Source organism: Crinia signifera, chromosome 4, assembly GCF_055691185.1.
Source record: "Crinia signifera chromosome 4, ASM5569118v1, whole genome shotgun sequence".
NCBI lineage: Eukaryota > Metazoa > Chordata > Amphibia > Anura > Myobatrachidae > Crinia > Crinia signifera.
In genome coordinates this window covers 279,085,805-279,157,893 of record NC_139220.1, presented here as the reverse complement: position 1 = coordinate 279,157,893, position 72,089 = coordinate 279,085,805, and the positions used below count along the sequence as shown (strand labels likewise).

Here is a 72,089-nt window from a genome sequence, read left to right as displayed (position 1 = left end):
CATCTTGCAACCTTGGCAGGGCTGTTTGGCTGACCCTGTGCTTTGCCTCTCAGGGAATGGTAGATAAATGTGACCTCTCCTCAGTCATCATCTATAGCAGGCAAGCCTATCATATTTAAGTACCACACACATAACCCTCTGAGGCACTTATGTATTATATAGCTTTTCTTCTGGACTTTTAACTTGGTGGGACTGCTATGCTATTACTGGTGCCTGTCCTTGTGTTTCCCTCCTATGTCCCTATAGATTGTAAGCTTGCAGCAGGGCCCTCCTACCTCCATGTCTGTCTGTCGTTACCCAGTTTGTTTTATCACTGTCTACAATTGTGAAGCGCAACGGAATCTGCTGTGCTATATAAGACACTGTAAATAAATAAATATAGCTTAGCTATGTACCGAATGATGAAGGTGCAGATCTTGAACGCGCTGGTTTAACTGCAGAAACTTGACCTTTTGTACAGCGACTGAAAAATCTGTACACATAGCCATTTACTAATTGCACTAAGGGTATCCCCACAGCCTACCAAGGGTGAGGGGTACATCTCCTTCTTTATCATTTATAATGGTATCTTTAAATGTAGCATGAGTTCTGATGAGAACTCTGTGATGAGGATTGATATGCTCTCCAACATCTCATGGACTTCCCTCTTTCAAACACCTGGACACAACAGTTCTCCAGCAAATCCTCCAGATCATTTATCACTGATTTTTTGGCAGGGCCGTAATTCTAGCTTTATGATACCTTCGCTTTCTTTCATATCTATCCGTTTATGTCTTCACAACATAATTTAGGACAGCGAGCAGTATCATCTTTTTTTAAGCTTTCTCTACTAGTTTCTGAAGGTTGAAATGCATTAAAGATAGATAGATCTGATTGCACCTTGCCTATTTTAGCGTGTTGGTCCATCCACGATTCGTTAAATGAAACCAACTGATGCACTTGAGCATGGAGAATCTCACACTCCTTTCTCCAGTTAGTACTTATGCCTACTAACCAATTCAGGATGATCATTTGGTTTCTCACTTTGGTACTAACCTGATTTGCTAATAATCACCTTGGAGAAGACTTTGGAGTAGGATATCTCAGAAACCACCGAGATACCTTTAAAAGCTGCTGGTCACCATTGATGGGGAGAAGCTAAGATCCTTTAGAAATGAATATTGGAGCTTGCTGGGAGCACTCAGTTGGGTAGTACCGTTGTGTATTGAACAAAGCATAGTATAGACGCCATTTAACCAGCTCCCTTGACAAATACTCATTGACCACATTCTTCTTACAGTATCTGGCTGCTGGACAAGGAGCAGTTACTGATACAGGTGCTGGCAGAAGAGAGCAACGTATGAATGGAATGGGTTCTGGGCTTGTGACCATATGGTTCTACTAGTGAGGTGGGTGCAGGGACGTGTGGAGGAAATGTTACATTTAGTTTGGGCAGTGCACAATATGATACCACCCGTTAGGTGACCTTGGTTTCTCATTTATGCCGCCTAATTTAGTAAATGTTTATGATTGCTTGGCCTATCATTATGGTGCCTACTGACCTTAGGCCAAGGTAACCAATCAATTTGATTTTTCTGGCACATCTGATTGGCCGTTTAGCATGTGGTTCAAATGATCTGGACACTGTGGTTATAGACGACTGGAAATGTACAATGTACAATTTGGCTTACCATAGGTGTGGCTAATCACTAATGAGGAAAATGTGCTGATGGGATTTCTGTTGAAGAAGGGATGTTGCCCATAACAACCAATCAGATTATATATATTATCTTCTAGAAGGTGCTAAATAAATAAGAACTAGAATCTGATTGGTTGCTATGGGCAACATCTTATCTTCAATAGAACTTGCATCTTAGTAAATGTCCCTCTATGTATCCAAACCTTTAAAGAAAATTTGTCACAGACTGACAATATTTTATCGTGAAGCCAACAATGGGTAATTCATTATCAATATTTTCGAGAACTGATTTGATTACCATGAGGGGTATTCAATGATGTCCGTATTTTTTGGCTAGCCAAAAAATCCGCATCCGCATTCATGGAGTTAAAAATTTGAATCTGCATCGGTGGAAAATAGTTGAAAACCGACACATTTTCGACTAAAACACATGGATCGGCGAGTAATTTGCCAATTCATGTGTTTTCCAACTGTGACAATTTTACTACAATCAAAAATGTGGCATTTGGATTGAATAGGTCGAATGTAAATTAACCCCTTCACGACATTTGACGTATATATACGTCATGGTCGGGAAGTACTTCCCGACACATGACGTATATATACGTCATGACTTCTAACTGTCACTGCGTCTAGAGACGCAGTGACAGTTAGGTGATGTCTGCTGTCCCTGACAGCAGACATCCCCCCTCGCCGCCCAGGGGGGGCAGGGGTGCCCCCCCCGGTCGGCGATCGCTGTGATTGGCTGTTCAAATCTGAACAGCCATTCACAGCGTTTCCTGTGTTACCGGCGGCTAAGCCGCTCGGTAACACAGGGATCGGTGGTGATCGGTGCTGTCAAGTACAGCACCGATCACCACCGATGTGCAGCCCCCCCCTCGCACCCGCCGGGCACTCACCCGGCAGCAGCAGCAGCTCCCCCGGCTCCCCCGGAGCGTCTGGAGCGCACGCAGCGCTGCCCTCCTCCCCCCTCCCCCCCGCAGCAGCAGCAGCATCAAGCTGCAGAAAAAGTTAAAAAATATATGCACTGAAAATATATATATATATATATATATATATATATATATATACACACACACATATATATATATATATATATGTGTGTGTATATATATGTATATATATATATATATATATATACACACATATATATATATATATGTGTGTGTGTGTGTATATACCGCACCGATTAGCACCGATCGCCAGCCCCCCCCTCCCACCCGGCAGCCCCCCTCCCTCCCACCCACCCGGCTGCCGCAGCGCCAGCGCCCCTCCCACCCCCCCCGCCAGCCGCAGCGCCAGCCCCCCTCCCAAAGCTGGTGACTAAAATGGGGTCACTTGTGGGGGGGTTCCACTGTATTGGTGCTTCGGGGGTCTTGCTAATGCGACATAGCACCCACCATTCATTCCACCACCAAAAATCACTCCTTCCCTTCTGAGTCCTGCCATGCACCCAACTGGTATTTTTTGGTCACACGTGAGGCATTGCCGTACTCGGGAGAAATTTACACAAAAATGCAGATCTGGCTCAAAATTTTTCATTTTCACAAGGAATGAAGGAGACAAAGCACCCCAAAATCTGTGCCCCAATTTCTCCCGAGTACGGCAATGCCTCATGTGTGACCAAAAATACCAGTTGGGTGCATGGCAGGACTCAGAAGGGAAGGAGTGATTTTTGGATTTTGCAGCACAGATTCTGGTTGAATGACCCCCGAAACACCCATACAGTGGAACCCCCCCACAATTGACCCCATTTTGCAAACTACACCCTTCAGGGAATTCATCAAGGGGTATAGTGTACATTTCAAACCCCCCGGGGTTTCACCAATTTTGATACAACTGAGCTGTGAAAATGAAAAATTTTTTTTTTTTCATTTTCACTGCCCAGTTGTACCACAATTGGTGAAACCCCTGGGGGTTTGAAATGTACACTATACCCCTAGATCAGTGATTTTCAACCTTTTTCAGGTCGCGGCACACCTGACAAGACTTTAAAATTGCCAAGGCACACCAACAGTTTTTAATCAAATATAAGACAAGTAATAACAAATATTGACATATATTTAATATATGTTGAGATCTGTTATTATTGCCTTTAAAATTAGTAGAAACAAATAGGTTTTACTTACATAAAATATCAGTGGGAAACATATGCCCCCACTATGCCAGATAACACATATGCCCCCACTATGCCAGATAACACATATGTCCCCAATATGCCAGATATCACATATGCCCCCAATATGCCAGATAACACATATGCCCCACTATGCCAGATAACACATATGCCCCCAATATGCCAGATATCACATATGCCCCCAATATGCCAGATATCACATATGCCCCCAATATGCCAGATAACACATATGCCCCCAATATGCCAGATAACACATATGCCCCCAATATGCCAGATAACACATATGCCCCCAATATGCCAGATATCACATATGCCCCCAATATGCCAGATATCACATATGCCCCCAATATGCCAGATATCACATATGCCCCCACTATGCCGGATAACATATATGCCCCCAATATGCCAGATAACACATATGCCCCCACTATGCCAGATATCACATATGCCCCCAATATGCCAGATAACACATATGCCCCCAATATGCCAGATATCACATATGCCCCCACTATGCCGGATAACATATATGCCCCCAATATGCCAGATAACACATATGCCCCCACTATGCCAGATAACACATATGCCCCCACTATGCCAGATAACACATATGCCCCCAATATGCCGGATAACATATATGCCCCCACTATGCCAGATAACACATATGCCCCCAATATGCCAGATATCACATATGCCCCCACTATGCCGGATAACATATATGCCCCCAATATGCCAGATAACACATATGCCCCCACTATGCCAGATATCACATATGCCCCCAATATGCCAGATAACACATATGCCCCCAATATGCCAGATATCACATATGCCCCCACTATGCCGGATAACATATATGCCCCCAATATGCCAGATAACACATATGACCCCACTATGCCAGATAACACATATGCCCCCACTATGCCAGATAACACATATGCCCCCTCTCAGTACAGCTGAGACCCTCAGCCCTGCACTGTCAATCATATCAATTGGTTACATTGCCAAGCCCCTCAGCCCTGCACTGTCAATCATATTAATTGGTTAAATTGCCCCTATGCCCAGCCAGCTGGCACATGCCATTCGCCCAGTGTTGCCTCCAGCTCCATCATATCATATGATGGAGCTGGAGGCAACACTGGGCAAATGGCATGTGCCAGCTGGCTGGCTGGGCATAGGGGCAGTGGTTACCTGGCTGATGATGGTGGTTGCTGTTGAGGCTCCGCTCCGGCCTGTGCAGGGCGTTGAGGTGGTTGTGGCAGGCAGGGAGGGTGGGCCGCGGCCGGCCGCTGCTGGGGGTAAGGCGGCAGCAGAGGGGATGAGTGCCCGTATCGGACCACCAGCCAGGTGATGCCAAAGCCTGGCTGGCAGCAAAGGAGAGGAGCGGGACGCCTGGGCTCTGGCTGCTGCTATTAAGCTCCGGGGATGCCGCAGGCCTGACAGGCGCGGCCCGCAGCTCTGACAGGCGCTGTCTCAGGCTGCCTGGCTGAAATGGCGCCGAGGAGAAAGGACCCTGGTGAGTCGCCGTGACACGCTGTCACGCGGCACACCTGAGGACTGGCCGCGGCACACTAGTGTGCCGCGGCACACTGGTTGAAAAACTCTGCCCTAGATGAATTCCCTGAAGGGTGTAGTTTGCAAAATGGGGTCACTTGTGGGGGGGTACCTAACTTTTAGCATCTTATGGTGCCTAGAAACCTACATTGTGCCTAAAAAATAATCTCATAAAAAGGAGGCTCCAAAATCAAGTAGGTGCTCCTTCTATTATGAAGCCTGTGGTTTGGTCACCGTGCACACTAGGGCCACATATAGGATATTTATGAAAACCAAAGAATTGGGGGAATCAATTTTTAGTCACATTTCTCTAGTAAAATCTACTGTGTTCCTTAGAAAAATGTATTAAAATTGCAAATCTGCAAAAAAAATGAAATTTTGAAATTTCACCTACACTTTGTTTTAATTCCTGTGAAACACCTAAAGGGTTAACAAACTTCCAAAATGCTGTTTTGAATACTGTGAGGGGTGCAGTTTTTGAAATGGCATCATTTATGGGGGTGTCTCACATACAAGTCACTCAAAGTCACATCATAACTGACCTGGTCCCTAAAAAAATCAGAGTTTGAAATTTTCTTGAAAATTTGAGAATTTGCTATTCATATTTGAAGCCTCCTAGTGTCCAAAAAAATGAAAAGGAGGTTGAAATAATGATGGCAACATAAAGTAGACATATGGTCTTTGTTAGTTATTAACTATTTTGAGTGGTATGTTTATTTGTCTCACAAGCAGAAAATGTGACATTTTGCAAATCGCAAAATTTTCCATTTTTTCACGACATTTTGGTATTTTTCACAAAAAAACACAGACTGTATCGACGAAAATTTACCACTAACTTGAAGTACAATGTGTCACGAGAAAACAATCTCAAAATCACTGGGATAAGTAAAAGCAAAAAAAAGTTATCCCCACTTAAGTGATACATGCCAGATTTGAAAAAAAGGGCTCTGTCAGGAAGGCAAAAACTGGCTCTGTCATGAAGGGGTTAAAGCAAAAATCATCAAAAAGTGACCATTTACCAACTGTCAGGAAAATTGTCACGGATTGAATACCCTCCGAAGCATTTAGGCATGTATTTTCTTACTCTTAATTTCTATAACTGACACTGATCAAGGGATGACATAGGATAAAGTGGTGGAGGTTGTGGTAGATGAAGGTTGGTAATATGGGATACAGATTTGGTATAGCACAGTGGTTGACAAGGTTGGCTACAGAGAAGAGGTGCAATGCAGCAGCTTGTTTGGGGGGGGGGGGGGGGAATTTGGCTCCCGAAAATCACAGCATTATGCAGTAACAGATGAGGCTCTTATTGGGATGAGAGTTATGGGGTTCTAGGTATGCAGAAACCTCCTATGTGCACTACTGCTCAAAAGCACCATTGATGGCTAAATGTTTAGAATCCTGATACCTGGTAGGTATGTATATTAACCCTCCGAACCAGGACATTCCCTACCTGCAGCCTAACCCTAACCCCTCCCTCCACAGCCTAACCCCTCCCTCCACAGTCTAACTCTAATACTCCCTCTTGGTGCCTAACCCTAACTCCCCACAGCCTAACTCTAACTGTACCCCCTTAGTACATAAACTTCCCTTATTGCCCCACCCACAGCCTAACCCTAAACTGCCCACCCCGCAGGCTAACCCTAATTCTCCTTATAATGCCTAAACTTAATTCTCCCGGCCTAACCCTACTGATGTACTTAGTATCAGAATGCCGACATGGCATAATGACTGATCTCGGTCTTCTGACCAGTGTTGGGGATCTGGTGCTGGAATTCCGACTACTGGCATCCCGACCACCGGCATGCTAACAGGATCCTGCACTCAGTACTGGAGACTAAATATACACTTGTTACATATTTATAATGTAGAAAACGTTTAGCACTCTTTAAAGTTTATATTCAGCCTGGTCTTATAAATAAGAGTACTTGCTCACCACACACACCAGCCAATATTTCATTGAATGCAGTCTATAAATGAACCAGTGTAGTTGACAGATTCACAATGTTACCTTACCTATAGTGGTCATTGTTAATATGGGAAAGGAATTTTTCTTTCATGCTTTATAAACTATCATCATTGTATATGGTGATGGAAAATGGGCGCATGTGGTCCGCCATTGCTTGCATGGAAGGGTTTCGGGTTGATAGATCTACTACAGTGTCTAGATAGACAGTCAATAGGTCTACCCCAACACATTCAATTGGTAGACAGGGTCAAATGTTAGACATAAAAAAAAATCCACATTGCAATAGGACAACAGGGTCAAAAAGGTCTACATGACAAGATCGACATAAGTTCTTCATGATTTTTTTTTTTTAAACCAGCTTGTTCTTACTTCACCATCCATGTTGGCATAGATGGGGGTATAATAGTGTGCTGAGCGCATCGAGGCACCGAGCCCGAAGCATGGCGAGTGCAACCTTTCACATTTTGACTTTTTGACCCTGACCTACTGCGTGTTGACCTTTTGCGGTCTACCTGTTGACACTGTCTATCGAATAATACACACCCGCATGGTGGAGTGATATGGATATTGCAGGCAACTGGCCCCAATCACTTGGTTTTCTTTTCATCATCATTATTAGGGCACACTTTCTCCTACCTACTCTTGGGTATGAGTCATTGGGCCAACCAATATTATTTGTTCGACCACTGAAGGTCGACATGGCTTAAGTCAACATGTGAAATATGTCTACATGCCTAAGTTCGACATGGTTGGAAGATCGACACAAGCATTAGTTTGGCAATGGCTAGTTCGAAAGTCAAAAGGTTGACGTGGGTTTTTAATTTTTTCGTCCCAATTGTTGACATGGAAACCATCAAAGCGTACCGCGTCCGCTCGCATGGCTTGCTGCGCGCGGCACACTATTCCGTTTTACCTCCACGCCCTTTTCTCTAACTAGCGATCCATGCTGAATTAGGCTCAATGGGGTTTATTTCCTACGGTGAGAGTTCTATTGAAGATGGTATGTTGCTACGGGCAACCAATCAGATTCTACTTTTTATGTATTTAGCGCCTTCTAAAAGATAATAGAATCTGATTGGTTGCCCATAGCACCATACCATCTTAAACAGAAATCCTATCTTAGTAAATAAACCCCTCTGTCCGTTAATACTACACAGGTTACCTGGGCAGGGAAACCGTGCTGTCCCGGGGGGTGAACGCATAAGGTTTTCCTGCCGTAGTAGGTAGCAACGCTCACATCAGAACCTCGCACTTCATTGGATCTGCCCGTTGGTGTTTCTGTGGATTCTCTATAAATATACGGAACAACTGCTTTGTATATAAACTTTGGCAGGGACGCAGCGTATGCGCGAATAACAAACTCAAGGGGTCCTGCACATTCTCTCAATTATGTTAACCCATAAAAGAGTTGCACAGATGTGTGCCCCATCGCAATTCTCCAAGAGTGGACTGATTGGGGGGAGGGGGGCTCCTAAACCAATGATTAATTGTCTGCACTCAGAGGTCTCCTGTTTTTGTTTTTTTTTCTCTTTTCCCTTCCAGGGATTTTTTAAGAAAGAAACATTGTTTTCTGTCACTTTCCTTCCAGCCTTGGATAAGACACTGACAGATTCTGGAGGCCCCTCCCATGCAGCTTGGCTGCAAGCAGCCCAGAGTAAGGGGTGAGAATGGGAGGAGGTGATAGAAAGTGGGGTAAAGGAGAGAGAGAAAAGACGAAGGAGAATAGGGGCTACAGGGTAAATTGAGACCCCCTCCCAAGTTCTTAGTGTGGAAATCATGTGGCAGACTACTGTAGCAGATTGGAAGCAGTGTTCCTTATTCCAGGTGCTGCTCTCATGTAAGACAGGTCCGTAGAGATTTTGGAGAACATTTAATAGTTTTAGACTTTTAGACCATAACTATAATTTCATAATGCGTCAATCTATGGGGGTTGGCTTTACGATCATACATACATTTTTTGGTGATCCTTAATATTTACGGCTACCCCATAAATATTCTTTGATAAATAGGCCCCTTTACACGGTCCTCTTGACATTATAACACTATGGGCCTGATTCATAGCTGTTGTATTCGCAGCTGCGATTGCACTCATGCATGATCTGCAAATATATGCCAACACATGCTGCTGCTACACCACTTTCCTTATCTGCATTGTGTGCAGATCTGCCATCAACTGAGAAAACCTCTCCATCGACACAACATCGGACGCAAACCGATTGCTAGAGTAAGTCCTGGTTTGCGCAGATTCTGGGGGAACATTCTCATGAGAATGTGGTGCTGTGATCGTGATACACAGCACGGTCACAAATACACCCCTGTGGTTACCATAATGGTCCCACAGACTGGCCTCTTTTTGCAAACACTTTTGGCCACCTTCCTGTTTTCACCCAGAAATAATCAGGGATCGCAGAACTCCTTGTAATACGAACAGGTTTTTATGGGTTAGAAAAAACTTTTAGCGCTACTATGGTTGAAGTTCGCCTATCCCGGGTAATGGGATATATTTCCCTTATCCCTGATCAGCAAATATGGTTACCTCCTTGTAATATGGTTTGCCATCAGTGGGTTATTCATCAATAATCAACATCAGTGGTATCCTTGATGTTAAATTCAATGGCATAAAACCATCTGCGAGGGAACCATCGATGCTATCATTACTTTACCAATGGCTCAGGCCAATCAGTGCCAGGGGTCAGTGTTACACAGATGTCAGGGGTGTGTAGCTAAGTTCCTTGTCCCAGCATCTTGTAGAAAAAAACAAAACAGAACCATTGGGTGGTTCTGTACCATCGATGTCAGGAAGCCGTCTCTTTCTCCGCATTGAAGATAACAGTTGTGGACATATAATACCTATAATTTTGAAACATGGATGGTTGATGTCCATCCAATCATGGACACATTGTGAACGCCATCGCAAACTACAGCTCACGCCTGCGCTGAGATACATTCCTCTGTGTTTCACGTACAGTATGTGCAGGAGTAAAATAAAATTGCTCAAAATATTGGCATAGTGTACAACACTGAAATGAAGCCTCATATACAGGAGAACAAACTTCACACGAGCAGGCTTATATCCAATCGCCAAACTGATATCTCAAGCCACTATTATGGTATGATTTAGGATAAATGTCCTGCAGATTGTAAGCAGGCAAAGCATTATCTCTTATCTCTTTGTCTGTTTGTCAATAACCAGCCTTGTTACGGTACTGTGTTTGTTCCCAGTTGTTAAGTGCTGTAGAAAATGCTAGCACTATATAAATGAATGACAATTATCATAATAATACATTGATTGCATCATTTGTTGCTGGATCTTTAGAACATTTTCTGCTGAAAACAATATTTTAAAGAAGACACGATTGGTTCATTTTATTTTATAAGCCCACCAATGAGATGTGATAAAGAGAAAGACCAGATATTATGACAGGCCTGTTGACTGCACCTCTCTTCTCCGACATCTATGGAGTAACAAACACCTTTTGCACAGGCAGGGTCAGGGCCACCGACAGGGGGGTGCTGTGGATACAGCTGTCCTGGGCCCCGGCCTCTGGAAAGGCCCTGGCAGCTCAGTTTGCCCACAGCAACCCTCTGCTGTTTGCTGCCTGCGCTGCACTTGGCCCTCAGCAGGACCACGGCGGCCAATTAAAATGCTGCACCGGCTTTTGAGCCAATCAGAGCTTGTGTATTGTTAGTCAGAGCGGCTGCCAGTACACAACCTCTGATTAGCTCACCAGCCAGTGCTGCCTTTTAATTGGCTGCCGGCATGTGCTTCGGGACCTGCTGAGTCGGGTGGTAATTGAAGGAGGAGGGGAGATGAGGGGGGTGATGGGGGAAGATGTCAGTACCGGGCCCTAAAATTCCTAGTGGCAGCCCTGGGCAGGTTTGCCATCAGAAATTGTGGGGCCCGGGACTGACAAAATAGACAGTCCCCCCTATTGTAGCACATATTATTAATATTAGACACAACCTGGTTAGAATGTCAGCCCTGGGCCCCTTTCACTGCTGAGCTGCTAATTTATAAAATTTAGAGATGTGCGGCGGCCACTTTTTCGGGTTTTGGTTTTGGATCTGGATCTCCCTTCATGTTTTGGATCTGGATTGGTTTTGGCAAAACCACCCTTGTTAGTTTTGGTTTTGGATCTGGATTTTTATGAAAAAATGCTAAAAGTGGCTAAAATAACAGAATTTGGGCCTATTTTTGCCCCTAAAGTATTATTAACCTCAATAACATTAGTTTCCACTCATTTCTAGTCAATTTTGATCACTTCACAGCTTACAAAATTGTTTTCATTTACTGTAGTTGGGCCAAAAGGGTATACCGAGGTAGCTGGATGACTAAGCGACAGCAGTGGGCATCACATACATGTGGACCTTACACTTCCAACCTGGCACATCTTGGAAGCAGAGCGGCACTGCAGGGGCAGACAGGGTGGCAGTTTAATAAATGATCCCAAAAAAAGAGAAATGCTCCCAAGAGCAAAAAATACAAAGAGGTATCGGCCTTGTCATGACTGGTGGTAGCAGCTTCAGCACTTCTATCAGGTTGCTGATCTCCCACTATTTCCTCCTCCATCATCCTCCAAAAATGTGTTTTTATTTTATTTATTACTTTTATTTATTTTTCTTACTTTACACTGGACACAGCCTGTCACACTGGACACAGCCCCTTGGACACTGGACACTGCCCGTCACCCTGGACACAGCCCGTCACCCTGGACACAGCCCCTGGACAATGGACACAGCCTCTGGACACAGCTCCTGTACACTGGACACAGCCGTCACACTGGACACAGCCCCTGGACAATGGACACAGCCTCTGGACACAGCTCCTGTACACTGGACACAACCCCTGTACACTGGACTCAACCCCTGTACACAGCCCCTGTACACTGGACTCAACCCCTGTACACAGCCCCTGTACACTGGACACAGCCCCTGTCACACTGGACATAGCCCCTGTCACACTGGACACAGGCCCTGTCACACTGGACACAACCCCTGTACACAGCCCCTGTACACTGGACACTGCCCTTGGACACAGCCCCTGGACACTGGACACAGCTCCTGTACACTGGACACAGCCCCTGTACACAGCCCCTGTACACTGGACACAGCCCCTGTACACTGGACACAACCCCTGTACACTGGACACAAACCCTGTACACTGGACACAGACCCTGTCACACTGTACGCAGGCCCTGTCACACTGGACACAAGCCCTGTCACACTGAACACAGCCCCTGTACAGCCGCTTGTACACTGGCCACTGCAGCCCCTGTACACTGGACTTGTGTACAGCAGCCCCTGCAGACCCTAATCGAGTGAGCAGCAGCAAAATAATATATTATTATTATAGCACAGCACAGAGCACAACCACCCTCTTCCCTCTCCTATGCTGGAGTAAAGATGGCGGGGCGCGCGTGCGTCTTATATAGAATCCAGATCCCGCGAGAATCCGACAGCGCGATGATGACGTTTTGCCTCGTTTTTGGTCCGGAATTTAGGCGGGAACTCCCGAGCCAGCTCGGATCCAGACTCGGATCGCGATATTCGGATCTGTCGGATCCCGGAGATCCGGGCCCGCTCATCTCTAATAAAATTACCTTCCAAGCTTGCAGTCTCCTCTCCTCACGCTGCACACCTAAGGCTGGCGGCTCCTCTGCTGGGCTCATTGGCATGATCATGCTGTACACGGGGGCTTTTTGCTCCCTAGCTCCACTGGCTGCTTGAGCACAAGGTGGCAGGCAGGAGGAGACCCACGTCACATCCTGGTGCGGTAAAGCAGTCTCTAGGGCTGGTGGGCACGGCAGTGTATATTACCATTGAATGAGCTGTCTCCTCGGCTAGCTGGTTGGCGGACATTATGTGCAGCTGGCTGCGAGTGACCAATGACTGGCTAGCTGGTGGCAGTTTGAGATAGACCTGGGCCCTCCCCTCTCTTCAGAGTGGCAGGGCCCGGGACAACTGTACCCCTAGCACCCCCCTCATGGCGGCCCTGTGCACAGGGCACTATCAGCTGCCATGCCCCTAGATGTGCGCCCCAGTTCATACATTTATGGAGCAAGATCGGAGAGGTGGAGTTGGGAGCAGTGAGGATGCTTTTTGCACAGTAAGGAGCAGGTGCGCAGCTGAGCTTGGTTTTGCGGAGCATACGGAAGAGCGATGGACTTTTGTACAGCAATATTATTGAAATTAAATAAAGGGGTGGAGGTGATGCAAAGTAGGGGTACTGCAAAGTACTGTTATGTACATAAGCTGCAATGTGCGGTGCAGCATTGGTCTCCCGACAGCAGTCACAGGACATAATTCAGACCTGAGTGCAGTGCACATTTTGGGGGTAATTCATTACCGCTCGCTAAGCATTGGTCCTTCGCTGCTTAGCAAGTGGTTTAACACCGCCCATCCGAACAGCCGCCCGTGCATGCGAGAACACATACCCTCACATGCAACCGCCAGCAGGAGAAATGATTTGTTGGTCACTGAAAACACTGGGGGGGGGGGGGGGGGAATTTACTAAGATGTGTATTTTACTTCACATGTGATGTTGCTATGGGCAACCAATCAGATCCTGTCTACTATATTCTTATTTATATTATAAAAATAAGAAGTAGTTTCTGATTGGTTGCCCATAGGAACATCACATGTGAAGTATAATACACATCTTAGTAAATTTCCCCCTGAGCGTTCATCTGGGAACGCAGGCAGGCCAATACCTTCTCAGGGCAGGCAGCTGATGTCACATGACCACCCACCCCATTTGCGGCCATCTCTGTTGGAAATAAAAGTCAGTCCAGACTGACTTTTATTTGCGAACGGGAAAAAAATCATTCGATGGTCGGCGTTCACCGAATGATTTTTCAATTGTGTGGCCAATTTCGAAGGGATGTGTAAGCGTACAATGTGGGGATTTGTGTGGCGGGTGAGGGGTGAGGTGGTGTTTACCTGTTCACTAGGCAGCAAACAACGCAGCTCTGAATCAGGCCCAAAATGGGCTGTGCATTCAGGTATGAATCAGGCCCATGGTGTGGTTTTATTTGCAAAGTGATTGACAGTAAGGGAGCATATGCGTGAGATAGCAGGTTGTGCGGTACTTGTTTCCTAGCACGGCGCCCATCGCATCGTATACCATATACCGATGCAACGCGATGGCACCCGATGTTATGCAATTTAAAATTGTATACCATTGTATATGGCATACAATGCGATGGTATACAATTTTAAATTGTATAAGCACCCTAATGGGTGCTTTCAATGTTAAATGGCCCCCCTATAAGATTATTAATTGTACAAGCATCGTAATGGGTGCTTACAATGTTAAAAGCACCACCACGATACCCCCACTATCAACGCCAACCCGAAGCGTGGCGAGCGCAGCGGTAAGCGTCCTCCGACCCTTTCATACCCCCACCATCCACGTCGGCGTGCAGTTGATTTTAGATAGTGTGGCGAGCGCAGCGAGCCACAGAGCCCGAAGCGTGGCGAGCAGACTCGGAATACATGTAAAGTAATTTGCGTCCCCTCGCGGGGCTCACTGTGCTCGCCACGCTTCGGGCTCGGTGGCTCGCTGCGCTCGCCACACTATGGGCCTTATTCTGGTCGGTGCGGACGGAGCCGAATATGCGGGCAGGACCGTGCGTCCTAAACCCTGCCTTTCGTACGGATCGCTCACTCTGTCCGAATGCGGTAAGCCGCTGACCGCACGGAGCACGAGTGGATTTCTCACGGATACACCTCCTCCATCTCTTGGAACCTCCCCCATCATTCGATGGTCACAGACCATCGAATGCAGGACCGAGTGGTCCGCCAGCTCCCGCAACCTCAGACCACACGGGCATTTCTCTGTGCGAAAGCAGGGATCTGGGCGGGCAGCTAACATCCGGCAATGTCATATGTCCGCCCCCTACACGTGCGTCACGGCCGCATTACCATACGTACGCCCAGCGTTTTCATGGGAACGCCCATGAAACGCGGGGTGTAAACATATGGTAATGAGCCCAAACAGCCCTTCACTCCCCTCTCCACCCCCTGTTCGTAGTGTGCACATTTCATGCGGAATTTGGATGTGCGTTCCATTCGCACATGCGCAGAGACGCCTCTGCACATGCGCAGACACAAAACATCGGCGGCACGAACGCACGCGGACATTACCGCACCAACCAGAATAAGGGCCTATATGAGATCAACTCCACACCGACGTGGATAATGGGGGTATGAAAAGGTCGGAGGACGCGTACTGCCGCCCCTCGCGGGCTCGCTGTGCTCACCATGCTTCGGGTTGGCGTTGATAGTGGTGGGGGTGCATTTAACATTGTAAGCACCTGTTAAGGTGCTTATACAATTAAAAATCGTATAGGGGACCATTTAACATTGAAAAAAACCATTAGGGTGCTTATACAATTTAAAATCGCATCGCACTGTATGCCATTGTATGCCATATACAATGGTATACAATTTTAAATTGAATACGATGCCATACGACTGAATATCGTGGGCGCCGTGCTAGGAAACAAGTACCGGTTGTGGAGTATCAAATGCTGGAGAGTTGCAACCACATCAGTGCTATTCGATGCACATCTACAATGGCTTTGGTGTACCACTGCTAGACCATAGGGTTACTCAGAAGGTTGATGTTTGTCCGATGGTTGTATCTTTGTATGTCTCCAGTGGGCATCTCAATACAAATCCTGGTGGCTGTGACTGTTGCATAGGTATTTATTTGCAGCTAGGGCGGCATTAGATCACATCTCTGAATCAGGCCCAGTGTTGCATACACACTTTCACATGGAAACAAAATGAGATAGTAATCTATATACAAGGTACCACATTGCTGTTTTAGAACTCATGATATATATGTAGAGGAGTACATCTAGTATATATCTGTATGTGTCCTATATCTGTACTGTCTTACCTGTCTACCCTTCTGGCTGGTGCAATCACCATGTGGCGCCGATGAATGGCTGCCTGGGTGCTGTACAGCTCAGTAAATATGTTGTCCATGTCCCTCATTAGAATGCATCTAGTGCATATCTGTATGTGTGATGTATATCTGTACTGCCATTGTTGCCCGTTTTGACAACCCTTTGTATTACAGTATGTGCATTATTTTTTATTTTTATTATTATTTTTAATGTCTGTAAAGCGCCTTGAGTCCTGTTGGAGAAAGTGCGCTATATAAATAAAACTTACTTACTAGGAGTTATTCTGGTTTAATCGGTCCCCTGCGCGTTCGAACGGGTGACCGATTTTTAGCGGAAAAGGAATCGCACCGTGTCCACACTCCTTAAGACTGATATGAGGCGCAGTCTAATTTCTGTGAGTGGAAACAGTGGTCTACATGCTTTGGCCTGGTGGGAAATTAGAATGGAATAGGGAACATTGTACATGTGAGAGGTCTTGTTACCTCATTCACCCTCAGATTTTTTTTATTGGCGGTGACATGGAAAAAGAGAGTGACTTGCCCAACACTGGGAATGGAATTGGTGTCTCCATAAATTCATTGCAATTCCCAGATCTTCAAGTCAGGAATCATGGGAGCTATGATGTCACTGTTCTCCAGTTTAGTCAACAGTTGAGCAATACCTTCACACATAACCTAGATAATCAAATCAATGTGGCAAAGAGCACTACCAATACAAAGCAAATGTTTCCACAAAAAAAAAAAAAAAATGTTTTTCATGGGAAGTTTATGTCTCTGAACATATTAGACGCTGGACAATGGTGACTATGGACTCAGAACTTTTGCAAACCACAATGGACCAGATGCACCAAACTAGCCATCGTAAACACTATGGATATAAGGATTTGCGGTACTTATGTATTATCTGGGCTCCCATGTTAAATGCACCCCATTTTTTCATACCCCTACTATCCAACTACGCATGGAGTTGATTTTATATAGTGTGGCGAGCGCAGCGAGCCACCGTGCCCGAAGCGGTCTCATAAGAAAAACGGGAGCCCAGATATTACATAAGTACCGGATTTGCAATATAAGTAGTGTAACTAGTAATAAGCTTCACAGTTTTGCAGATGATGTCACAGTTTGAAGATGTATTACGTGTTACACATTTCCTTGAGACTTCCAGGAATAATGAAGAAATTAACAGTCTAAAATTATTTAAGGTTAGAAAGTAAAATAGGTTTTTGTAATACAGTACGTGTTAAAAATAAAACACAAATGCAGATTCAGGTCATGTTTCTGTGCTGTGTAGACAGATTGTACAATGGTAGAAGTTTACTTAAATCGGCTATGATGCTTGTAAAGGGTATGCAGTGGCAACAAGAGAGTTAAATGGTGCATCCCACCCCCTACCCTCCCACTCAAGAAGCAGAAGAGTTAATCTTGGCCCCATTCCCTCAATTGTCCATTGAGCAGTTCTTTTTTAAATAAGTGTCAGTTTGCATGCGGAGACTCCTCCCATGTATTCTGGCTGGGGATCCTGCTCTTGCAAGTCCGCATTATAGTTTACCCAGGGAAAGGAGCAGGATCTCGAACAGATCCTACAGGCGGGGGGTATGTACTCCCCCTCCCCTCTCTAAAAGAAAAAAAAAAAAGACAAGACCCTGATAAGAAGATTGGAGCTGGCTGGGGAAAGCTGTCTCTCTTCCATATTGGACATCCCTCACTTCTGGAGCTGAGATTTCGTTTTTTTTTTTGTTATTGCAACTTTCAAGGAACTTCGCAGTCCCCCTGGATTGTAAAGGGAGGTGGCAGAGAACAGGGGGAGGGGGGTTATTTGCGTTTTTTTAGGGTCTACTTGTTGCATTGGCTGAGTAGGGGGGTACGGGGTACTTTCTTATTTGTCTGGACTTATTGCACCAGTTGGATTTTAGGACCCCTCTGAGCTGCCTGCACAGGGCAGCAATGCTGAGCAGATTGTAGCATACAAAGAGACATTCTGTTACTGAGTGAAACCCTCTCATTCCTTAGGAGGCTGCAGGAAGTTTGCTCTGAGAAGGAGGTGGTAGGGGGGAGGCTGGCTGTGCATTGTAGTGGGGAGGAGGCAGGCTGTGCAGTGTAATGGGGGGAGACCCAGCTTGTGCTGCGGGGTGGGGGGGCTGAGACCCTGCTATGCGGTGTACTTAGGGGGTGCATAGAAGGGGGGTGCTAGTGATTTGCTATTTACACGCTGCATAGTGAATAAGTTGTTTAGCTGAAAGTTGGGAACATTCCTTTGGGTTTAGGAAGTTTCTCCTCTCTGGCCTCTCCTCACTATGCCGCACAGGGCTGCTCTGTTTTAGAACCCAGGACTGCTCGGATTTCTCTTTTTATCCAAAGAATTTTTGTTATTTTTGAGGTTTTTTTTATATATATATATTTTTGTCCTCCTGGTGGTCTGGTCTGTCAGCGGCGGGGGGTGGGGGTCACCATGCCTCAGTTAAACAGCGGCGGGGGGGATGAGCTGGGGGCGAACGATGAGCTGATCCGGTTTAAGGATGAAGGAGAGCAAGAGGACAAGAGCCCCGGAGAAGGCTCCGCAGAAGGGGATCTGGCAGACGTCAAATCCTCGCTGGTCAACGAGTCGGAGAATCACAGCAGCGATTCGGACTCCGAGGTATGGCCTGCACCCCAATTATACCCCTTACCATTCCCCTAGTGGTGAGACTGCCAGTTCTTCTCCCCAATCCCCCCCCCTAACTCCCTTCCACATAGGCCCATGTCCCGGACCCCGTGCTCTATTATAACACCGTCCTGATTTTTCTCTGTTAAACTTCGTCCTCCACTTGTATGTGACCCAGCTATCCCTTCCCCCTCCTATCCAGGTGGAGAGGCGCCCCCCTCCAAGAGAGAGCTTTGAGAAACACCGGGATTACCTGTCTGAAGGTGAGTCACCCCCCAAATCTCAGGTTTGGGGTTTGTTGCATTTGTAAATGCTCATGACATAAAATGTTGGTGCTTATAATATTATGTGGTAATAATTAGAGGCATTATATCTTTAAAAAATAAATTTAAGTTTTAAATGATCCGATAAAGTAACTATTCTTCGATTTTTATGTAGGAGTCACTGTTATTGTCAGATTGAGCTGTTGAGAGAACTCTATATACAATGTTATACAATGCTGACATCCTTGTCCCTCGCTCACTGATTGCAATTTCTTTACATGAACAACTTAACTGTCAAGTGTGTGTGTGTGTGTGTGTGTGTGTGTGTGTGTGTGTGTTTTTTATATGGATGTAATTTATATATTCTAAAAATCTTGGATTGCCCAGCCTACACTTTAGTTTTACTTTTAAATTTAAATATCAGCAATATTTTCAAAATAAGTATTTTTGAAGAAAACCGATTCTGCGGTTGTACAGCAAAGATGTGTAACTTTGTGATAGACTACTAGTGATTTAGAGAGAAACCCCCCCCCCCCCCCCCCTAATTAACACTGCGTGCAATATTACAACATTTGCTTTTCAATATCCTCTCAAATTTTCCCCATATCTGCAATTCTGCCATGCATAGTTTTGTGTATCTAGCTCGTGTTGACTTCAGTCATGTGGTAGCCATTACATGCGATTAACAAATATTGTGCATTGGAAATAATAATAAAGTTTTTTTTTTTTTTTTTTAATATAATATGCTGGAGCATCCACAACACAAAAGGCCAACATTCCCTGATGGTCTCGCTGCACTTTTTATATGTGAAATCCACTGATTTATGCATTACTAGATCTTTCACTAACATCTCAGAATATGTTTTCAGCTGGCAAAAATTGGTGTGGGATTACTTTGTCAAATCTGCATTTCTCTTGTCCCACATAACTTGTACATGATATCATCTTTTTCTTTTTGTGAGGCTCGTGTTCTTGCTTTGTGGGAGCCATGTTGCTAATCCTGAAGTTTATATGGGGCATGCGCTCTGCTGAGCCAAAAGCCGAAGTATGAGCATAGACAAAACTCTGCTAGAGAAAAGCAGGGGGGGGGGGTAAAATGTCATGTTTAATATCTTTTACATTTTTTTTTATTTAATTATTGGACTTTACAGTTTATAAACCTGTGGGAAGTCGACATTGTCCATTTAGTGTGCTTTTTAGAATTTTTATAATTATTATTTTTTTTTCAATTTAAGAACTTCAGCGTTCTGTTACTTGTGCAAATGTATTATGAGGAGTCTAGTGTATATGGAGGGGTTGCTATGCATCATAGTGAACGGGTAAAGATATGCTAAAATCTCTGTCTGCAGAACTGTAAAAATATATATCTCTATCTCGCCGTATGTGATTACGAGGTAGAGGAGCTTGTAATCGAGATATGTCCGGCAGTGAAACAGTTACTGTAATAAGGCTGCATATGTTTAATACCAGACTTCCATTGATTGGCTTTATCAGGCTATTTACTTATATTGTTCCTCTTCCCAACAGCATTTAGGAGGCAGCACCAAGATGCAGCTTTCTTCAAAGGACCTGCCTATGCAGGATATCCATTCCTGATGATTCCGGACCTTGGAGGCCATTACTTGCCCAATGGTGCCCTTTCGCCCAGCGCTCGCACAGTAAGAGCTATATACAAACATGTCACATTGGCAATTTCATCTGCTTTATTATTATATTTGTAGATAGACAGGATATTGTACAGGATTTGCCGCAGGATTGAATTGTGGGGCCTGTGTCTTTCGCTTTGGGTGAAGCTGTAGGTGTAGCCCACGAATAACAAGCCAGCCCTTCATGCACCGGTGTCGTGTACGGTGTATCAGCTAGGGCAGCTTTGGGGTTTGTTCTGATGACTGAAATGATAGTACCCCCAGAATGTTTTATTTTTAATTCACGGCACTAAAACTGGTGTACACAATTAATGAATGTCTAAATTTAGACAATGGTCATCCGCGTTATCAGATGCTCACAATATAGATACAACTTTATCTCTCTGCTACCGTTATCGCACAAGGTAAATGGTGTTATAGGTGTGTTGGTGCAGTTTGGGGGAAGACATGCTTATCTGCCAGTACAGTACTTCAGCTCATTCACTAAACCTGCATTAAAGCTGGGTACACACCATGTGATCAATGCAAACTTTATGCACGATAAAGATATCGTTAAACATTTATCATCGTGCAGATCATTCAGAGTGTACCCACTATGGGGGGGAGGCGTATTCAATCCCTGCCGCTATTTCTAACTGGAGAAATAGCGGCAGGAGCCTTTTCAATGCTGTCTTGCTCGACAGAATTGAAGAGGCAGGTCAACAGAACGACTTTAAAAGCGGTCAGGCCCGTTTTGCCAATAACAGCTGTGAATGGTCACGTTCACGCTCGAATCTCGACAATCCACGGCCGTTTGTGCGGACACGCCCCCCTTTTCGCCAATCGCCAAGTGGGATATTGAATCCCGCCTGGCGATGCTTTCAAGCAAAACTAAAACGGGCCAAGTTCACGGCTGTCAGGACCGACCGACAGTCATGACCCTGGATTGAATACTCCCCTATATCATTAATGACCTTCCCATCATCTGAAAATGCCGTTAAATCTAACGCTATCGTTGGCAACTGCATGTGCAGTGCGGGTCCTGGTGACCTCACTGAACGATATTGTTTGCTCTGTGGCCCCCGATATTGTTATCTATATCGGCGGTGTCACCTATCGTGTAGTGTGTATGCACCTATAGGTACACAATTGGCACTGCGCCACAAAAAACAATCTTTTTAGACTATTTAATGAAAGTAAGGGTGGGTTCACACTATACCGTACATCATGCAATCCTCCACCACACGCCATCGACTGTATCGTCGCCTATGATGTGCTGCACACCGGATACAATATTTTACACCATTTATTGTGTGCACATAGTCTCCAGCAGCTATTTGAGTACAATCGTCTGACACAATATTTTGTGCCATCGTTCTGCAGATTGTGTAGTGTGTATGATTGGAAATGTGTGATTGCAAGTGAAGCTCTATCGTCTGTCGCATCTCTTGTTCCATTGTTGAGGTGTGTAACTGGCTGTGAGGACATGCCTGGCCTTGTGCTTTTCTGACAATCTTGCACCTGAATGGTAATTTAGCAGTGTCGTTGTGTTTTTATCAGGGCCTTGGGAAAGGTTACGTTTGTGGTGATTATTTTGGATAATTGATTTGAATCTGCTGGTACTTCTGTATGAGAGATATTGTAAAAAAAAAAAACCTTCTGACTAGGTCTTCTGTTAAATACTTTTGAATACTTTGTGCGTTTTTGTTGTTCTTATGCTGTATATGGTGCTACAAGGGGTTGACCGCACCAAAATAAATACAGAAAAGTGGCTAAAGCTGGATTCATGCTTAATGTCATCAATGATTTCCCTTGAACGCCTGGACAATTATATTTTTTGTGTAATAGCCATGTGCACTGCAGGTGGGGCAAATGGAACATGCAGAGAGATTTAGGAGTGTATTCAATGTGACCGTCAGAAATATTTGTCACTTTTTTTGACGAGGGTGTCGAATTTACATTCAACCTATTCATACTTTCAGACTGTCCGAAATGGGCAGTAAACCCATAGGACGGCCGCAGGTTGATAAATGGCCTCAGATTAGACCATTTAGTGGTACGTGCCGATATTTCTAAAGGATGGAAATATCGACACACACATTGAATAACCCCATTAGATTTGGGTGTTATGTGTTATAGTTTAAATTGCAGTGTAAAAATAAAGAAGCCAGTATTTACCCTGCACATGAACAAAATAAATCACCCAACATCTCTGCACCTGTTATTTATCCCACCTGCAGTCCAACATGGTTTTTTTGCCCATTTAAGAGCCATTTTGAGATAATTCTGAATTAGGCCCACAGCGCATACACATTGCAAAAGATCTCGTCAGTTGTCACAGCCAAGTATGCTGTCGTTGATGATCTCCTCAGATTGAGCTGCATGTACAGATGAGCCGCCTGATTGTACTGATTATAGTATTTACACACTGAACAATTTGAAGAATTTGTAGTAAGGATAGGTGATCGGCTAATTTGTTAAAAATATTTAGTATGTACCCAGTTTTGGAATACAGAACATTGTAGGACGTGCTGTGTAAACATGGCTGCAGCAGCATTCCCAGTACCTACATAATTTTCAGGGGGCAGAACCCAGGGGTTAGGTGCTGTTTTAGGCAGGGCAGAGTAGGTGATGGTGTAAGTGAGGGAAGATGGCCCTGTTCGCGAAAGCTTATGAAATAAAGGGGAGGAGCAGACAGATGGGAGAGACAGTGAGCAAGAAGCATGGGTCAAAGGGTATTTGTGACCTCTTTGTATTTTTTCAAGTAACCCCAACCACACTTGCTGGAATGGAACACTTTTATCCTTGTTTTGAGAGCTAAAGTATTCTATTTCCTTATGACCTAATGTATCTCTATATTTTTAAACTGAAAGGGCGTATAAGGCCTTGACTATGTTCACAATTGAGTATTTGCTATTTACCTCCTGAGTTGATCGCTGAGTGGATATTTGTTTTGTCAAACCTTATGTGACCGGTTTGCAATTCCATACAATTGGCACCTATGACGCTGTGGAACAAATAAGGCTGGTAGTTATGTAGCTTGGAATTTTGTTTTAAATTTGGGCATCCTGGTTGCACTCTATGGAAGTTGTTCGCTTTATGACCGACCTTCCCCACCTACCCCCCTTCTCTCGCTCCTACTCTTCACCACATATACTTGTGCACTCTAATTATCCTAGTTTATTTGTTTTAATTATATTGCTTATTGTGCTCTCTAGAACTGCACAGTAACTGTGGTGCAGGTAAACAAATGTTAATGACCATCTCTCCTTTTGTTTCATTTTGAAGACCGGGTTACAATTTAAATATGGTGGTGGCAGCAGCCATTTTGTGAGCTGAAGCCATATTTAGTCTATAAATGCAGTCCTAACGAAAGATCATTCTACCACAGTTTATGAAAAGGATTGCTGACAAAAGAAAGGAGTCCTCTGCTGTGTAGGTGATGATTCACATTTAAGTATTTCAAAATGAAATACAATTGTGTTTTTTTTTTTTGCCCAAATTCAGGTAGACTGAGTCTCTGAATAAGGGTATTTTGCTTGGAGGCTGACTGAGTTCTGTGTGTCCCTCTATAAGCCGTGCAGGAGACGGTGTTCCTCAGTGCACAGACTCTGCTTTGTTACTTTTTACTCTCGCATTTATCTTAGTTTTTTTTTTTTTTCTTACCCTGAATAGTGAGTTATAACTGCTGAAATTCTAGTACACTCAGAGGTTTGGGGGAAAATATGGTTTTGGGGTAAAATATGGCTTTGTCCTACAATCTGTGCACTTTTCTATAACCTAAAGTGGTGAGCATGTAAATGGCTATGTATTGCATTCAACGGGACACGTGCTATATTAATATTTTGAAGTTGTGTTAGAATTTCTTAATTTCTAACTGTCTTAAATGTGTTTTTCTTGACCAGATACAATGTGTGTTTGGAAGGCGGGAGGCTGTTGAGAGAGTTGCTTCATGGCGTTTGCAAAAGGGGATAATCTGCAGCATGGTGGGGTCTGGGAACTATATTTTCAGTCTGTCATCACAGATTAAGGGGCCTGTTTGTGACTGTATGTTCACTTGACTGAAACCAGCCTGTGAGCAAGATGGTTAAATAATGGCCACCAGTGCTCGGAGATATAATCACTATTCATTTTCTGATTGGTGTGGAATGACCATTACTGGACTTGCCAGGTAGGTAATATCCAGATTTGTGTGTTTCTCTGGATGTAAGTGTTTAGACGCTGGCACATTTATGTATGTTTTTCCATATGAAATGTGAATGATTTACAAGGGGTTAAGGAACAATGGAGCTGTTGGTGGGATTATCAATCCCCTCTGCTTTTGTCTGTCCCTTTCTTTATTATTTAAATGACCCCCTCAGCTACTCCTGAGTGCTGTTAATGAGGCCGCATAGTGTGCTCTGTTTTGGGAGGTGATCAGGGTGAATTGTCTGGTTGCAAATTAAATTCCTCTACAGGACAGGAATGATGCGCCCTCCTCCCAACGTGCATTGTAAATTGCCTCACCCTGAGGGACAGGAGGAGGGTTATAAGCCATCTAAATTTACCCCAAACAAGACTACAACACTTGGCTGCTGGCTAATTAAAATCCCATACCTGTCTCAATTAACTAAAAGGTCTCAGTCCCACCTCAGTGGGTGGCTCAGAAGGCAGCCATCTTGCAGCCTGTAAAGAACTTGACCATGCAGCAAGTTTCTGCCACATTAGCTGATGCAGTGGTTGGTTTGTTAGAGATGTACAGACCTTTTATTATTATTTATTTATTAACAGTTTTATATAGCGCACACATATTCCGCAGCGCTTTACAGAGAATAGTTAAACATTCACATCAGTCCCTGCCCCAGTGGAGTTTACATGATATATATATTCCCTACCACATGAACACGCACACAGACATTTTAGGGTTAATTTTGTTGGAAGCCAATTAACGTACCTGTATATTTTTTAATTGTGGGAGGAAACCTGAGTACCCGAAGTAAACCAACGCAAGCACGGGGAGAATATACAAACTCCGCAAAGTTAGGGCCATGGTGGGGATCGAACCCATGACCTCAGTGCTGTGAGGAAGACCTTTAGAAAATACCTTCATTATATACAGCTATACTGTGAGGAGACTGGCCCACAGTTGCTTGGCATGTTTGACTTTGGTTAGAGTTTGCGGATTACTCCAAACTGCTTCTATGTCCTGTTGTGTAGTGCATAGCATACTGTTTTACCATGGAAGAAGTACAATATACTGATCAACGTTGTATTTCTACGTCTTGTTACCAATTGGTTGGGAATTTTTTTTTTTAGGTGGGGGAAGGGTAGGAAGAGTATTGAATGAAAAATAGAATTTAATGTTATATTTTTCTCTCCAAATAGGCATTTGTTCTTCTGTTCAGCAGATTGGGTGTAACTGTTTTTATGTCTAGAATGTTACTTGCTGACTTTCAGGTATATGGCTACTATTGTAAAAATATTAGGTTGTTTTTGGTGCAAACTCCAATGCAATATGTGTAGCATACAGAATTTTGTGTATGAGTTGGGCCATACCACCTGGACACCAGCTGGGCCCCTTACCTGAATAATGTTCCCTTTAGGTATGCTCACTCCTCATGAGCTGTGTTTTTGTTGTATAATCTCCTACACAACTCTGTCAAATATGTTGCGAGTGTATAAATGATACATATATTTACCACTCTGCTGCAGAATAGGTCATTCTTCCCAAAGTGTGAAAGCTTTGGAACAACTGTGTAATATGTAACTAAAGAAAAGGTCCTGTAACCAATAGCAACTTACATTTTCTAAAGTGTGCAATAGGAACCTCAGTCTGGTTGCTGTGGGCAACACTGATTTTTCTGCATTTACCTGTGAAACCGTTCTCATTCTGCAGAGATGATAAAGGAAATGTAACTCTGAGCCTAGGTCTGTGGCTATATGCCTACCACCTCTGCTGGAAGTCTGATCCATGTCTAAAACACCTTAGTGTGAGGGCATTGCTGTATCCTGTCCTCTGTCTGTAGATCCACATTATGCTGCATGTGTGTTCTGGGTCAACCTGCGTGTTTATCTGGCTTTTCCTTCCCTGAAACCAGTTTCCTTCCTGCTTTCCTTCCTACAACTCATTTTTCTGTGGGTCTGTATGACACCCCACGTATACACAAAATATACATTTTGTGTGCCTGTAATAATCTACATTGTCTTATGGTACATTTCTCTGTATGTGTGTGTTGTTTTTTTTTTTTTTTTTTTCCTTCATTACTGTTCTGGTTAGGAGACTTTTCTGTACAAATAATGTTTTTTGTTATGGGACCCGCATATATAGTGTTTGCTCTTGAGGACCACCCCATTTTCATAAAGCCTGTATGTGGCGTCTCTTATCTGTGTTCCCTTCCTGCGTGCGTGTCCTGGGCACAGGTTTCCGTGTTGTTGCCGGTGCTGCCTTACAGAAATAACATCTACTAATTGGGAGATGGGGGCGGGGTGAACAGAGACCTCCTGTTCTGAAATTAACAATAGGTGTTAAGTGAATGAAAGCAGGGGGGGTGCCTGGGTATACAGGGTCTACTCTTAAACAAACAGGACCCTATTGTTACCTACAAATCTGAGCTGGGGCAGCGAGATGTTGCACCTGTTTTCTTTGTCACAACTATGAATTTGAATATTTACTGTTGCAGTTCTAGTGATTACCAAATAGTTTTCAGTTAGAATCTTAAAGCACTTATACAAGCAACCTTGACTGCAAGGAGGTGTGTGTGTGTGTGTGTGTGTGTGTGTGTGTGTGTGTGTGTGTGTGGTGATAAGGGCTCAGCTTGGTAAAACCTGGTCTTAAAATATTTACATTAGAACAATTTTGACCAATTCCGATGTTTCGGGCCTATATATTGCCTGAAAAGTGTGACATTGTTTGTGTTTTCCATCCGATCCGATGCGCGGTCCCGTGAGAGTCTGTTGGGAGCCTCTAGGTTGGCCGGACCACACCCGTGATTTGTCAGAATTGGATGGAAAATGGAGTGCTTTTGGCGTATGCGATATATTGCAGAAAGTATAGTACGCATGCAATTTGGCCAGATAAATCTCATACGATTTATTGGACCAAATTGCATGCACAAAATGACACCAAAGTATCAAATTGGATGCAATCACTACCGGGAAGGTCCAGGGGGAGTTCAAGGGAAATTGCATCAAATTTCAGCATTAGATATATCGTTCTAATGTAAGGGGGGCCTTTAGTGTGTGTTTGTGTATGTATATCTAGGAATCTTATTTCTTGGTCTCTTGTGAGCGTTTGTGGGGGCTGCTGTGTGTTGTAAATGATGTATCGATCACACTATAGAGAGATCGCAGCCAGTCCGCAATGATCTCCAGTGTGCAAGTCGTGGCAGCGGCCGCGCTTTCCGTATCTTCCGGAATCCTCTTTTTCTAATGTGGCTTAGTGGTACATTAATTGAAGCATGGCTTGATGCTTCTCTAAGTGTGGTCAGGTTCAGGGCAATAAGACTTGGGGTAGTCAGTGTATGGTCTGAAGCTAGTCGCAAACTCCAACTAGGCGATCCCCTTAAGCAAGCAAAAATAAAGTACCTTTTTATGTATACCAGGTGTAGGAAATGCTTGCAGAGTAACTTTAGCCAACACAGAATGCATCACTGGCCTCTCTTGTGTAATCTCATAAATCTGACCATATACACAATCCCGTGAGTGAGTATCTGTGCACATTATGGCCAAACACTACTAATATGGTGGGGGCGAGGGGCTGATCATTGGATAGAACTAAATAAATGAATAAAATAAATAACTATCCCATGGGTGTACAAAACTACACTGGTCTGGGGTGTTCAAAACTATTAGTGTTGGAACAATAACCTTAAAATTGGTGGGTTCAGCAAATCTTGGATAGAAAGTGAAAAGTTGTCCATAGCAGCCGTCCATAGCAGCCAATCAGCTTCAGTTATTTTCTGTTCTAAAAATGACAGCTGGTTGGTTGCTATTTGCAACTAATTACTTTTACCTCTCTCCCCAACCTTTGATAACTCCCCCTAATACTTCAATTCAAATACAGTTTATTAGTTCTGTTGCAGGAATCCTGTTCCTGTGATGTGCCGTTCTAGTGTCCAGCACAGCACAGGTGACAGTACCCTGCTGTGATTTCGGTACTCTTTACCTAGAAGGGCGCCGATCGCGGGCATCGCATGCACTAAAAAATCGCATGCGATGCGACCGACGCGATGGCCGCGATTTCCCATAGGGAACAATGTTAAATGTCTCAATTGACCCGATTTTCCATAGGAAACAATGTTAAATGGGCCACAGAGGCCAAATAGGCACCCTGAAGTGTGAAATGGCCCCCACAATTGTTAACGCCACCCCACGATCAACGTCAACCCGAAGCGTGGCGAGCGCAGCGGTACGCGTCCTACGACCTTTTCATACCCCCACTATCCACGTCGGCGTGGAGTTGAGAATAGAAAGTGTGGCGAGCGCAGCGAGGGGACGCGGACACCTTCACAGGTATACGCATCCCCTCGCGGGCTTCACAGATGTCCGTGTCCCCTCGCGTGGCGAGCGGACACGGACAGCTGTGAAGCCCGCGAGGGGGACCGGTATACCTGTGAAGGTGTCCACGTCCCCTCGCGGGGCTCGGTGGCTCGCTGCGCTCGCCACACTTTCTATTCTCAACTCCACGCCGACGTGGATAGTGGGGGTATGAAAAGGTCGTAGGAAGTGTACCGCCGCCCCTCGCGGGCTCGCCACGCTTTGGGTTGACGTTGATCGTGGGGTGGCGTTAACAATTGTGGGGGTCATTTCACACTTCAGGGTGCCTATTTGGCCTCTGTGGCCCATTTAACATTGTTTCCTATGGAAAATCGGGTCAATTGAGACATTGAACAGGTAAATCAGGTCAATTGGGACATTTAACATTGTTCCCTATGGGAAATCGCGGGCATCGCGGCGGTCGCATCGCATGCGTTTTTTTGGTCGCATGCGATGCGACCGACACAATTTTTTTTTTTACTAACGATGCCCACGATCAAAATCGTGGGCGCCCTTCTAGGTAAAGAGTACCGTGATTTCTAATAATAATTGGGAATCAGTCACTAGGTCGACCACTGCAGGTCAACAGGGCTTAGGTCGACAGGGTCGGAATGTTGACACAAGTCAAAAGGTCTACATGGGTTTTTAAAAACTGTTTTTTTTCGCCAACTTGTGCCGACACGCGATATTTCATACCCTACCATCCACTATGGCATGATGGAAGCATATAATAGTGTCTGAAGCATGGCGAGCGCAGCCATGTAGACTGTATCCATGTTGACATCAGGGACAAAAAAAGTGATAAAACTCATGTCAACCTTTTTACTGTGAACCTTCAAATTGTCGACCAAATGCTTGTGTTGACCTTCCGACCCTGTCTATCTTAGCCATGTACACAAATTTCCGATGTCGACATAAGCGCTTCTGTGGTTGACCTTCAGTGGTCGACCCATTGTATGTCACCCTTCATTGAGTTGACCCTATGATCCATTCCCTAATCTTTTGTTTTATGCCTCACGTTTCCCTCCTTTTTGTGAGTGTTTTTTTTTTTTTTTTTTTTTTTTTTTTGTGTGTAGTTCATTTCTATCATGTATGTGTAGTAAAAAGGATTTTATTTGTTTATTTGAAACACAAATTTTCACTTTACGCTTAAGTAATGAGCACCGGTGCGGCTAGCTGTACCTGATATACTCCATCTGTTGGGAATGGGAACACCCATTGCATTCTGGGACTTTTAGTTTCACAACAACTTGAGATACGCAGGCTGCCTGCTCCTGAGGTGCCTTTTTTTATACTGCGTGTCGTATGTTATACACATGACTTAAACTGATTAAGATGACTTTAGTACAGTCCAGAAAGGCTTGCCAAATAACTTCTTCCATTGATTGCATCTGATATAGCACTTAAGTCAGCCCCAGAGACTTGTTGACTGACTGTAATTTGGACGATTGACAAAATCGCAGCTCTAAATAATTTTTTTTTTGTTTTTCGTAATCGTGTAACACTTGTATCAAATGTGACTTTGAAATTGGTGGCCACAGTTTTATTATTACAATCTAGAGCTTAATATATCGCTCTTCCCTCTGTGCCAGGCATTGCCTATTGGGGGGAGGGAAAATTCCATGATTTGTATTTTGGAATCCGAAATGTTCTCTGCCAAGTAAGTTGAGATGTTCAGTTTGAGTCCTGATGTAACACCAGGTCGACAGCGCAACGCCCATCCACTACTATTGGAGCTGTTTTCCGGACGAATGGTGGGGACAAGTCTCAACTGGAGTGGGGCCCTCAGGCTGTGTACAGAAAAAAAACATCCTAATCCGTTCCCAGAAGCACCTAGCGTTACCACCGCAGACATGCCTGTACTACAGGAATAGGACGTAGTACTGACTAGTGAATCCATTCTTCAACACTCTTATCAAGTGCCTCCTCCAGGAATTTTTTTTTTTTTTTTTTTTTTTTTTTATAGTGATCTACCAAAATAAATTACTTAATTTGACTAAAGACCATATCTTGATTGGCCGGGAAACCATTCTGTATTGTCATTGCAATATCGCCCTCTTTCTGAGATACGTTTCATTTCTGCACCTTTACAGTGAGGCTGGAAAAGGCCTAGTATTAAGCTAAATCAATACATTTAAAGGTTAGGATTTAAGTATCCAAACCTATGAGGCCGACACCATATTGAGGCACCACAGTTATGCAGTGGTTAGCTTGGAGGTTCTTCATGTGCTTGTGTGGGTTTTCTCTAGAGGCTGTATCCAAAAATATATTACATATTCATGTGGGTTTTAACAAAAACAAGTCCTAGTGTGTGCATGTGGTGGGGAATAGATTGTAAGCTTCACTGGAGCAGGGGCTGGCATGAAGGTTTACTCAGCACTGTGCAGAGAATGTGTGCACTGTATACACGCAGATGTCCCAAGCGAACGATAAACTTTTGCAAGAGTATCTTCCTACATTACTAAGATGAGAATTCTATTGAAGATGGGATGTTATCCATAACCACCATTAATATTCTATCTACTCTATATGTATACTAAATAAGGCGTAGAATCTGATTGGCTGCTGTGGGCAACATCCATCTTCAGTAGAACTCCCATCTTAGTAAATTTACCCATTAATCTTGCCACAAATCTAAATGTTACTGTGAGAATGGATAATGAATTGAGGATTGTATGTATCTAACCAGGGCTTGAAGTGGTCATGGAGAGGTGGTGGAACTCATATTCCCTTCCATCCCCCCCCCCCCCAATTAGATGAACTTGGGCCAGTGCCAGGGTTTTTGGCACCCCCTGCAAACTAAAAGTTTATTTATGCCCTACCTCCCATTATTTATAAAGGGACAGTGGTCATACAATTGTACCCCCAATTTCAATTATTTTAGTAGCACAATCTCATTCACATTATACCACATGTAGTGCCCCTTACTCACTTTTTCATATTGTGCTGCACCGTACTCTGTATACATGTATGCAGCACAGTAGCGTTGCTTATACACAATGCTCATAGTAGTACAGCCCCTACACATAATGCCGACACCAATAGTACCTTGTGACAGCTTGAAATCACATACGCTGTGCCAGAGAAGAAAGCTGCTGGGACAGGCTTTTCTGTTGGAATTACTGTGTAGTGCAGGAGGTGGAACTAGTTCCCCCTACCATTAGAGGTGATGGAACTCAGTTCCCCCCAGTTCCCCCTCACTTTAACCCCTTTATCTAACCATATATAATCATTTTATCTGATCAGTTGAGTTTTACCACATTCTTATTTGTTATTTAAATTTTTTGTTAGAGGAGGTTATATAAGGAGGACCATGCAGATCCCATTGCATGTTGATGTGACAAGCTTTATATTGATTACTACTTAAAACTACAAGTTAACAGAAAAGTTTGTAATAAATTGACTTGTTGTTTATGTAGTCTGTGAAGGTGCGTTAATTGAAGATCATAAAAGGAAATTTAACTCGCATTACTGTAGAAAATGATTGTGTAACGTATGGGCAGTACGGACGGTGTAATGGTTAGCATTACTGCCTCACAGCGCTGAGGTCATGGGTTCAGTTCCCATCATGGCTCTAACTGTGCCCGTGTGGGGTTTTCTCTTACACACCAAAAACATATTGGTGGGTTATTTGGCTCCGAACAAAAATTAACCATAGCAAGTCTGTGCGCGTGTACATGTGGTAGGGAATATAGATTGTAAGGTCCACTGGGGCAAGGACTGATGTGAATGTCCAACTGCGCAGTATGTGTGCGCTATATAAATAAATGGTAAATAAACTTATTCTTGTCCTGTTTCACACCTAAGCCATTTTTTTTCACTTGTAATTTGGGTTTTCCTGTTTACATGAATAGATGCTTTTATGGAGGGTTTACCTTAACTGTTAATGTTTATGTTTTACTTTTTAAGTAAAATGTTGCGCTATTGGTAATGAACCATGGTAATTCACAATAGTTTTCACTGAAAGCCTACTCCTGATTGTAGGGCACAGAAAGATGATGCTTGGTGTACAGTCCCATTGTGAATCTTTACCATTTTAGTAAAGATGTAATATTCGTCCATGAATTTTTTTTTATTTTTTTTAATTGAACTGCCATTAATGCATAGTGTGTGTGTGTGTGTGTGTGTGTGTGTGTGTGTGTGTTTTTTGTCTTGTACACATTCACTAGAAATAAGCCCTCTCAATGTCACTAGTCTCTAGTTAAGAGGTTCCCAAATGAGGTCCTGAAGGTACCTAATAAGCCCCATAACACAAAGCGATTTTCTGCTAGCCTGAGTGATGCAGGCTAAAGTCCCTTGTGCTTCCTGGCTGCTAGATTGCCCGTACACTGGTAGCGATGTGTGTCTGGGTGATTTGTGCTGACCAGGGTTCTCTGGTGAGAACACTGGCGATTTCACAATCTTGATTACACGTAGTCAGGTGATGAGAGCGTGCATTGCCATCACTCGGGGACATACACACTGAGCTATCTGTTCTTGATTTCTACTCTAATCTAGATAGACCGCTTAGCAAATGGGCTAAAATCGCCCCATGTGTAAGCCCCTTTATGTTCCACGTTTTAAGTAAATCAATGCTTGGCCAAAAGCGACTTCGTACCTTTAGTCAGTCTTTTTCATATGGGCAAGAAATATCTGCTTGTCCTGTGTAAAGATGGCAGACTACTAATATATGTACACAGAGTACCATCCACATTAGTCATTAGCTTGACTCAGTGGGTTCTATTTTCTAAACCTAACTGCCATTTTACAGGCTATGTTTTAAAAAAATGGCACACAGGAGCTGATTGGCTGGTACTTGATCTCCATCCAAGGTTTAGTAAATAGACCCCAGTTTTACTATTAAATACGTTTCTATAATAACTCTCTGTAACGTTCAGCATCCCGTTAGACAGCAGAAATCCAATTAATGTGCGTGATGGAAACGTGCCATCGGAGGGCTGTGAGGACATATTTTTCAGCTAGCACCTACTTGTGCGGCCACAGCTCAACACTGGTTCTGGTCCTCAGGTGAACTAAAGACTTTGTATAAATCTTATTGCTTTGTGTGTCTATTGGATATTTGTGGTGCCTTGCCTAAGAAGCTTGCAATCAGTGTGGCTTTGTGTCTGACGTGGCTAGTTATTGAGTGCAGATGGAGTGGGTTTTGTCCCCAGCCCCCATGCCTCCCCTTCTTTGCTCTATCTCTGCTGTGCTCCTGGTTTGTGTTTTTAACTGACTGAAAGGGGTCTGTGTTCTTGCACCCTCCGCCCTCTCCCTCCCTGACATGTGGAATTTCACAGCGCTGCACAGCCTAAAGTGAGTGTGTCACTTCTGCATCCTGTGCATGGCTGCCCAAAGTTCTGTTAGGCAACCATCTTTATTTAATAATGGCTGCTGAATGCTCCTAGCTTAATTTTGCATGTCACCTGTATATTTGTTATGGTATTTAAGAAAGGGGTATAAAGACTATTTATTTCGGCATATGTATGTTCTCCTTTTTTTTTATTTACAATTTTTATTTTTGTAAGTTAGTCTTTTTTTTTTTTTTTTTTTAGTCCTGCTTTGCCATCGATCGGTGTGCCTCAATACCTACAGTACAAGAATTCAGCCAGCGACAGGTTAATGGGGCAATGGTCTGCAACGTAACCCCCTCTCTCCCTCCCCAGGCTGTGCACACAGCTTCTTGTCTCACAGGCTGAAAGGAGCTATTCATTCTCACAATGCACAGCGCAGACCATGAAACCAGCTGAGCAGGATTCAGAATCTGCGGGAGAACTTTCTCTCTCCCCCCCACCCCCCCCAACTCCTTCTACAAGGACCCCTCCCTGACAGCCCCTCAAAATTCAGGCATTGAGCCTTAAGAGCATTTACAGCTAGACTCCTGCCATGTGCCCTGTTGCATAGTTGGTTTTGTATCTAAAGTTCTGCCCCAGAAAATGCACTTACACCCCCCCCCCCCCCCCCTATATCTGCTAATTGCTATTTTCTGCCTTGCTCCCTCTGTGCAGTCCTTTAGATTTGAACAGTCCATTTAATTATCTTTAAAAACACATCCCTATCCCTGCCCTTACAGCAATCTCTGTGCTCAGGTCATTACCGATATTTTATATGTGCAAGGGGCCTAATCTGCATTAACCCCAATTTAAAACTGATTGTTCACTGAATTAGACCTGCTTTCTAGCAGAGATGGGAAAACAATGGCCTGCTTTATGTTGATGACCTCAAATCTGTGAGTGTATCTTGTAATGTTTATTTGCAGTTGTGGTATGTTTAGATTTTATACTTTTTTGTTTTATAGATGCTTGTGTATGTTTTTTCTTTCTTTGTTTTTTATACTTTGAGCCCCCAGTCTATCCCCCTCTTGCTTAAATGAAGTCCTAATCTCCAGAGGCTGAAGCGCAGGGGGTTAATCTCCCCCTATATTGGTCACCACTACACGCTCAGACAGCTGCAAGGGCACATCTGGCTCATATTATTTTGGGGAATGAGCGTCTTGGAGGGGGGCTGTGAGTGTATGCGTGAGGTGGGGGCTTGTACGTGTTTGTGTGTGTGTGTGTTTGAGGGGGGGTGGGGGGGGGCTTTAATTATGATTCCCATGCAGTAAAATCCAGCTGTGCTCATAACTTTCTCTGCTTTCATTAACCCTTTTTCAGTTTAAAAGAATAGCTTCTGTCAAAATGTTAACATTTAGTATCAATATGTAATATGTTCACAGAATATTGCTATGGTCTTAACCCTCTGTAGGGTGGGAGTGGTTCCTTTTTTTTTTTTGTATAGCCTGTGTGCTTTACTGATTGTAAATTCTTGTGTGGTGTAATCACTGTACCCCTCATTTATCCTGTGGGTTATTCATTTTAATCTAGTTGGAGTTAAAAATGGTGGTTTTTTTGGTTTGGTTCCCCCTTTAAAACTTTTTTTTTTTTTTGTTAAGCAAAGAACGTAAATGGGAAGAAACTAATTGGACTCATGGTGTTTTTTATCTTTATCATTTATTTATTTTTTTCCAACAAATATGTGGAACTCCTCCTCATACTAGCAGTTTGCAATGCCATAATCCTATTAACTTACAATTTTTTTTTATTTTTTTTACATTTATTCTTGAGGATATTTGGTGAAATGCATAGTTTCCTCTAAACTAAGTTCTTCAGCACAGCTGTATAATCCACATGCCCGATTGGTACATGCCTCCATATGGCATCCAGTTGGGCCAGGAAGTATGCCTGTGAGCCCTGTGTAATTTCACACCAGTCAGGGGTGGGAGGTGGTGTAGAGGTTTCTGGGATAATTGACACCTCAGGGGCAGCTGTTAAACTGCTCTCCCTTTTTTTACACTCCTTATGTTTCTGCCCCACTCTGAACCCCATCACCGAATGTCCACAGTTGTATCAAGTCCTACTATTATAAAGTTATAACACTTTTTTTTTTTTTTTGTTCTCTCCCCCCCCCCCCCCCCCCCCAATCTGAGCCCTTACACCAGCTGTACTTGCTGTAGGGGTGACTAGGACAAAGATCATGCTCCTGAAGAAGGGATTCTTACTCTGATTTATTGAGTGACAAGAGGATGTGGTGCACATTTCCTAAGGCAGACTTAGGTGCCAAGTGACCAGAATCGCTCCTCCGTGTTTTTTTAGTCTTTGTGGGTCTATTTTTGGAAGGTTTTTCTCCAAGAACAGGATGGAGTCTCTGCTGGGGGTGATGCGTGGAGGGTATTAGTGGGTAAATGGAATGGACTTCTATTTTCCTAATTATTTGGTCTGTAGATAGCTAAAAAATGCATCGTTCTTTGTGGCGTTGAAATAGATGTGGGCACTCGATTAGCATCGTTGTCATCAGTAGATAAACGGATTGGCTTGTCAGAAGAGGGGATTACAGTATATGCATGATTTAGAGCAGACCGCTGGGTGTGTCCATAATTCATTTGCATGGAGAAGGCAAGAAGAACATTGTGACTGATCGATAAAGCTTTGGGATGGATTTTGCCATAACTCCATTGAACCGGCAAAACCGTGGGATTATGGTAGACGGAGATAAAAATTGGACTGGTTTTGATGAGGGGAATTATAGGAACTTGGGGGTATTTAGAGGGAAGCATTAAGTGGCATGAATGGTTACGGTGCATTTTTTTTGTATGAAGGGGGGTTCAGATTTCAGCATTGAGAGAACACAGAGCGGATGTGCCCCCTACCCCTCCTTCTCAATAGAACCTACTAATAACTTCTAGTCGAAGTTGCCTGCAATGCTTTGTGGAGGCCATTAACCCCTGCCGTGCCAGGGTTAAAGGCTAATATTCCTTAGCGGGGATGTTGAACATGCCATGGGTGAAATCACTATGGTAAAAAGGTCATGGAATATAAATTATCAAATCTGTCTCTATAAATACTATTGCGAGATGTGAAGTATAATGTTAGTGTGTGTGTGTGTGTGTGTGTGTGTGTAAAATATATATAAAATATAATTTCCAATTCTTAAAATATATATAATCTACTATGAAATCCGGTGGTTTTATCACTCCCCATTTACTAATATTAATTCACTCTACGGTGTGCGTGATACGTCCCCTCCAGAGATTTCTGCCTCTCACCTAGACCTCTTTATTGCTCTATCCTTGTTGTGGTCTGTTATCCACAGCAGGATGTTAACATGTAAAGTGTTGTGTGATTTTTGTATTTATTTATTTATTTTTTTTATTCACTCTTTTGGTGATGTACATAGGGTAGAACATTAAAACAACTTGCTAGTGTGATTTTTGTTTTTTTGTGTGGGTTGTGGTTTTTTAATGGTTTGAAAAACTTTTGTTCTCCATAAAATAAATGTAGGTACCTATCAAAGTGCATTTTAAAAGGCAAAATAGAATGGCTCTTGAGGCAGAGCATTCCTCACCCTCCCTTGTATGCACTCTCCATCTCTTCTTTTTACTAATGGCTCCCATTGTGTCTCACTGAAGAAGGGTCTGCTTCTCTTATGAATAGGCCTTGTTTCCATGGGAACCCAAGCCAAAGACCTGGCTGACCTCTAACCTCTTGATTGCAATAAACCCCCCTTGTTTGATTGGGCTGGGAGTATCATTTAACATTGAGTGCATCAAAATGCTAGGCCTCTTTGCTTCCCTGTACATGAACATTTCTACATGGCGCCTGCATTCTGCTGGACCCACAAGTACAGTGATTGGAAAGTTCATTTCAGTAATGCGTAATATCACAACATACATATCCTGTATCCGTAATCTAAAGTTGTGCTTTACATTATTTCCTAGCAGATAGTTTGATGTATGCAATTTTTGACCATTTTATTTTTGCTTTCCTTCTCCCTAACCATGTTGCCCTTTGTTGCCCCCTCCCCACGTCAGGGCCCCCATGAGCTCAGCCTGTTGTACATTCCAACTTGTAACTGGATTTGCAGCTGTTTTAGGAAGAGAGAAAAAAAAATTGGTCTGGAAAAAGAACTTGCATGAAAAATCCTAAACAGCTTGTCCTGCTGTCAGGAGAGGGGAGGGGGGCAACATGGGGAGGGAGGGGGTACATATTGTAGCAGGGAGGGAGTTGTGAACTGACTGGGGACTAGTGTAACGGTGCAGGGGACCGGGAAGACCAGATTGCCTGTCAGAACCATTGACAACTATTGAGCCTGCTACTAAATGCCCAGTGTATTTACATTGATACTAGGATGGTTACTGTAGGACTATAGATTGCAGTCTTGCTTTGGGCTTATTGTCTCTTTGCTTCTCATTTTCTAGTTTTGTTTTCCTTAATTCTGTTTCCTTTCTGCTACTTTCCTCTCCCTCCCCTGATCTGTGCAGCTGTGTTCTGTCCTCTTCCAAGCAGGAATGCTGCTGCTGCTGCGGAGATTTCATCTCTCAGGCATGTTTTATTTCCAGCACAGAAAGGAGGATCCCAATGAAACCTAAATTGGACCAAGATAGTATATAGACATAATTCACATGTAAAGACATCTGTTTGTGGAGGGTTTTCTTCACACAGCTGAACATATACCTGGCCGCTGTCTCCATAGCAATGTATTGTAGTCCAGTCCTTTTGTGGTCCGTTGTGTATTAACCAGTGCATGTTGTAATTGGGGTGTCTGCGTAGTATGTGTCTTATTGTACTTTGTGGTGATTCATTTGTCTCTGTCTCTGTTTTGGGAACAATAACCCTGGTGTATGAATTCATTCAAATGATAGATATTTATTTTTAGCTATTTTAGTTAGAATGTCAGCGACTGGGAAAACTCGCTAAAATTATGAACAATAACCTACATGGTGATCTCTAGTTAACAAGAAGACAGATCTATCCGTGTATCGCAGTGATTCTTTACCACTGTAACTTACCATTACTTTGGACCCTAGCATAAACCGCCACTTCTCTGCAAGGGTCCCCTCATGTTCTCTGGCAGCGCAATGCTGCTTGCAAAGGGCAGAAGGCGAATGCTCCGGGCACAAAGTTGTGTAAGGCTCGTACATTGCAAAGCATCTACGCAAGGCCGTTGTGAGAGGATTCTTCGCTTGTAAAATTATACTAACATCAGAATAAAGTTTAGCTTCTATGTAATGACTTGGCTGGCTGGCCTGGTAAAGAACAGTCTCAGTATTTATTATATAGCGCATGAGCGTATTGCTTTGCCTTTTTTTTTTTTTTTTTCAGCTGTAGTAAAATCAGACTGAGCTAAAGGGGTTATGAACTCTGTTCTGTATTTAGCATACAGTGGTAAGGTTAGCATGCCGCTGTTTGTGTGTGCTCCGCATACCTCGGCTATAGATGACATTGGCTTTACAGTCCCTATTGCCGGCAGTGGGAGCCACATCGATGTCTGTCTTCCGAGCTTTATTTATTTATTAGCAGTTTCTTATATAGCGCACACAGATTCCGCAGCGCTTTACAGAGAGAATATTTGACCATTCACATCAGTCCCTGCCCCAGTGGAGCTTACAATCTATATTCCCTACCACATGTACAGACAGACACAGACATTCTAGGGTTAATTTTTGGGAGCCAATTAACCTACCAGTATATTTTTAGATTGTGGGAGGAAACCAGAGTACCCGGAGGAAACCCACGCAAGTACGGGGAGAATATACAAACTCCGCACAGATAGGGCCATGGTGGGTAATGAACCCATGACCTCAGTGCTGTGAGGCAGTAATGCTAACCATTACACCATCCGTACTGCTTTGTAGAATAACGTGTGTGTGTGTGTGTGTGTGCGCGCGCGCGCGTGCGCACATAAGGTCATTTCACTTTGCTCCGCAGCCCACCATGGAATAGCTATAAACCTCTATTTAAGAATAATGCTTCCCAGCAGCAGCATATGTTGGTTAGTATCACAGTGGTACTCGTGTATATGACGACGCTGTTTACCATTACTCCTGTGTCGCTGACAGCATACCAGTGACTGCAGGTTATTGTGCTTTAATCTGATGGTGACTGTTCTGTTACCGCCTTCTATAGAGGACATAAGCGGAACAGTCACAGATGTTGATAAGCGTAGCATAAATACAGAACACGTCCCATAACCCCTATTGCAGTGCTTCTCAAACTCGGTCCTCAGTACCCCACACAGTTCACGTTTTCCAGGTCGCCCGGCAGGTGCACAGGTGACCTCATTACTGACCGACACCTTTTAAGATTCACAGTTGGAGCTTATGGCAGCCTTCACTATACAGGTTATGTGTAATGGTGAATTACAATCTGGACTGCCTATATGGAAAAGTAGCCCCCTCCTTAGTAACATTAATTGCAGCTTGAGAGTGATGTAACTCTTGCGTATGATAAATGTGACTCCAGCCAATAGGCTCCCACCGGTCATGTTCGAAGCCGATTGGCTGAAACACCACTTATCAAGCGTAACAAGTTTTATCCGCTTCCCACACATCAGACCACCTTTCCTCCAACCATACAACTAGTTGGTTAGATGGCCTTAAAATCTTTTACTGGATGGGAGCAAATGTAATTTGCTTCCAAAAGCTGGAAACCTAGTCATTTGCTGCCAGATTTTCAGTCCAACCAAGTAGTATGTTGAAAGTTAAGGAATACATACGTCATAAATATTGCTGTGATCGTCACCACTGAGTAATCCCTGTGAGTCTGGGTTACCGACCCAGTGATTACCTGTCTGGAGCCCACTCCTTCCACTCTTGCCCAGGTCACTGCTGTGAATGCAGGAGGACTGGTTAGTTGGGTGTTTTCTTAATGTATAGCTTCCCCTTGACTGGAAATACTGTACACCGCCGCTCTTGCTCCAAAACTGCAGTTTTTTTTTTGTTTGGGGGATATTTTTGTGTTTAATCGCTTAACCAAAACAAATTCTCAGTGATCGATCTGGGGGCCTTTTAAGTGAATATTATTTGTTTCTTCTCAATATAATGCAAGCTAATAACCAGCTTCCACAGTCACAACTTTTTTAAATAAATCTTGATCACAAGATGATTGCAGAAGCTCCAATGACCCTTTGCACCAAAGCCTGGATGCATGATGCATCAGTAGTCCTTACACAAACTCTGCCATAGTGACCGCCTTACATAACTGCTAATGGCAAATGTATGACATTAATCGAGCTAAATTGTAGAAAACCGTTCAGATTTGTTGAACTGATTGTGCGCTGTAAGTTCAACCATTTTTTCAGACTTCGACATCACATGCATGAATCTGTGACCATTCCACCTGATCCCGTATACTTGCCAAATGGGATAAGGCGTGGTGACAGCCATGGCAGCTTAGGGAATGCTGACGGCTTCCTTCTCTCTACGTCTTATGGACCTTTTTTAACATGTTCTGCAGAAAAGCATTAACCAATTATCTGAAGATTATGTTCTACATTTGAACATCCATCCATCCATTTTTGTTTTTTGCAGGTTGGAAAATGAGTTGATAGTAAATGCTTTAAGAAGAGTAATCTGTCCACACTAGCTTTAGTAAAGAATTGGTAAATGCTTTACTAATGCCTATCTGTAAACTTCCTCCCGGAGAGGCTCTCCAGTTACTGGGCTGTACCCGCAGCCGTCTGGAGACTCTGTCCTGTCACCACATTACTTATCTTGCATTTATATTTTAGTGAAAGGGAATTTGATTTTTGTATTTTTGAAAGGTCGTTTTTTTTTTTTTTTTATAAATGAATGCAGTATACTGGGTGAAGGCAATAATAGCACTTATTTCTGACTATGTATGTATGTAGCCATATTGATGTTTCCTGTCTAATTGTAGTGACAAACAGTCTGCAAACTCAGAACTGCTGGTATAGGGTTTTTTTTATCTGACTGCACTCTTTTATACTATTAGATATTGGTTTGTAAAATTTGGGATGGAGTCTGTGAAATGGGCACACCATTTTAATTCAAAATGATGGTCAGATGCCCCAAGTTTACATGTAGCCTGCTTATTGGATTTTTCTTTAGTGACCGTAAAATGTTTTTTTTTTTTTTTTGTGTGTGTGTGTGTTCAACTTTCTACCCACTGTGCAGTTTATGCTTCCAGTTGCCACTACAACAGACAACCCCTTTTCCCTTTAGCCTAAAGCAGAGATGGGGAACCTTCGGCCCTCCAGCTATCGTCGAACTACACATCCCAGCATGCACTGCTACAGATTTGCTTTTTGGTTATGCTAAAACTGTTGCCGGGTATGCTGGGATGTGTAGTTCAACAACAGCTGGAGGGCCGAAAATTCCCCATCCTTGGCCTAAAGTATTACCTTCTATTTCCAGTTAGTTATTTATATAGCGCACACATATTCTGCAGCGCTTTACAGAGAATATTTCAACATTCACATCAGTCCCTGCCCCAGTGGAGTTTACAATCTATATTCCCAACCACATGTGCACGCACACACATATCCACCAGTATATTTTTGATTGTGGGATGAAACTGCAGTACCCGGAGGAAACCCACGCAAGCACAGGGAGAATATACAAACTCTGCAGTTAGCGACATGGTGCATTAAATTTGTCTTGTCCTTTTACACTAATCATCCATTGGTTGGGGGGGGGGGGGTAGGTGTATGCACTAATCTTTGTGCAAGGTGTAATCCCTCCGGAATGAGGTTGTTTGCTCACCTTGTGTTCTCAGGAGCTGAAAGAGGGGTGTGAGGATACTGAGATGGGGGGGGGGGGGGGGGGGGCACAGCTAGATCTTTACACTTAAGTCTCTGTGTCACTATTCTACCCCTCGCCTTTCCTGGTCCTGGGAATGTAGGGTTGAGGTACTATGAGCAGTGACCCTTGAAGTTTGGGATCATGTGACCTCATAAGCGTTGCTCTCACAATTGAGACATGTTGATTCAGATACCAAACCCATCCAGCTCTGCAGCTAAGCCATAGCCCAGACTTGTGCATGTGTTACTAATGAAGACTGGCAAAAGTCGGCAGCTGTGGTGTGTTATGTGTAGTACTGAGGCAATTCAGTCAGCACAGCATTACCTAGTGTGCAGGAAGTGAGTGAGCAGTGATATTGCCAGACATGCCGGAGACCCTGTACAAGTATTCGCTGTTTGTGACCATGGACTTTTTCCCAAGTTCCGCAAAAGTGTTAACTTGCCTGGATGAATAATAAAACAATAGTCTAGTTCCACCAGTTTAGCTTTGTGCTATTGCACCAGTAATAGTGCAGCCTGCACACTTCCTACAAGGCCTGTGGGCAGTAATGGTTAACTCTGCCCTCCCCTACTTGAGCTGTGAGGAAGGCTCTAGGGTTCCCTGTCTGTAATTTTTATTTCTTTGCTAGATTTGGGGACTCCCACTCTCTACCCGGTTCTCTTTCATCCAGCACACTCTAAGCCGCATCAAAGGCTGTGCTGGAGGAAACATCGCCCTGCGCGGGGTCAGAGGGAGGCTGTCTGCAATCCCAAATACAGCTCCGCCACCTTGCATTTGGCTTCATCCCGAAACACACTGCTTTTTATAGCTCTGGGGGAAGAAATAGATGGGAACTCGCCTTCGAGCTGTGTCAGGCCCCAAGTGAAAGTTCAGCTGTACGTTCTAGGTATTGGGTTCCAATGCTGTTAGGTTTTGCAGACTGAATCGGGATTGCTGCTCAACCCCAAGCCATCCTCTGTATTGCCATATGCATGTGGCTGCGCAATAGATTTAGTATACACATTCGCTGAGATTAGTTCTTGTAAACCCGCTCTACACAGCAGCATCAAGTAATTGCTGGACATTATTATTATTATTATTATTATTATTATTTTATATAGCGCCACAAGGGATCCTCAGCGCCCAGATACAGAGCTTCTAAACTTAAAGAATAAAACGGTTCAACAGAGTATGACAAGCGCAGGGTACACAAACATCTATGCATTAGCAGACAATACTAATCTAAGTAATAGGATGGCATAAAACCGAGGGATTAGATGCCATCAAGGGCAGTATGGAGATGGTTTAGGGCAAATGAGGGAAGAGGGCCCTGCATGTCAGAGCTTACAGTCTAAGGGGAGGAGCAGACAGACAGGGGTGACACAAGTGGCAGGAGACATTACATTTTAATGGTGGTTACCTAAGGCTGAACATCTCCTTTAACCGTTCAGTGTATATATGGACCCTTCACGTCACTTTCCTCCGGCCAATACTTTGCCCACTTTGGGGAGTCTCACTGGTGAATGTTATTAGGTTTGGTGTGCTGACCATGATGGGAGTACTTTCCTTTTACAGTCTTTCCAAAATTGTCCCTCCAGAGACTACACCCATTGCAAGGTTTACAAAGTTTTTTTTTTTTTTTACTTTTATAGCATATAGCTGCTTTGTTTAACTGCACCCCCTCCCTGAGTCCCGTTCACCATCTCCTTTTTCCAGAGCTATAGGTCTAGGCCCAGCCAAAGTAAACATCCCCAGGGCAGGAGTGACTGGGAGACTGTGCCACTGATTGTAGGGGGGGTGGGGGTGAGGAGGCGGGGGAGTGCAGAGGGAGCAAAGGAGAGAGGGGGGAGGGTGGGAGGGGAAGCATTCCTGCAGGCTATAGCAAAGAAAACAATTCCGCATTAAGAAATCTGTCTGTGTATAGCTGTCTGTTTTATGCAGGGGGCATTGTTCGCATGGGTGTGTGTGAATACCCACTGGGGTACAGCGACGAGCTGCATGTAAAAAACTTTTGGGAGAAGTTTTTTTTTCTTGCACAATGTGTGCAGTTATATATATATTTTTGTTTTCAGTTTCTGATTTAGTTTTGCCTCAGGAATCTAAGCTTTCTGTACACTTTTGGGTAGAGTCTCGTGTCCCCTGAACAAATCACCCACATTTGCTGGGATAAGTGGGCTCTTCATGTACAGTTTATTTTGATGAGACCGCAAGCTCTTGTGGCTCCTTCCTGTTATTGCTTGCAATTGCTGACAGTGTTTGGTGCTTTTAACTGTGGATATAAAGGTTCTTGACATGGGCTATGTATCTGCTAGCTGTAAATACAGTATATGCCAGATTGACGTATGGGAGGGGACAGGACACCCATGTGACCAGGCCATTCACCTCCGTTTCCTTTTAGGCCTGGCCAAAGATGAGGCACAGCCATTCTAGGAGCCTATTCCCACTTGTCCTGTTAACTTCAGTTCAAGAGAAGTTTAAAAACAAAACGCAATGTATATGGATTTAAAGACTTTGGTTAAAGGAATGGGCTGGGGAATCCCAGGGTACATAGAAGATGGGCTGCAGGAAGGGGGGCCCTCTATGGTCGAGTTGTCTTGTTAGATGCTCTTTAGTCAGGTGTTTCCTTGTCTTACAATTTCCCCATGATCACTCCACCACGCTCTCCTCTTATCACAGGAACTGTCCCATTCAGCCGGTAACCTCTTCCCCCTCCTGCAGATATCAGCTGCTTATCTATCAAGTGGAAGAGGGTTTAAAATTGGAAAGCGCCTCTGAGTGGCCGGGGAGGGGGTTGGTCTGGACGACAATGCCATTTGTCTGCTGGAGTTCTGGAAATTGTCATCGGGAACAATAAGGACATTTCCTGCTGGATTCCAGTCACTCTACAGACTGCCCCCCTCTCTCTCCTAAACTCAAGTCTCTGCGGGACAGGCCTGGCACTAGGCACCTCTCCTTTGTGCCCAGTCTGCACTCTGGCCAACAGACAGCATGAACAGGTTAATGGTTTTGCAGGGCTCTTGCTGCTTGTGCTGGAAGGAGCCTATTGTGTAGCAGCTGATGTATGGAAGAGAAGGCCTCCAGTTTCTGGACTGCCAACTCACAGCTGGACCTTGTCTTACTCTGTGTTGGTTTTACTGCCCTAGTTTTCCTTCTCCCATGTAAACATTCCCGGGATCCTCCAGGATTTATATCTGCCCATGTAGGCAGTTTCCTGCTAGGACCCCCCCCCCCCCCCTCACCCTGCACAAATCCCTAAATCCTCCCCAGCACTGGAGTGTCTGGGGGAGAGAACGGGTCAGATTTCTCCATATACTGAGTTTTACAGGCCGCTAATGTGACATGTACTGCAGCTGGGACGCTCACTTACACACATGTAGTATTGTTTGATTGCCCCCAATGCGATTTTGATAAAGCTCAAATCGATTGATGGCTTTCAGGACAGGTGTAGAGTTAAAGTGGCCATACATCTACAGATCGATTGTCAGATTGGGCTGGTTCAAACAAAATCCTGGTAATGGATGAGAGCAAATGACAGTTGACAATTTGCTTTGAATTGCTGGAAAACTGCCAAAAACTGTCCATTCAGATATTACCAGGTTTTAGTTCCAACCAGCCCAATCTGACAATCTATCTATAGATGTGTGGCCAGCTTTATACTTTATTTATTAGCAGTTTTTTATATAGCGCACACAGATTCTGCAGCGCTTTACAGAGAATATTGGAACATTCACTGCCCCAGTGAAGCTTACAATCTATATTCCCTACCACATGTACACGCACACAGACATTCTAGGGTTAATTTTTTGGGAGCCAATTAACCTACCAGTATATTTTTTGATTGTGGGAGGAAACCGGAGTACCTGGAGGAAACCGGAATACCCGGAGGAAACCCACGCAAGTACAGGGAGAACATACAAGCTCCGCACAGTTAGGGCCATGGTGGGATTTGAACCCATGACCTCAGCGCTGTGAGGCAGTAATGCTAACCATTACACCATCCGTACTTTATACAGAGAATATGGTGATGCCAGCTCACTATTGGGCTGATCCTGTTGCATGCTGCTGCCACGGTTTAATGTCGTAGTCCCGCTTGCAAATAGATTCCAATGCTAGTATATGCCCTACTCCTGGTATACAGGCCCTGGTCTGAATTCATGATCGCATCTGCACTGTAAACCTGTTGTACTGGACATTTACTGTGGGAAGTGGTTGATGCTTTAACAGCATGTGTATTACTGGGGTCTTGCGGTCACGCTACTCTGTGCGCCTGATTCAGTCCTGATCACTCATCTGTTGATTTGCATGTGACTGCATGTAGTAAGCCCCCGCTCAGACAGACAGAAAACCTGCACTGTGTGAATTGCGACAATATCGCTATCTGCTATTCTGTCGCACCTCCATATGCAATTCACTCCCCATTGACTGATTCTACTGTGCAAGCGTACGTAACACTGATCCTTCCACAACTCTGACAGAAACCGGCTAAGCAAGGCCGGCGACTTCCTGTCCATCAAATTGCCGGGAGATTTTTGCTATTTTGACTCCTTCATGCGCGCTGCGATCCATAGTCATGCACAGTCATTCGATTATGAAATGTATTTACGATCAACTCTGAATCAGGCCCTATGTCTAGTTACTAGTATCACAGCATTTGGTGCTGCTGGCCTATTGCCTGCTGCAATGGATGGGTGTTTTCTATTAATAGGTAGTCTTCCAGTGAGGGCATGGCGGCTGGTGGCAGCCTTCATGATACAATGTATTGCTTAATTAAAATGTTTGGTCTGATAAATTGTCTGTTTTCTTCTCTTTTCAGTACCTGCAGATGAAATGGCCTCTCATCGATGCCCCCAGTACAGCTGGCTTGAAGGATGCCAGATCGCCATCGCCTGCCCACCTGGTGAGTGCCACCTGGCCTGCGCAGGTTGTACCTGTTACAGGAAACCCCTGCCTCTTCCTTGATCTAGTTCTTACTATACACAACACACACTGTCCCTTTTTTATTTATGGTGGTAAATATAAACACTAGGCACATTACATAGACTTACATGTTTATTTGTGTTACATGATTGTCCTGTCCATCTGATCAGTAGCTGTTTGTTTGTGCATTATAATGGAGGATCAGGGTATAATGCCCACATAATCCCAAATGCTGGCCATACACTAAACCAACTTTCACCCAGCTAGTTGGTTGGATGGTATAAAAATCTGGTACCAGATGGGGTAAATATAATTTGTAATCTGCTCCCACAATCTGGAAACGGATAAAATCTGTCGGTCGGACAAGGTGCCCTAGATGAGTAAATTGCTGATGGGCATTTGCTCCCTTACAGTACCGCTACCTCTGACCACCTACCGCTACCTCTGACCGCCTTTCCCATGCTCACCCAGGCGTTAGGCAGTTTAGACATTTTGTAGCATTAACAACCTAGGGCTGTCATTAGGCCAGTTATTGGTTGGGAATAAAGAAGGGACATCTGCACTGTGCCTCCTGAGGTTGGGGTTTGCCCACTAAATGTGCCCATCTTGGCCAAGCTGCCACCGAAACGCTGCTCTACCTCTGGACGGCTGCTGCCTTTTCCTAGCAGGCATTTCATATGCTGTATGTCCCCACTAAAGGCTGCAGGAAGACGGATCTTCCTTTCTGCTGAATCCGCATCCTCCACATTCCGTTGTAAATCTCTCTACTGCTCCCTGTATCCTCCAGAAGTAAACTCATTACTTATTTTTCACCTACAAAAGCCCACACCACCACCTCGCCTCTCCTATATCTGAAATCTAATCTCAAATACTCTCCCCCACACCTTCTTAGATCTGTTTCTGACCTGCGCCTCACCTCCCTCCTTATATAATTCTTCCACTCCACTCTCATGCCAGTGCTCGCATACGGAGCTGCCTACCACATCTCATACTTATTCCCCATCCTCTAAGGCAGATGTTTACAACCTGTAAAACTACCCATCCCATCCCACTATGCCCTGCCAGAGTTTGCCATTCCGACATGCTCGGTTGTGCACTTCCTCGTTAACTGGAGTGCTGCTATTTTAATACCCCTGCTCTAATGTTTTTAAGTGCTCTCTGTAAAGCCAATACCTAACTAAACTCAATCTTGCAGTGATGAGTCTACTGTCCCAATCCCCACTTGTCTCTCCCCTTGCCCCACACACACTTCTTTCTATGCTGACAAGTGCTGGATCCTATCTTTCCTTGTCCACTTTGCATGTCCCTGTTCTCTGCATGCAGTTGCCACCTAGGGCGCTGCATTGGGTATTACCATTATAAGTATATCCCATTGGCAGTAATAGCGTTCAGTGATACTTCTGGGCTTCGAGGGTTCCTCAGCTGCTCCTTTTACTATGTAGGGGGTTCTGTAGTCGCCCCTCACTCTAATAACATGTAATTAAAGGATTAACTAGAGTTCTGCTTCTCTCTGGGAAGTGCTGCCCTGAGCAGGATATGCAGCATTCTCAGTGACTAACCTGGGAGACATTGACGTAGCTTCGGGGCCTTGTAGGTCTCCGTTATACGGTTAATTCATTTTTATAAGGTCTCCTAATGCACATCCACATGCTGGAATGTCCTTTTTTGTCCCATTAAGCATATTTCCAAATCTATCCTCTGGTCGGCTTATGCAGCGTTTGTCTCTATTGTAGTTTTGTGTGTGTGTGTGTGTGTGTGTAGAATGTTTAATGTACTCACAACTTTATGAACCACTTTCTCCGTAACCATAATCAATGTGTTTGTATCTTGTATATAGCTGTATACACTGGCAGAGCGCCTTCGTGCTTAGTCTTGCTCACAGTGCACACAAGCATGCTTTCCTAACCTCACATGCTCACTCATGCTTGCATACTGTATGTGCAAAATGTTTCTTGACACACGTGAGACCTCCTCCTTTGTTCCTCCTTTGTGTACCTGTGCTAGCACCTGGATTCCTGGCTATTCTTTAGGCGTTAAGTCTTTCAGCAACAAGAGCTGAGCTGCTACTTAGTGCAGGAGAGGGGGGGGGGGGGGGGGTGGAAGTTTAAACTCTTCACAATCCTTCATTGGAAATGAGAAATAAAGGGTGAGGCCCTGGCTACCCGGTGTCTGCCTCCCAAATACTATTCGGTTCTTGAAGGGGATCATCTGTAACCATTTCCCAGCTACTCCTATCCTATCTGGGAGAGGGGGGAATAAATGTCAGTGCTGGCAGTGATAGCAGTGTCCTCTCACTGACGTGTTGTTACTTTACCTGATTAATGAGATTGGCCTTGTGTAAACATTGAGACAATTCTGTGTTGTGCAAGAATTGTGTGTAATTGGAAAATATAAATGCTATTGTGCGTTACAAGCTATAAAATATGCAAGGTCTGTAATCCTCTTTGGCAATACGGGGAGATTTATCAAAGCTTGGAGAAAGATGACGTGAAGAGAGAGTGTACCAACTTGTAACTACCACGCACTCATTGGTTGGTACTTTATTTCTCTCTGAGCTTTTGCTAAATATCCCCCTTAACGCTATATAGCGTCAAAAGTTTGTATATGCAATTAAAGGTAGAATGACTGTCATGTGAGTTTATAGCACAGGTTCTCAAATTCGATCCTCAGGACCCCACACACTGCATGTTTTGCAGGTCTCCTCACAGAATCACAAGTGAAATAATTGGCTCCACCTGTGGATCTTTTAAAATGTGTCAGTCAGTAATGAGTGCACCTGTCCGGTGACCTGGAAAACGTGAACTGTGTGGGGTCCTGAGGACCAAGTTTGGTTTTTAGTGAATGTCAACTGTTAACAGTTTTTCTTGGGTGCGTTGTCTTTGTATAATGTACGCACTGGCCTGGCTGTTTTGATAACATTGCTTCTTTTTTTTTTTTTCTCAGTCCAACAAGGTGCCAGTCGTCCAGCACCCCCATCACATGCACCCCCTAACACCCCTCATCACCTACAGCAATGACAGATTCTCACCAGTGACTCCTCCAGGACATTTGTCACCAGATATAGACCCAAAGACAGGTATGGTTAGGGTTGTCTTTGGCTAAAACTGGTATTTGGGTATTGCGGGTTCCATAACACTCACTAAGCAACTCCCATTTACAGGAATCCCCCGCCCTCCTCATCCGTCGGAACTGTCTCCGTATTATCCGCTCTCTCCCGGAGCTGTTGGACAGATTCCTCACCCCCTGGGCTGGCTGGTCCCACAGTAAGTTTATATCTTGTAATGCATATGATCTGTATAATATTGTTGGGGGTTTTGTTTCATAATATCTTTGTCTCTCAGGCAGGGCCAGCCCATGTATTCCATTCCTCCTGGTGGCTTCAGACACCCGTATCCTGCACTGGCGATGAATGCCTCGATGTCCAGGTAACTTGAATATTCATTCTCTATTCTTACCGCTAATGGTCTCTCTCCTTACCAGTCTCCAGTTCTGTTCTCCGTTCTAATATATACGCAATATCTCTTTAAACTTTTTTTTTCCTAATCTAGTTTGGTTTCCAGCCGCTTCTCGCCACACATGGTGCCGCCTCATCACCACGGCATGCACACCTCAGGGATCCCTCACCCTGCCATTGTTTCACCTGTTGTAAAGCAGGAACCGTCCTGTGGAAACCACAGTCCCAACCTCCACTCGTAAGTGTTCTCTTCATACTACATCCTCTATCTCACAGCGAGTGCAAGTGGTCGGTCTTTCCAAAGGGAAGAGGTGTATGCACACGCCACACTGACTCTGTAAGGGCAAACCAGTGGCTGGAGTTGAGAACTTAGACTGCACCTTTCACTACCTATAGACTGAACACTATACATGGGTCCTGCACCGCTCCTGGTAAGATAGTAGATGCACACAATACTCAGTACCTGCCTCCCTGCAGCATCTGGAATAAGAGAGATCTCCTGAGTTGTATAGAGATCCATCACATGCAGAGCCAGCAGTGCTGCTGTGTTCCTGACAGGAAACCTCCTCCAACTTCCCATTGGCTATGTGTTTATGGTAGTGGAAATGTTGCCAGTAGCAACCAATCCGATTCCACCTCTGTGTCTAGTGTGTTGTCTGTAGACTGAGTATAACCCCTCGGTGGCTATGTAGTGACACGTCTGTCCTTCTTCTGTAGGAAGTCCTCCGTGATGGTCAAGAAGGAAGAGGAGAAGAAGCCACACGTTAAGAAGCCGCTGAATGCCTTCATGCTGTACATGAAAGAGATGAGAGCCAAGGTCGTAGCCGAGTGCACACTAAAGGAGAGCGCTGCTATTAACCAGATCCTCGGTCGCCGGGTGTGTAGCAGTCATTTGTGTCTGTGTGCATGTGTGTGTGTGTATATATACAGGTTGAGTATCCATTATTCGATATGCTCAGGACCACAAGCATTTTGGATAAGGGATTTTTCCAGATTTTGGAATTTATATATTTTTTTTTTTTTCTTCATACATACCTGGTCCCCCGGTGGTTCCACGGCGGCCTTCAGGAACCTCTTCAGCAGCATCTCTGGTCCCAGGAGTGCATTACGCGAGTGCGCAGGCGTGCGCAATGCACCCCTAGGACCGGAGATGCAGCTGAAGTGGTTCCTGAGGGTTTCTGAAGGCCGCCGTGGGGTAAGAATGAAAAAAGGGGTGGAGGGCAAACCACACACACACAACAACATTTTCTGAAAAACCATGGTTTTTGGAATACACGGATAAGGGAGACCCGACCTGTATATATATTTGTTTTTTATTTCCTGTTGCTGAGCTTTGGATGTTTTTGATAAATAAAACTGACTGTCCTGTCTCCACAGTGGCACTCCTTATCCCGGGAAGAGCAGGCAAAGTACTACGAGTTAGCCAGGAAAGAGCGGCAACTTCACTCCCAGCTCTACCCAACATGGTCTGCAAGGGACAACTATGTAAGTGTGCGGAAGGTACTAGGAATTCTTTGGGATAGCTAGGCTGCACTTCCATGGATGTTGGTTTATCTCATCAATTTTGGGGCTGATTCAGACCCATAAGTTATGAGCTTGAATATTCGGGGTTTGCAAACGGCTTCGGCGAGTTTCACGCTCCCCGTGGCCGTTTGCTCCGGGAACGGACTTACTCTGGCCGCGAGACGCCGAATTCGGAGCGGGCGCTGACTTCATCAAGTCGCAGCAGACATCGTCACGCCTGCGATCTAAGGGGAATGCCCATCGTTTTTATGGGGATGCCCCTTAGATCGCAGGCGTGACTATGTCTGCTGCGACTTGATAAGTCAGCGCCCGCTCCGAATTCGGCGTCCAGTGTAAGTCAGTCTACAGTACACTGATTTTTTTTTTCTGTTACCGAAAGGGAGAAAAATAATTTGATTTCTCTCCCGTTCGGCCGCATGTGAGGGGATTCGGGTGGTGGGGGGGCGGGTGTTCAGCTGTGCGGCCTTCAGTGTTTACCTGTTCACTAGGCTGTCATTACACACAGCCTAGCGGACAGGTCTGAATCGGGCCAATAATCAGCAGGAGAGCTGTACGGCTGTTTGCAGCCCTGGGAGAGAGACCTTGTATAAAACAATGTTAAGTAAGAAATGCGGTATCTACATTAATTGACTCAGAAATTGTATCATCAACAGGGAAAGAGAAAGAAGCGAAAGAGAGAGAAGCAGTCACAGGAAGCAGAAGGTAAATGCAGTGTTTGGGAGAAATGTAACCTCTAATGTAACCGCCGGTACATTGATCATACCATCCCGGGCCAAGCCTGCGGAGGAAGCGGTTTCTGAGGCCGTGATACTGGATAACTGCAATAAATCAGGTCATGCGGGTAATCTCTTATGCATAAAAACAGTGGAATGGGTTTATAAATATCACATTGCATCACCTATTGAAACCGGTGGCCAAGGCTGCTTGCAATCTGATGGTTCCATCCTAACTGTGTGATGTGTAAAGTGTGCCACGTTCCTGTGAAAGCTGCCAGCATGGGGGGGGGGGGAGGTAGTGATATTTGGCAGTATGACTAGTGGTAGAACTTCCCCACAGGCCAGAGAGAAGCCGTCTCCTTTGCGCCTGGTCACAGTAGCACGTTGTAGAAGTTGCCAAGAGCCTGTAGAGTAATTGGGTGAGGGGTACAATACAGACCACATCTGAAACCGTTTGGCCTCCACTTTTATTTTTTACTTTATACCAGTAATATATCTTGGTCAGCATAAAAGTCCACAAATGCAGCATAACAAATACATTAACACACAAGTATAATAACAAACCTAATTCAGTGTAATGACCTATAGATATAAACTGAAGCACTTATATGTAGCACAAAATACAGACCAATTCCATATTATGTGGTGAAAGCCTGCATACAAGATAACACAGAATTTCAGGGCTATTCTAGCTCTCCGCTGCTATCACCCATTTCACCCCTTAAGTAATGGTGGCAGTGCAGGCCTTTGGCACAGTTGTCCAATCCACTACAATAGCCGATACGGAACATGTAGCATTCCATTTACAACATACGGCATTTATTCACTTAGATGCTTCTTTGTGTGACTTGCTGCCGATGAGCCACCTATCCACTCTGCGTTGTTGCTGACTTGTCCTTTTTATCTTGCAGTCTCCAAGCCCAAGAAGGTGTGTGTGCAGCATCTTCCTGCTGAGAAGTCATGCGACAGTCCAGCGTCCTCCCATGGCAGCATGTTGGACTCACCGGCCACACCTTCTGCTGCTCTGGCTTCTCCTGCAGCACCTGCCGCCACCCACTCGGAACAGGCTCAGCCGCTGTCACTCACCACCAAACCTGAAGCAAGAGCGCAGATGTCCCTCAGCCACTCTGCTGCCTTCCTGGCCTCCAAATCTCCTCCGTCCTCCAGTCTTTCTGGGCACCTGTCATCCACTGTTGGATCCCATCTGCTCTCTCGACCCATCCCACTCACATCCTCCATATTGTCTCCGCCTGGGATCTTCTCTTCCAGCCTGCAAGGTTTACCAATGATGCAGGCGCAGCCCTTGTCCTTGGTGACCAAATCCAGTGACTGACTAGCAAGGACTATATGGCCCGGGAAGCCAGAAACAACACACAGCTAAAAGGAGGAGCCATTCCAGCTCTGCAGATATTCTGCACTAGTATATGTATATGTATACTGCTTTGCAGATGTGGATGTGTTTCTGCACTGGTTGCTGTATATAGGATGGTGGGCAAACGGGGGGTGGGGGCATCTTCTCTTGCCCTATTAAATGCACAATGCTCTGCGGATACGGACACCACTGCCTACTGGTGCAGATATTTCATTGCATTGGCTTAGATGTGGCATGCATTACTCAAGGACATACCCGATGAGGTGAGCCAGGAACATTGAGGTCTGTTAATGGAGCATCCTGGAAAGGTCCTGTGCATTATAGCCCCACCCCCAAGTACTGTGTAACATGCAGATGGACTGCGTATAGTCCCTCCCCTCCAGCAGTCAGCCAATAAATGCATTTGGCAATAATCACCAGACCCGCACGGATTATTGGTCAATATTTGACCTAGCAATTTTACTCTACGCTCGGCGGATCGTGTTGTTTAACCATCCTTTTTGTTTGTTTTTCTTGTTTTTTTTTCTTTCTTTTGTGTTTATATATAAATATATATATATTATTTTTTTTTTTTAATAATAAAATGAAAACGGGATTAATAGGAAAAATCCATGTATATTGTACATAATGTGCCCAGATAGGGGAAATAGGGTATGCATGTTTCCTTTTTGTATGTTTTAAGGGGAAGAAAAAAATCTGGGGAGGAACAAAGTTTTGGTCTCTTTTTTTTTTTTTTTTAGATACTGACCTTGGGGCAGCAACCCTTTTTTTTTTTTTTTTTTTTTTTTTTTATATCTGGCATTCCCTGGGTTATCACCTCCCCCTATTTCTTCTTCTTCTTTTTTTTTTTTTTTCTCCCATTTTCTTCTGATGTGTTTTTTCTCTTACCCCTTTTTTTTCTTCCATTCCAGTGTTTTTGTTTTTTTTTTTTCTATGGAAAAGAAAAATATTGAGAAATGTGACTTTTTGTAACAAAATAGAAAATATATTGTGTTTTTAAAATATATGGGTTTGTTCTTGTGTTTTTGGTACGGTGTGCAGACTAAAGTCTTACTCAGTTGGAAATGTAGGGTCGGCCCCAAAACAGCTACATTACAAAGACCTGTGTTGGAGACAATTGAAACCAAATAAAGGACATGAGATCGTTTTTATTGAGCTCTCATATTTGCGTTATTTTTGTTCCCCTTCCCCCCCCCCCACTGTAATGCACTATTAAACGCAATATACATAATCCTTTCTATAAAAGGGCTGCTCAGCCCCTGCTCAAACAGCAATGTTGGCTGGGTTATCTGGATTTCTTAGGACCTTGGCATTTCTACATAAGTAGACTTTTTCACATCCTGACCTATTGCTAGCAATGTTATGCACCATTAAAAGTAATTACCCTGTTCCACTGAATGTGCAACAGTTGCATTTATGTTGTAAACCACATGGTAATCTCTGTAAACAATGCACAAGTCCCGTCATTTAAATAATTTTAAAAGGAGCGATTGGTCTAGGACAGGCATGTCCAACGTTGGCCCTCCAGATGTTTTGAAACTACACATCCCAGCATGCTTTGCAATAGTTTTAGCATTCTCGAATAGCAAAACTGTGGCAAAGCATGCTGGGATGTGTAGTTTCACAACATCTGGAGGGCCAACGTTGGACATGCCTGGTCTAGGGCTTATGTATTTACTGGACCTGGTTGCCCACATGCGTCGGCCAGACTGAGTAAGCATTAGCAGTGGTAAGGGAGGAGAAGTGATAAAGTGCCTGGTACTTTATTACCAGCTAATCAGCTCCTGACTGTCCCCTTTTAAACCCAGCCTGTAACTTAATAGTTAGGAGCTGATTGGCTGGTAATAAAGTACCAGGCACTTTATCACTTCTCCTCCCTTACCACTGGTTCATACATCTACCCCTTTGTAGCAAATGGAACAGCTCATGTTTTAGAGGGTATGGTATTCAACACAAAACAAATGTCTATACTTGTCGTGCCCAAATTACAATTTAAAGAATAATCTAATGGCCAGATTCTCACATATTCTTGATTCATTGATTGTAATGACCACTGTACAGAATGATGAGAATACCAGTGCCTGCAATCCAGTGTCTTTATGATGCAGACCCTCCCAAATATTTGCCTTTACAGTGAAGGCCTCAGATCTGTAGTAGGGCATAATGTTTCCATTTCCGCCTTTGGGTGGAGAAGTAAGTTCAGAATGGCCATGCTATCTACAGATCATGGAGCTAGAAGCCATAATCTGACTGCCATTGTATCACGCTGAACAGTTGTGCCCTGTTCATACTTCCCCAGCATTGTCTGATGGAACCTCCATATACAATTTGATGAATAGCCAGGATGACCTCCAATATTTTTGATGAATCCTGCTCCCGATTTAACGTGTGGTTCTGTTAGTGCAAGTTACATGCAATAGGCCTAGTTACTATTAATACCGTTATTCTAGCATGGTATACTGGGGCATTAAAAAAGACTTTAAGGTATATAGAATGTGTGGGTTGTTCCATATTAGTTCAACGAGAGCAGTTGATTCTCAGGGTGGGGGGGGGGGGGTGGACACCAAAGTGCAGTGCAAGTTATGATGTATTTAACTACCAGTTTCTATGTTGACTCTAGTGCTGGTAGTGGAGCACCATAAACGCCCACTGTGCAAAGTGGGTTGCAATAAAATACATTTATAGTTTGGAAAGCCAGTCTCCCATTCTTCTTCTAAATTTTATGGAGGATGCACTTTTTAACTGAATCCTAAAACATAGACATGCCTTCTAGCACTTGGTGTGATATATTCCACAACATTCGAGCTTGTGGTCCCTATGAAATATAAAGTTTCTTTCACCCACAAAATGTGGACTGTGAGGGAAAAATGCTCTATAGCAACTCTCTATTTAAAGAACCTTTTCGTTTCCACTGCGAAGAGTGAGCGGTGTCTCTGTGCACATGGTTTTGTCCATTTGAGAAGGAATTTGCCTTTGCGAGTGAACCAGAGTAAGGGTGAATGTCCTTTGGGATAAAGCTCCTTTTTAAGTGTTCACGCCCTCCTATTTTGGATTTTCCAATCCTTGTTACCAGATGGCTAATTTATTTATATTTTTTATTAACCGTTTCTTATATAGCACGCACATATTCTGCAGCGCTTTACAGATAATATTTGAACATTCACATCAGTCCCTGCCCCAGTGGAGCTTACAATCTATATTCCCTACCACATGTACACGCACACACAGACATTCTAGTAATTGTTGGCTGCCAATTAGCCTACCAGTATATTTTTGGATTGTGGGAGGAAACCGGGGTACCCGGAGGAAACCCACGCAAGTACGGGGAGAATATACAAACTCCGCACAGTTAGAGCCATTGTGGGAATCTAACCCATGACCTCAGTGCTGTGAGGCAGTAATGCTAACCATTACACCATCCGTACTGCCCCGTGGCTAATGTAGTGGGCCATACCTGTTAGTCCCTGAGATAAGTGGAACTCGATATAAGGCATTTAATTATTGTTGAAGTGTCTTCCTGATTAGATTACAAGCTCACTGTTCATTACAAGCTCACTGTTCATTAACGCTAGTACTAATACCCCGCTAGTTTGAATGTACAGATCTGCCCTGGTGGTGGCCACGCAAGCTTAGCTCTGTGTACAATGGTGATGACATTAGTCTGTAACTACTTATAGTAGAGTGCTGGCTGTCCATTCCTGGAGCTCCCAAGTTACTGAACTCCTGATTGGCCCGGACAGCTTCCTCCGAGTATATGTCCTTATTTAGTCTGTCGGTACTGAGATTATTGCCATTTGGCAAGAGACAAGTTATTGTTCAATTTTATAGGTCAGGAAATTGAAAAGGAGGATGATCGTATTGCATAAAATTCCTGAAGACATTTCACAATTTTATTAAGATCATATGTTACTAGGTTGTTCGCTCCTCTAATTAGGAGGATTCTATTGTGAGTACATTTATGTTTGGCAGCTAGTGGAGCGTCCGCTGTTTCCGTGTGACTATGAAGTGTTGAAGCCATAGCAGGGGTTTGACGGCATTGGATGAAAATATTTAGTTAAGGTGACCCCTGACCAGGAGACTTGTAGATAAGGAAACCTTGTCTCTTTGTTAGTCCATTATTGGTTTTACTTCTCTAGCTGTATAATACAGAGATATCTGTGGATTTTGGGCAGAGGCTATCTGCATGAAAATCCCTCCTATAAACCTCCCATATTATTGGAAGCACAGGTTTGTTTTAAGGAGACTCATGGAGTTCTCTTTCTAGATCTATTGGTACTTCTATGTTAGTTGGGCGCCCACTTTACATACGGAAGAAAATCACATTGCATGTTCCGTTTTAGTGCCTTTATATGTATATAGTTGTGATGTAGGTTTATAAATTACCATAACTATGGTTACAGTAACTAAGTTACTATGGTAACTATTAATACACTTAAGTTAAGTAAATAGTGAATGTGTTCCTAAAACCACACCACTATCCACGCCAACCCGAAGCGTGGCGAGCACAGCGGTACACGTCCTCACAACCTTTTCATACCCCCACTATCCACGTAGGCGTGGAGTTGATTTTATATAGTGTGGCGAGTGGACGCAGATTACTTTACATGTTTTCCGCGGGGCTCGCCACGCTTCGGGCTCAGTGGCTCGCTGCGCTTGCCACACTATACATACCCTCCAACATGACCCATCCCATTAGGTACAAAATGCTCTGTTCCTGGACTTCCCTGCCAGTGACAGTTACAGATGTGAGCCTACAGCACAGTCCAATATTCAAAGAGGGGGGGTCACATCAACTCTCAGTGATGTTTGGGATGGCAGCTGGTGTGGCTCCCCTTTTTGAATATTGGACTGTGCTGCAGGCTCACATCTGTAACTGCCACTGGCAGGGAAGTCCAGGAACAGAGCATTTTGTACCTAATGGAATGGGTCATGTTGGAGGGTATGCACTATATACAATCAACTCCACGCCAACGTGGATAGTGGGGGTATGAAAAGGTCAGGAGGATGCGTTCCGCCGCCCCTCGCAGGGCTCACCACGCTTCATGGTGGCGTGGATAGTGGGGCAACGCTGCGCTTGCAACACTATGGGGTGGTGTGGATACTGGGGGGGTTACTATGGGGTGGTGTGGATAATAGGGGGGGTACCTACAATTGTCATTATCGCATCACATTGCATCGTGAGGTACAATGCGATGTGAGCGATAATGCTTTAAAAAATAGCAGGGAATCAATTATTTAGTAATATCGAATCGTACACATAGTGTGACACTAAAAGTGGACATGCGATTTTATTACGCAGAATAGCCCACTAAGCAAATAGCTTAGTGGGCGCCCAACTAACCTATAAGTATGATCTATTTTTTTATGCTGTAACCCTTGATTAGGGTTTTTTTTATTTATGAGAACCCCTCCTCTCAATTTAAAATATCCGCCGTACTTCTTAGAGGAGTGGAAGTAAGTGGTACGCATGTCCTTATGTACCTCCTTTATATTAAGGTGTAATGGAGAAGTAGTGTGTGGTTAGGAATCTGGTCCCTCTTTGTCTGGCCGCGGGCTGTGTACTGTCTCCGGAGTTCCCGCTAACACCTGTAGGATTAATGCCACTGCTTCCTCCACCCGCGGGTAGCTCCCAGTGGAGACACTGATAATGCTGCAGACTGAACCAGAAGTGACGTCACTTGGTTCATCTCCACAGCAACAGGAGACTTCTTCAGCCATTAGCAATATTATTTTTAAGTAACCCCAGGTTGGGAACCACTGCTGTAGAACGAGAAGTGAATTTGAAGGACACTTTGCCATCAGTAATGTATTCATGTCATCCGAATCATTTAGTTGTTATGTTTCTATGAATACTTTCAGCTCAAGCGTTTTGTGGGGCTCATCACTTTCTGTACCTATGTAAAGGTTTGATCTCTACTAACTCTTTATTGATTGTCCTGTTGTTACTTGGAATAGGCAACAAAAGGGACCTATGTACTAGAGGCACTAGAAATGCAGGGAAGGGAGGCACCAGGAGGTGAACTGAAGATGGAAAGTGGGTAAAAATGGACACGGGTGAGAACTGAGTGGCGGTGATAAAGGAAGTGACATGTGGTGAGGTCAGTGGATGGGGTGGCGGTGGCTAGTTTAAGACCCAGATATATATTATAGTTTCTTTATATGGAGCCACAAGGGTTCTGCGGCACCTAGCAATACATGAACAATGACTTATAGTACAAGGCAATTTCGGACAAGTGCATGGTAAAAAAGGATAGCTGCATCAGGAGACAGGACCCTGAAGTAATTGGTTATGGTAATTTAGATCTACAATGTTTAGGTCTACAGTCATATGGTCAACAGTCAAAAGTTTGACATGCAAAAGGTCAACATGAGTTTTTCATGTAGACCATGAGACCATGTTGATTTTTTGACCCTGTCAACCTTTTGACTGTTGACCTAGACTCAATCTATCATGAGTCCGGATACCGAAGTAATTATGGTGGTAAAGACCTGGGATTAGGTGCCGTTGCATGGAGTAAATGATAGACAGAGAGCACAATCATGGTTTTAATCCTACATAGTGTGCCCAATACAGCTGCCTAACCTGGTACCTTTCCCTGGGTGGGATTTGCTCCTGTTTGTCCACATATATTATGATTGGCAGCCACAAGCACTGGTTTTGCATGGTACATTGACCATAAATAATATGAATTGATCCTGGTCCACCAACCCAAGGCACCCCTGCAAGTGTCCTGAGGCACCCAGTTTGGGAACCACTGTCCTAAGCATTGAAATCTCACCCATGATTAAGGTGCATATACACTGGGCAATATTTTGAAGAGTGTTTAAGGCCCATACACACCAGTCCATGTGTTCCGTGGATGATATTGCTGAACAATTTCCCTTGAACTTTCCAGTGTCCTGGACAAATTATATTGTGCTTACACACAACGATACGACGAATGATCTAACTATAGTAACATGTCAAAATGGAGCTGCGTTTACAGACTACAGAAACCCTTCGTTAACAACCCGCGGGAGCGTGTATCATTTATCGCATACATACTGGCCTATATATTGAACGATATTCATAAGGGTTCAAAAAAATAGCGCCTAGTGTGTGCGCATCTTTAAAAAGCGAATCTCTATTTTCAAGCATTTCAGCCCCTCATCCACTTAAACTCTCTGCTATTAAACAAGCAGGTTTATTACAGCAAAATATACTATCCTTGAAGGCATCACCCCACACCAATTGTTACTATATATTGGAAACCCAATATTTATATATATATATATACATCTATCTATCTAGAAAGAGGGGATTGTGACCTTCCCTGCGCTGTTTGGGTAGCTGCACTTCTATGTACCTCGCTGTTAATAGAGGTACAGAGTAAAGAAGAAAGAAGGGGTATAGAAGTGCGCTGATAGGTGTTTCACCAGAGACATATACACATCGGTAAGAAATATGTATATAAAATATTTAATCCATATAACAATATAAAAACAATATATTTTCATAAAAGGTTTTCACATCAAATTGTCCAGTGCTTGATACCATTTTAAGTCACTGTTTTCCTGAAATCACCCTACGCGTTTTATCCCAAACGGGACTTCTTCAGGGGTAACGAGGTATCAGTTATATGGAATAAATATTTTATATATATTTTTTACCAATGTGTATATGTCTCTGGTGAAACACCTCTCAGTGCACTTCTATACCCCTTCTTTCTTAATAAATATATATATATATATATATATATATATATAAACTTAATATCCAGCAGGATGCATGAGGCAGCACTCTAGGTTTAAATATAGAAGCATATTTTTAATCCATGACAACCAATGTCAGTTTTTCACATACCAGGGTTGCAACTGATGGCAATAAAGAAAGCATGGGTTCAGGACATTCACATTATAGTCACCAGAGCTTAAGTTAGGCAGTCAACCAGCCCGTTTCGGCTTATCCAGCCTTCATCCTGGACTGACCCACAATAAATCAGTGCTCCCAGCCAGTATATATATATCCAGCAGGTAGGATCCATCAACATGTTTATATTTCCAAGCACGGCACTGACGACTTTCGTAAAAGAGCACTTTATTGTCTCAACGTTTCGGGGATACACTCCCCGTCATCAGGAGGAATAGACAAACATACAAATGCCACGCTGCTTACGTTATGTAGGGTACACCATGCCGCATCCGACCGCACACCTGTACGCCAATCACGGGAACCGCCAGCACCCTGTAACAGAGCACTCAGATGATGTCAGTGCGCCTCTCCAAGCCGCGTTGCTGGGCAACCCAGTGTCTCCACTGTGATTGGCGCCGGCTGCGTATGTTAGCATGCTATGGAAGCCACTACATAGGCTTGCATTACAAAAAAACACAACAGAGTGTTGTTAAAATCTAATTTTACCATCATTAAAAACAAATACAAAAACATGTGGAAAAACAGAAAAAGGTGTAAGGTGTCCTCTCCTCTGTCCCTGATACTGGACCCTCAGTGGGTACTGGTCCTCTAACCCTGGTGGTGAGAAGTGGGTGCTGGTCCTCTGGTGCTGGAGGTGCTATCACACGTGCCTGGATGCCTTCTTCCTCCACGTGGTCCCTCACTGTGCAGTTCCTGGGTACTGTGGCCCCTTGGGTCCCCCTCAGACAGCTGCAGCCTGAGCTTTCAACCCTTCCAGGGGCCACCAGTGCCTCCCCTAGGCTTATACTTGAATCAATGATTTTCCCCAGGTTTTTGGGGTAAAATTAGGTGCCTCGGCTTATATTCGGGTCGACTTATACTCGAGTATATACAGTATATTTTTATTTACATGCTTATATTTTTTTGTTTATTTGTTTATATTTTTCTGTTTTTCCACATGTTTTTGTATTTGTTTTTAATGATGGTAAAATTAGATTTTAACAACACTCTGTTGTGTTTTTTTGTAATGCAAGCCTATGTAGTGGTTTCCATAGCATGCTAACATACGCAGCCGGCGCCGATCACAGTGGAGACACTGGGTTGCCCAGCAACGCGGCTTGGAGAGGCGCACTGACGTCATCTGATTGTGCTGTTGCCGGGTGCTGGCGGCTCCCGTGATTGCGGTACAGGTGTGTGGCGGATGCGGCATGGTGTACCCTACATAAGGTAAGCAGCGTGGCATTTGTATGTTTGTCTATTCCTCCAGACGACGGGGAGTGTATCCCCGAAACGTTGAGAAAATAAAGTGCTCTTTTACAAAAGTCCTGTCAGTGCCGTGCTTGGAAATATCAACATGTTGATGGATCCTACCTGCTGGATGTGAAACTTTTGCAAAGGTTATATAGATATATATATAGATATATAGATATATATAGTGTATAGGAAGCTTGAGTATATATTACTACTATACTATAATACTACTTGCACATATATGGGCCTTATTTTGGTTCATTCTTTCTGACAAAATCCTTCTTAGATGGAAAAAACCATGTGCACTGCAGGGGGGGCAGATGTAACATGTGCAGAGAGAATTAGATTTGGGTGAGTTATTTTGTTTCTGTGCAGGGAAAATACTGACTGCTTTATTTTTACACTGCAATATAGATCTCACTTTGAAGTAAAACCCCACCCAAATCTAATTCTCTCTGCACAAGTAACACCTGCCCCACCTGCAGTGCACATGGTTTTGCCCATCTAAGAAGGATTTTGTCAGAAAGAATGAACCAAAATAAGGCCCATAGAGACCTCTTGTGTGCTGAAGGCTAGTAACACCAGTCTAAAATCTGTAATGGAGATAGCCTCTATTACTTCTGGAATCCGGTTATTCCCGAGTTTCATGAATGAGTTTCTAAAGGCACATTAATGGTACAGGTTTTAAGTATAACCAAGGCTCAGCACAGATGGTTAATGCAAATGGACTGAGGTACTAATTAAGTTGTGTGTTGCCAAGCATGGATATCCTTAAAACATGGAGGACCACATTTGTGAACTTCTGGGTTACATTATTGCTTATGGCTTATGCAAACTATTCAATGGACTCCAGTGGCCATTATAAATATGAAACACATTGCAGAACCTTGCTGTTTGAACAAAAATCAATTGCTCTTTCCATAAATTATGAAAATATATAGATGAGTCTGATGTGATGAACAGGTCTCTGGAGGAATACTTATATAAAAAAACGGTACTCTTTACCTAGAACGGCGCCCATTGCGGGCATCGCATGTACATCGCATGCCATTATAATGGCATGCGATGCGACCGATGCGATGCCTGCGATTTTACATAAAAATGCATGTTAAAATGTAAATCGCGTCGGTCGCATCGCATGCGGACAAAAAACGCATGCGATGCGACCGACGCGATTACCGCGATTTTACATAGGGAACAATGTTAAATGGCCCAATTGACCCGATTTTACATAGGGAACAATGTTAAATGTTAAATAGCCACCCTGAAGTGTGAAATGGCCCCCCCAATTGTTAACGCCACCCCACGATCAACGTCAACCCGAAGCGTGGCGAGCGCAACAAGCCCGCGAGGGGCGGCGGTACGCGTCCTCCGACCTTTTCATACCCCCACTATCCACGTCGGCGTGGAGTTGAGAATAGAAAGTGTGGCCGAGCCCGAAGAGTAGCGAGCCCCGGGCTTCGGGCTCGGTGGCTCGCTGCGCTCGCCACACTTTCTATTCTTGACTCCTCGCCGACGTGGATAGTGGGGGTATGAAAAGGTCGGAGGACGCGTACCGCTGCCCCTCGCGGGCTCGCCACGCTTCGGGTTGACGTTGATCATGGGGTGGCGTTAACAATTGGGGAGGCCATTTCACACTTCAGGGTGGCTATTTGGGGTCTGTGGGCCATTTAACATTGTTCCCTATGTAAAATCGGATCAATTGGGCCATTTAACATTGTTCCCTATGTAAAATCGCGGTAATCACGTCGGTCGCATCGCATGCGATTTTTTGGCCGCATGCGATGCGCCCAACGCAATTTTTTACCTTGCGATGCCTAAGATCAAAATCGTGGGCGCCGTTTAAGGTAAAGAGTACCAAAAAAATGGTATACTGCAATAAAGGAAACACTTTACCCTGTTCATCAGAGAGAAAAACCTCTTATGGGGCAGCGGCATCATTGCTGGGTTATACAATAACCACAATCTAAAAACACTGGTAAAAAAATAAACTTTCTCTATCCCTTCTTTCTGGCCACTTATCATGATTACATGAGTTATAGATGATGCTTATCAATAGGTTTGTTGGTGCTGGAAAATGTCCTGGATTGGACATTGCATTAAGCCACGCCCTCTGAGGCAGATCTTATAGCTGCCTCTTATTTTGCTGTGATATGCAGTACACTATGAGGTAATACTCAGTACACTATGAGGGATCACAGCATAAAGAGCATAGGAAAATAGGGGGTGTTATTGGTTGCCCGGAAACCCCCCTCTTATCGGCAGGTGCCTTAAATTACAACAACAATAGCACTGGTATATAGTATGATCACAAGAGCTGCCACCACATCATGCAGTGTAAAGGACAGAGCAGAGCTGCTGCACATGCCCAGTGCACCAGCTTCTTCTACCACATTTACTGTATGTGAGGATCTGAGCCAGAAAACATCACAATGGTCCAGAGGGCAGCTGCCAGGAGGAAGAGACAGGAGCCTTACTATGAAGTGGGATATTGTGAGCTTAGAAAGTGCAGTACTGGTTCTATTATGGTTGTGTATTTATTATGATATATTTAACCTTTTCCTGACCACTTATCCTATTTAAATGTTTCAAACAGTCTATACTTCACAATGGGTCGATTGTGATGTCACAATGGGTCGATTTTGTGATGTCAGAATGGGACTCTTGTGATGTCACAATGGGTCGATTTTGTGATGTCACAATGGGTATCTTGTGATGTCACAATGGGTCGATTTTGTGATGTTACGATGGGTCGATTGTGATGTCACGATGGGTCGATTGTGATGTCACAATGGGTCGATTGTGATGTCACAATGGGTCGATTTTGTGATGTCACAATGGGTCGATTTTGTGATGTCACAATGGGTCGATTTTGTGATGTCACAATGGGTCGATTTTGTGATGTCACAATGGGTCTCTTGTGATGTCACAATGGGTCTCTTGTGATGTCACAATGGGTCGATTTTGTGATGTTACGATGGGTCGATTGTGATGTCACGATGGGTCGATTGTGATGTCACAATGGGTCGATTGTGATGTCACAATGGGTCGATTTTGTGATGTCACAATGGGTCGATTTTGTGATGTCACAATGGGTCGATTTTGTGATGTCACAATGGGTCTCTTGTGATGTCACAATGGGTCTCTTGTGATGTCACAATGGGTCGATTGTGATGTCACAATGGGTCGATTGTGATGTCACAATGGGTCGATTTTGTGATGTCACAATGGGTCGATTGTGATGTCACAATGGGTCGATTTTGTGATGTCACAATGGGTCGACTTTGTGATGTCACAATGGGTCGATTGTGATGTCACAATGGGTCGATTGTGATGTCACAATGGGTCGATTTTGTGATGTCACAATGGGTCGATTGTGATGTCACAATGGGTCCATTTTGTGATGTCACAATGGGTCTCTTGTGATGTCACAATTGGTCGATTTTGTGATATCACAATGGGTTGAATGTGATGTCACAAAAGGTTGATTTTTAAATTTCACAATGGGTCTCTTGTGATGTCACAATCAGTGCTAGATTAAGCCTTCGGGGGGCCTGGGGCACTTTTGACAGGGGGGCCCCCTTGCACTTGTCATTACTGGCCGCAAACTGCATGGGAGAATATTACACTGTCAAAACACAGAGTAAAGGCAGTATAAACTTGGTCAATGGGTAACTGCAGGGGATATATATATATACATATATATATATATATATATATATATAAACACACACAACACACTCACATACATACACATAAATACATACCACATGAAAAGCCTGTTTTTGTCCCTCTGCACCTTACTCTGTAGGAGACCTCAGTCCCAGTGCTGCCTCTGATTAAAAACCCTCCCATGACTAAGCTGCTGCTGCTGTTCTCCATGGGCCTGAGAAGCATGTAATGAGCTCCACCAATCAGAGCTCAGCACAAACGTCTCAGCCTCTGTCCTCTGGTCCAAAGTGTAATGGGATTTAGTCAACTCCCAGTAATGCACTGCACACTTGTGCAATCAGTGTGCCTTGGCTCCTGATGCTCAGCACCATCATTGTCATAATGTCATAAATATATATATATATTTTTTAAATACATGCCAACCACAGGGGGCCCCTAGCTAGAGGGGGGCCCAGGGGTACTGACCCCTTGTGCCCCCATTATAATCCGGCCCTGCTATAGACCACCTGTACTGTTAAATATTAATACTGTATTCCATATAGTATCCAGTATATAAAAATTTTCAGGGCTGTTACCACTCCCCCAGACTCCCTTACTTACTCCAATGCGCTGCAGAGTGGGAGCTTTTGGATTCCATTTGGAAACCCCCCTGTAAAAATCCTGTGTTTGCCACTTAAGAGGCATTCACAGTATACACAGTAGTCTGTGAGGGAGTTAATTAAAATAGCCTATTTATTTTTTTATTTTAGTCCGAATATATAATAGTTATACTATTACTAGGTGATTCATCGCGCCCTCCGGGCGCTCTTCACACCGTCGTGAGGGGCTTCGCCCCATTTGAAGTGGAAATATATGTGAGTGTGAGATTTAGTGTAATTTGGTGAATAATGTTCTGAAAGTGAATTTGAGTGACAGCATAAATGTTTAGAAATGAAAGTGCATATAATTGCAAAGGTGGTGTAGTCTGTGATAGTGTGGGGAGGGGGGTTGGGAGGCAGCGTTTGTGTCTTACCTGGGAGCGGACAGAGTTCGGTGTGAGCGTCAGGCAGCGGGTCCCCTGGGCGGCAGGTAGCGTTGTTTGGCTGGGAGTCAGCTGGGAGTGTCAGGCAGCGGGTCCCCTGGGAGGCAGGTAGCGGTGTCCGGGTGGGATTGTTGCTAACTCATATCCGACCAGGCTGGAGAGCATGCAATGCCATTGGGGTTCACATAGGTCAGTGTTGGCTAGTGCAAAGGGATTCTCTGGATCAACAATAGAGCAGCCCATTGGCTTCTAAGTGCTAGTGCCATCTGAAGTTGAAGATGCCATAAGCTGCTTGGTAAACCTCACATTATACTGTAGCTGCTCCCATAGAAACTTTTGGGGGCTGCTTCTGCAGATATATGCTGCAGTTACCCCTAAATGTAGATGCATCATCATACACTGAGGCTGCAGTTGCTCCAAACAGCCCTCTTGGCATATCATGTCCTGTACTACTCGTCCAGACATCTTATTCACTCAAAATATACGTATTCCCCACAGTAGTAACAAAATTAATTTGCTACAGCGCATTGATCAGTTTGATGTGCGCTGTATGTACATATGTGTTTGAGTCTATGGCCGGGCGAAGGGGGGGCTCTCACGGACGGAGCTCCTGCAACAAAGCGGAAGGGGGACAGAGACGGAGCTCCAGCGCTGGGCCACGGGGGGAGGAGGGGCGGTCACGGACAGAGCAGTAGCTAGGTGACATGGTGCTTGGAGCAACAGTATGTTTTGGCGCCCCCCCTGTCATTTTTCCCTGTTATAATGCTCCTTTAACATTATGCCCCACAAACTGTGTAATACACATTACTCTGCTTGCCTACATGATGGTTGCCAGGGGTTCCATGCTTGTTGCTAGGGGTTCCTTGCTCGTTGCCAGGGGGCATCCTGAGGGTGATTCAGCTTCATTCTGTGTCATCTGAATTCAGACCCATTCCGATGTATTGGGGACTGCGTATCAGCCTGCGCGATGATGCGATATGTAGCCCCCCCTGTGCGCTATCACAGTCACCGAGGCGTTCGCAGGCATCAGGGCGAGCAGGAGGATGGTGCATAGGGATACTGAGCCTTTCCTGGGCGTGCCCACAAAAGGTGGGTGTGCCCAGAAAAACGCTGGGTGTCCCCATCCGCACACAGGTGTGGGGAGGCCTGCATGGGGCAGGCGGGCTGCTGACGCCACATGAAGTCACCACCCACCATGTTCTCTGGCATTTCCGAGCCAAATAAAAGTCAGTATAGACTGATTTTTTTTTGCGTATGCGTGAAAAAATCATTCGATGGTCGGCAACCATCAAATGATTTTTCCTCCATACACTCGCATGCGAATGGATGTGTCAGCATACACATCCAATCTTATGCTTCTGCGGGGATATATGGGGTGGCAGGAAGTGGAGGTTCATTTGCCTGGTGGGAGGCGTTAAGCTGACCAATAAGCAGGGAAGGCACGCTGCTTAGCAAGCAGTCCTGAATCACCCCCCACAGTACATATCAAAACACACAACAGAAACACAGACACTTACATTTGTAGAGTGCCCTGGAGGATGCCATTGCCACAGATGATCATTATTGGAGTACTGGGGAACATCACTTTTCATCATTAGGACCTGCCTCCACGGCATTTAGCCGCGAATCGCGGGTCGGCGGGAGGGGGCGGAGCCAAAGTGACGCAATTTAATGGGACCTTGTGTCATGATATTTGAATCACACCCTCCCCCCTCCCTTCACAGACCAGCGATTTACGGCATATAGCCGTGAAGGGGCGGTCCTACAATGAAAACATAATGAGAAGAGGAGCTGCTGCTGGTCAAGCACAGCAGCCCTCCTCGTCCCGCAGACATTTTTAAACCTCCCCTGCTGCCCTAACTTGCTGCTGTAGGGTCCGGGCTGAGCTGCCTGATCCCAGCCGAGCTGAGAGTCCCAATCACGACAGCCAGCCTAAAGCAGGACTGTGAGTGGATGGCAGAGGGGAAGAGTGGGCGGGGGTGATGGATGAAAAAGAGAGGATATCCCTTTCAAGTTGCCGGTGCTGCTGTCATATAGATACACTGACAGGCGCAGCGCAGCACAGCCAGTAGCAACCACGGACATGCAGCAGGCTCTGCATGTCCGTGGTTGCTGCTGGCTGTGCTGCGCCTGTCAGTATATCTATATGACAGCACAGCAGCACCGGCAGCTTGAAAAGCATATCCGCTCTTTTCCACCCATCACCCCCGCCTACTCTTCCCCTCTGCCATCAACGGGCGGTATCTAGAGGGTGGACCGGCGGGCAGGGAGTGTGGTGCCGGGCGCCCTGCTAATCTTCTGCGCCCGGAGCTGACGTTCCGCCGGCTCCACCCTCGCTACGCCTCACGGAGCTCCCGCAGCAGGGTGTAAGGGGACGCAACTCCGGCGGCCGGGCAGGGGCTGAGCTGCTGGCGGTAAGCAGTCTCTCCCTGATGGGACCCACGGGCGCCGCTCTAACATGTTGACACGGGCAGCTGGGAGATTGCATCTTCTTATACCAGCCTGTTCCTGACACAGGCTGGCCGGGGACCACGCTGCGCTGGCTTGATATGACGGGGAGACGGGTGGTCGGGCTGCCGACGACCAGATTCTGCTTCTTCCCTCCCTGCAAAATATCTGGTCGCCAGGAAGCAGAATCTGGTCGCCGTGGCGACCTGGCCCCCGGTATTTGTCGAGCCCTGGGTTAGAGGCAGAAGGGGGGCGGGCGTTGTGTTATTATTGGTGCCGGAGGCAGGGACCGTTGTCAGGTGTGAGTCAGAAGGGGGGGCGGGCGAAATGTCCGGCGGGGCGGTCTATGAGGGGGGGGCTGGGCGTGCGGTGTGTAGATGCCCTATGGGCGGTCAGGGGATGAGTGTGTTGGGGGAGGGGTTGTGGGTGGTGAGCAGCCGTGGATGGAGTTAGTGGGCAGGCATGGGGAGTGTTGGGCGAGGAGGGGTGTGTGCTTGTG

At 44.5% G+C, this 72,089-nt stretch overlaps 1 protein-coding gene across 2 annotated transcripts; it reads left to right on the top strand.

The window, feature by feature from the left end:
- Positions 1-17,762: 17,762 nt before the first annotated feature.
- On the top strand, positions 17,763-56,458 carry TCF7L1 (transcription factor 7 like 1). 2 transcript variants are annotated; one of them, XM_083184733.1, is made up of 12 exons: positions 17,763-18,881; positions 19,090-19,150; positions 20,678-20,808; positions 48,138-48,221; positions 51,185-51,317; positions 51,402-51,504; positions 51,583-51,666; positions 51,790-51,933; positions 52,413-52,572; positions 53,073-53,180; positions 53,855-53,921; positions 54,847-56,458. In XM_083184733.1, exons 1-12 carry the CDS (start codon positions 18,696-18,698, stop codon positions 55,266-55,268), a joined length of 1,683 nt encoding a protein of 560 aa, XP_083040859.1. In that variant the 5' UTR covers positions 17,763-18,695; the 3' UTR covers positions 55,269-56,458. The 2 variants fall into 2 exon arrangements, with proteins under 2 accessions (XP_083040859.1, XP_083040860.1); XM_083184734.1 differs by having other exon boundaries at positions 17,765-18,881; positions 53,873-53,921.
- Positions 56,459-72,089: the final 15,631 nt, after the last annotated feature.

Coding starts and splice junctions, on each gene's coding strand:
- TCF7L1 (XM_083184733.1), top strand. CDS start 18,696: ATGCCTCAGTTAAACAGCGGCGGGGGGGATGAGCTGGGGGCGAACGAT. Junction 51,505..51,582: donor CTGGGCTGGCTGGTCCCACA/GTAAGTTTATAT, acceptor TTTGTCTCTCAG/GCAGGGCCAGCCCATGTATT. Junction 51,934..52,412: donor CACAGTCCCAACCTCCACTC/GTAAGTGTTCTC, acceptor CTTCTTCTGTAG/GAAGTCCTCCGTGATGGTCA.